General features: G+C 36.1%; 2 protein-coding genes across 2 annotated transcripts; both read right to left on the reverse strand.

Moving 5' to 3' along the window:
• Positions 1 to 45,278: 45,278 nt before the first annotated feature.
• LOC114711543 (eukaryotic translation initiation factor 2 subunit beta) lies at positions 45,279 to 50,353 on the reverse strand. The gene is made up of 10 exons (XM_028895950.1): positions 50,252 to 50,353; positions 50,119 to 50,168; positions 49,782 to 49,890; positions 49,623 to 49,678; positions 49,461 to 49,512; positions 49,268 to 49,356; positions 48,334 to 48,479; positions 47,465 to 47,607; positions 46,315 to 46,400; positions 45,279 to 45,732 (listed from the first exon to the last, which is right to left on the reverse strand). The coding sequence occupies exons 2-10, from the start codon at positions 50,161 to 50,163 to the stop codon at positions 45,655 to 45,657; spliced, it is 804 nt and encodes a 267-aa protein (XP_028751783.1). The 5' UTR covers positions 50,164 to 50,168; positions 50,252 to 50,353; the 3' UTR covers positions 45,279 to 45,654.
• A 2,901-nt stretch (positions 50,354 to 53,254) lies between these two features.
• On the reverse strand, positions 53,255 to 57,885 carry LOC114711544 (cytidine deaminase-like). The gene is made up of 2 exons (XM_028895951.1): positions 57,688 to 57,885; positions 53,255 to 53,626 (listed from the first exon to the last, which is right to left on the reverse strand). Exons 1-2 carry the CDS (start codon positions 57,883 to 57,885, stop codon positions 53,255 to 53,257), a joined length of 570 nt encoding a protein of 189 aa, XP_028751784.1.
• Positions 57,886 to 68,678: the final 10,793 nt, after the last annotated feature.

The following is a 68,678-nucleotide window of genomic DNA, read 5'->3' on the forward strand; positions in this document are numbered from 1 at the left end:
TGGTGAACAGGTCGTAGAAATTCCGCCATTTGGGCCATGAACTAAAAGAGATTCTATTTCAACTATTGCAGTTGCGTGAGGAGAATTCTCCCCTAGCCTCGGAATTCAATGTGGCCTCAATAAAAAACTTAACACTATTTTGTAGTAAGATTCATGAATAGCGAATAGATCTTAGAAATTCTGCCATTTGGCCATGGACTAAAGAGATTCTCTTTTAGCTATGTAATTACATGAGAATCAAATTCTCCCTTGGCCTCGGAATTCAGCGTGGCTCTAAAAAAACCTCACAATTCTCCATGAGGAAATAATGGTGAATGGTGAGAACCCACAAGAAAAATCCCACGAACCCACAGCCGATCTGAATATACGCACCCTGAGACGTAAACAAAGGTCTGGTGATCCACTTGAACCCTTGAACACGGGAGAACAAGGACCTGAAGTGTTGAAAGACGCCACAAGGTTGATCAAGCCTTGATAAGTCTGTTAGTTCAATGAAGAACCCTAGAGAGAACCCCTCTCAAGTCAGAAATTACAAAATGCAAGTTTTTCATTCAAATTCCAAAATCCCCTGCCAAAATGAGGGTCACAATATCTTATAGAGGATACATTCAAGATCTGACGTAAAAAGCATTAAATGTAATCTAGAAAATCAAAATATAATAAATTCATAAAGACTTGATTTAGGTAACTTGGAAATTCAAAAGTCAAATCTGCCAACTAATTATGAATTTTCGCTCAAATGCATTTAATGAAATATAATCAGCATATCAAGCCCAAAATATGATTAATTAGGCCCAAATGAGTCTTACTCATGTGTGTACTTGATCCAAGCTCCTTAAATTGAAGTCTCCAAGCCCAAGATATTTTCAGCCCAAATGACATTAGTGACGTCCTCAGCATTTTTATCCAGATTTGATACTCCAATAAATGCCATTTGCTTTGTCAAGGTGTCTTGCACTAGCCCACCAAAGCTTCCTTAATTCTTTTAGCTCTTGCTCTTGTGATTGGTCCAGTTGGGATTTGCAATGGATCATTGGAAGTTGAGGAGTTAGCTTGCTGTATCGCATCATTCCCCCTCTCTTGAAAAGGATTCGACCTCGAATCATCACCTGCATCAAAAGGAGATAAATCAGCCACATTGAAAGTAGCACTAACATTATACTCACCAGGTAAATCAATTTTGTAAGCATTGTCATTGATTCTTTCAAGCACTTGAAATGGACCATCTCCTCTTGGAGCTAATTTGGACTTTCTTTGAGCTGGAAATCTTTCTTTCCTCATATGCACCCACACCCAATCACCAGGTTCAAAGAGAACACGCCTTCTTCCTTTGTTAGCCTTGGATGCATATTGCTCATTTTTCTTTTCAATTTTGTGTTTGTTTCACTGTTTCATCTTTCTTTGTCCCATCAAGACTTGCCCTCTCATCATAGGCAATGGTATAATCCAAGGGAGTTAGTGGATTAAAACCATACACTATTTCAAAAGGAGAATAATCAGTAGATGAATGCACACTCCTATTGTAAGCAAATTCAATGAATGACAAGCAATTTTTTCCCAATTCTTCAAGTTCTTTTGAATCACAGTTCTAAGCAATTGAGTTAAAGTTCTATTAACTACCTCAGTTTGTCCATCAGTTTGTGGATGACAAGCAGTAGAAAACAATAATTCAGTACCCAGCTTACCCCACAAAACCCTCCAAAAATGACTCAAGAATTTTGTATCCCTTATCAGAAACAATACTTTTAGGAACACCATGAAGTCTTACAATTTCCTTAAAGAACAAATCAGCAATGTATGTGGCATCATCAGTTTTATGGCAAGCAATGAAATGTGCCATTTTAGAAAATCTATCAACAACCACAAATATGGAATCCATACCCTTTCTTGACCTAGGTAAACCCAAAATAAAATCCATTGATATACTACCCAAGGTTCACTAGGCACAGGTAATGGGTGTACAAACCATGTGGCAAGACTCTAGATTTAGCTTTTTACAAGTTATGCATTTAGCACAGATTCTTTCCACATCACGTTTCATTTTAGGCCAAGAAATGTTCATGCAAAACATCCAAAGTCTTTTTGAACCAAAGTGACCCATTAATCCTCCCCCATGTGCTTCTCTCACAAGTAATTCTCACAAAGAACATTGAGGCACACACAATCTGTTTTCTTTAAACAAGTACCCATCAATCCTATAAAACTTTTCAAATGCTTTCTTTTCACAAGCAAGAAACACTTCAGCAAAATCAGCATCAATGGCATACAATTCCTTGATATATTCAAAACCAAGCAACCTAGCATTTAGAGTAGTAAGAAGAGTATACCTTCTTGACAATGCATCAGCCACCACATTTTCTTTACCTTTCTTGTATCTGATGACATATGGAAATGTCTCAATAAATTCCAGCCACCTTGCATGTCTCTTGTTCAGCTTACCTTGACCCTTAATGTGCTTCAAAGATTGATGATCAGTATGATTACAAATTGTTTAGGCCAAAGGTAGTGTTGCCAATTCTCTAATGCTCTTTTAAGTGCATAGAGCTCCTTGTCATATGTTGGATACTTCAAGGCTGCTCCATTCAACTTTTCACTAAAATAAGCAATTGGCTTTCCTTCCTGCATCAAAACAGCTCCTATCCCAACTCTAGATGCATCACATTCAATCTCAAAAGTTTTGTTAAAGTCAGACAATACTAACACAGGTGCAGAACACAATTTATCCTTAAGTCAACATCTTGTTCTTTATCTCCATTTAAAACCAACAGATTTTTTAATAACTTCAGTGAGTGGTGCAGCAAGGGTGCTAAAATCTTTCACAAAGCGCCTATAAAAACTAGCCAAACCATGAAAGCTTCTCACCTCAGTTATGCTTTTAGGTGTTGGCCATTCTTTTATAGCTCTTATCTTTTCTTCATCAACTTCTATTCCTTTAGCACTCACCACAAAGCCAAGAAAAACAATTTTATCCATACAAAAATCACACTTCTTTAGATTTGCAAACAATTTTTCCTTTCTCAAAACATCAAGCACACAATGCAAATGATTCAAATGATCATCAAGATTCTTGCTGTAAATCAGAATGTCATCAAAATAAACCACAACAAATTTTCCAATGAAAGCACGCAAAACATGATTCATTAATCTCATGAAAGTGCTAGGTGCATTAGTTAACCCAAATGGCATAACTAACCATTCATACAAACCATGTTTTGTTTTGAAAGCAGTTTTCCATTCATCCCCTTCCCTCATTCTAATTTGATGGTATCCAGATTTCAAATCAATCTTAGAAAAGACAATAGAACCATGCAATTCATCAAGCATATCATCTAATCTAGGAATAGGATGGCGATACTTTACAGTGATGTTATTCACAGCTCTGCAATCAATGCACATCCTCCAAGTTCCATCTTTCTTTGGGACCAAAAGTACCGGAACAGCACAAGGACTCAAGCTTTCTCTAACATATCCCCTTGCCATGAGCTCTTCCACTTGCTTTTGAAGTTCCTTTGTCTCTTCTGGATTGCTTCTATAGGCTGGCCTATTAGGGATTGTTGCTCCTGGAATGAAATCAATTTGATGCTCAATTCCTCTAATGGGTGGTAATCCAGGTGGAATCTCTTCTGGGAACACATCGTCATATTCCTGCAATAAAGAACCAACAACACTTGGAAAGGAAGAGTTAATGCCATTAGTATTCAAAAAGGATTCCTTGTAAACAAGGAGAAGCAAATGTTGTTCAGCCAAAAAGGCACTCCTCACTTCAATTTCTTCTTCTCGTTTCTCTCTTCATCTTTTTTCTGAATTTTCTTTTTTTGAACTCTCATCTTTTCTCTCTTTTTCACTCTCATTTCTGTTTGACGTCTCTCTCATATTTTTCTTATTTTTCATATCACACTCTTTTTTATCTCTCTCTTTTTTCATCTTAAGTTGATCATCATATACTTGCTTTGGGGTCAACGGTACAAGAGTAATGGGTCTATTGTTCATTACAAAAGAATATCTATTTGTAAGCCCATCTTTCTTTACCTTTCTATCAAATTCCCAAGGTCTCCCCAAAAGTATATGTCCAGCATGCATAGGAACAACACCACATAATACTTCATCACAATACTTCCCAATTGAGAAAGAAACAAGAACTTGCTTATCAACTTTAATTTCCCCACATTCATTCAACCATTGCAGCTTGTATGGTCTAGGGTGCCTAACGGTAGGCAAATTCAATTTCTCAACCATTGTAGTGCTTGCAACATTTGTAACACTCCCACCATCAATTATCAAACTACATACCTTGTTATTAATGAGGCAGCTAGTATGGAAAATATTTTTCCTTTGTTCATTCAACTCATCTTCCTTCACTTGACAATTCAAGGCTCTTCTAACCACAAGGCATTCTCCTTCCACAGCATACTCAATCCCATCATCACTAGCATCTTCAAGTAGGGGCATGGAGTCATCACTTTCACTCTCACTTTCAGTCACAACTTCATTATTTTTAGAATCATGACTCTCTTGTTGGGGCATTGAGAAGCAATATGACCTGTACCCAGACACTTGAAACATTTTATATCCCTATTTCTAGAAGTTTGGGAATCAGATTTACCTTTGCTCTTTGATGAAGCTTCTTCTTTGCCTTTAGTGGTCTCCTTTGGATAGCTTTTTTCTCCTTTCTTCCAATTCTGTTTGAAAGAAGAACTTGATCCAGAATGAAATTTTGAAGCACCTTTACGCTTGAGTTGCTTTTCCACCTTAATAGCCATATGCACCATGTCTTCTAGCTCCACATAATGATGCAATTCCACTATGTCAGCTATATCTTTGTTCAACCCACTTAGAAATCGAGCCATTGTTGCTTCTCTATCTTCTTGCACATTAGCTCTTATCATGGCCAGTTCCATCTCCTTATTGTACTCCTCCACACTCCTAGGACCTTGTGTAAGGGTCTGCAACTTTTGATAAAGCTCTCTAAAATAATGGTTGGGAACAAATCTCTTCCTCATTAGAGCTTTCATTTCTCTCCAAGTTGTTACAGGCCTCTCTCCATTATTCCTCCATTAATACCCAATTTATCCCACCAAACAATGGCATAATCAGTGAATTCTATTGCTGCCAACTTCACCTTTTTAGCTTCAGAATAATTATGACACTCAAAAATCATTTCTATTTTCTTTTCCCACTCTATCTTGGATTGATGGTATCTTCATTTTGATGCTCCCAAGGTTCCCATCTACTCTATCTCTCTCCCTTGGGTTATTTCTCCCATGTCTTCTCCCATACCTATCCCCTCTACGCCTATTCCTTATCTGTTCAACTTCAGATTCATAATTGACTTCATCCTCACTACCACCAACTTCGTTATTTTCAGATTCAAAGTCATCCATAGAAACCTCCCTTCGCCTTCCATGCCTTCTAGGTTTAGGTTGGGCTCTTTGCAGATTTGCAATCCTTTCATCTTGTCTATCCATTCTATCCCTTATCTCTCCATAAACCACATTCATCCGTTGAAAATGTTGCTGCATTGCCCTAAGGGTGTCTTCAATATTCATTGGATTTCCACCACCACCGGATGTCCCATCTGCATTAGACATTGTGACTTCAAGGGAAATTAATTATGTTAGTGAAGTAAAGTTCCTCACAAATTTCCTCACGTGTTTCCCTCAAGAATGACACTCAACACTCGTGTTTCACTCAAACTTGGCTTTTAAATTGAGGTATGTCACTCTTGCCTTTTTCCACTCTGAAATCGCTCTTGAGGCTCTTTAAAGAACTAAGTAATTTAAACAAAGCAATCACAATATGTAGAATCAGCCAACACTTGGGAACTTTGAGAAATTAAGAGTATTGAATATGGACTTCCAAGAAAATCAGAAATTCAATTGACACAAGTATTGCAAAAGCCAAAACAGAATTTGTATATGAAGATGATTTGCTCAAAACACTTCCAGCACTATATTTTTTTCTTTTGGTTCTTTTTTTTTCTTTCTCTTGTCTTTCCCCCCTTTTTTTTTCACAGAATAATGCAAAGAGAATCACGAAAATACCATAAACAAAACAGAACAAGCAATCTGAACCCAAAAATTCCAGAAAATGCGTCTTTTTCAAATGGGTATAACTTGCCCTAGAAAAGTCAGATTTAGATGAGACGAAAACGAGAGGAAAGAAGGGATTCCGAACTATGAAAATGATCTATTAAACATTACAAAACTCAATGGGAAAGTGAATGAACAAGGATGACAATTTCGGTGATGAACAGAAACGCAGAAGATGAACAGACACAAGAAAAGGCATCAAATGAAGGACGAAAATGAAGGTAAACTAACAGAAAAATATGACCTGAGTTTAGATTCAAGGCTCTGATATCAAGATGGTGAGAACCCACAAGAAAAAATCCCACGAACCCACAGCCGATCTGAATATACGCACCCCGAGAACGTAAACAAAGGTCTGGTGATCCACTTGAACTCTTGAACACGGGAGAACAAGGACCCGAGTGTTGAAAGACGCCACAAGGTTGATCAAGCCTTGATAAGTCTGTTAGTTCAATGAAGAACTCTAGAGAGAAACCCCTCTCAAGTCAGAAATTACAAAATGCAAGTTTTTCATTCAAATTCCAAAATCCCCTGCCAAAATGAGGGTCACAATATCTTATAGAGGATACATTCAAGATCTGACCTAAAAAGCATTAAATGTAATCTAGAAAATCAAAATATAATAAATTCATAAGGACTTGATTTAGGTAACTTGGAAATTCAAAAGTCAAATCTGCCAACTAATTATGAATTTTCGCTCAAATGCATTTAATGAAATATAATCAGCATATCAAGCCCAAATATGATTAATTAGGCCCAAATGAGTCTTCTCATGTGTTGTACTTGATCCAAGCTCCTTAAATTGAAGTCTCCAAGCCCAAGATATTTTCAGCCCAAATGACATTAGTGACGTCCTCAGCATTTTTATCCAGATTTGATACTCCAATAAATACCATTTGCTTTGTCAAGGTGTCTTGCACTAGCCCACTCAAAGCTTCCTTAATTTTTTTAGCTCTTACTCTTGTGATTGGTCCAGTTGGGATTTGCAATGGATCATTGGAAGTTGAGGAGTTAGCTTGCTGTATCGCATCAGTGAATAAGTCTAAGAAATTCTGCCATTTGGGCCATCGACTGAAACAGATTCTATTTCAGCTATTGTATTTGCGTGAGAATGAAATTCTCCCCAGGCCTTGGAATTCAATGTGGCCTCACAAAAAAACTCACAATGTTGTAATACAATTCAAGAATAGCAAATAGGGTTTAAAATTCCGCCATTTGGGCCATGAACTGAAATGGATTCTATTTCAGCTATTGTAGTTGTGTGAGAATGAAATTCTCTCTTGGCCTCAAAATCAAGCGTGGCTCTACAAAAAACTCAAGATTTTGCATGAGGATTCAAGAATAATGAATAGGTCTCAGAAATTCTGCCCTTTGGACCATCGACTAAAAGACATTCTATTTCAGTTATTGTAGTTACGTGAGAATAAAATTCTCTCTTTGCCCTAGAATTCAGCGTGGCTCCATAAAAGAATTGATGATTTTGCATGAGGATTAAAGAATGGTGAATAGGCCTAAAAAATTCTGCCATTTGGGCCATAAACTGAAAGAGATTCTATTTCTGCTATTTTTGTTGCGTGAGAATGAAATTCCTCTTGGCCTCGAAATTCAGTGTGGCGCCATAAAAAAAACTCACGATTTTGCATGAGCATTCGAGAATGGAGAATAGGCATAAAAAATTTTGTCTTTTGGGCCATGAACTAAAAGAGATTCTATTTTAGCTATTGCTGTTGCGTGAGAATGAAATTCCCCGCGGCCTCAGAATGTAGTGTGGCCTCACAAAAAAAACTCACGTTTTGCAATATGATTCAAGAATGGTGATAAGATCTCAGAAATTCGGCCATTTTAGCCACGCATTGAAAGAAATTCTCCCCTGGCCTCGGAATTCTGCATGGCTCCACAAAAAAACTGACAATTTTGCATGAGGATTAAAGAACGGTGAATAGGTCTCAGAAATTCCTCCATCTGGTCCATCAAATGAAAGACATTCTATTTTTGCTATTGTTGTTGCTTGAGAATGAAATTCTCCCCTGGCCTCAAAATTCACCTTGGCTCTACAAAAAAAAACTCATGATTTTGGATGAAGCTTCAAGAATGGTGTATAGGCCTCATAAATTTTGCCAGTTGGGCCATCGACTGAAAGACATTCTATTTCAGCTATTGTAGCTGTATGAGAATGAAATTCTCCCTTGGCCTCGCAATTCAGCTTGGCTCCACAAAAAAACTCACAATTTTGCATGAGGATTCAAGAATGGTGAACAGGTCTCAGAAATTCTGTCATTTGTGCCATGAACTAAAAGAGATTCTGTTTCAGCTATTGTAGTTGCGTGAGAATGAAATTCTTTCCTGGTGTCAGAATCTCACTTGGCTCCCCAAAAAAACCCATGATTTTGCATGAGGATTCAAGAATGGTGAGCAGGTCTTAGAAATTCCGTCATTTGGGCCATGAATTGAAAGAGATTCTGTTTCAGCTATTGTAGTTGTAGGAGAATGAAATTCTCTCCTGGCCTCGAAATCCAGGTGGCTCCACAAAAAAGTAATGATTTTGTATGAGGATTCATGAATGGTGAATAGGTATAAGAAATTCTGCCATTTCAGCCATGAATTGAAATAGATTCTATTTCAGCTACTGTAGTTGCGTGAGAATGAAATTCTCCCCTGGCATCGGAATTCAGTGTGGCCTCACTAAAAAAACTCATGATTTTGCAGTGCGATTCATGAATAGTGAATAGATCTTAGAAATTCTACCATTTGGGCCATGAACTGAAAGAGATTCTCTTTCAGCTATTATAGTTACGTGAGAATGAAATTCTACCCTGGCCTTGGAATTCAGTGTGGCTCCAAAAAAAACCCACAATTTTGCATGAGGATTCATGAATGGTGAATAGGTCTCAGAAATTCTGCCATTTGGACCATCGGCTGAAAGACATTTTATTTCAGCTATTGTAGTTGCCTGAGAATGAAATTCTCCCCTGGCCTTGGAATTCAGCTTGGCTCCACAAAAAAACTCATGATTTTGGATGAGGATGTTTGACCTGGTTTATAGCCCAAACATGTGAGAGTAGTGAATATGAATAAAGATGATGGGTCAAAAGTTAGAGACCATGGCTAGAGGATGTTTTAATAGAGGTCTTTTAGCTAGAATTGAAATGAGAAGGTTACTGACAAATTAGATACCTGACCTAGATATCACATAATAGAGGCATTCAAATGATTATGCCTGCTGGGTGATGTGGTTAGTGTATAATAACTAATGCATAACCATGTGAGTGACTAGTCAAGGAATAAGAGAGGATAGAAGGAGTAAGAATCAGGCAATGTTCCTTGAGGATGGGGGAGATGAGAAAAAGGTAAGAACATTATAGATAATAGTTGTACTGGAAACCAGAATAGAGAAATCAATATGTTTCCAATGATGCCTAGATGTTCAATAGTGCTTAGGTTCGGATGAAATTCTTTGACTTTAAGGCATCTGAGGAGTATGACCGAAGCCTTCAATTTAATGAGAAGTTTGGGAATAAAATTCCTATAGATGATAGCCACTGCCTATATGATCAAATAAGTCTAATAGAAAGACTCCCTTTAATAGAGGTATGACATACAATATAGGTACCCTAATAGAGATTGAATATAAGGAAAGTCTTGGCCACAAAAGTATCTCTCTAAGATTGGGGTGGTACTCCGATTTAGATCTAGCACTCCTCTATCAAGAGCAAGCTAATCTCTGAAGGAAATACATGAAAATAGTCAAGACTGAGCTGACGGTGATATATTCTCCATTTGTAACAGTGGAAATGGTGGGTTGACAATTGTCCTAATAAGAACAATGCGCTCTCCCCATAAGGGGGAAAAAAAAAGTTGACACTGGTGTACTAAGTTGACCTTACCCCAAGGAGAACGAAACTGGTCAAGAACAATGCAATAGTAATACAAAAGTAGTACAAGGGTAAAATATCCCTTAAGTTTAACAAGGTACTAAAGGAGAATTGATAGAAGGGACTATAAAGTCTAAGAATAAGGCAGGTTGGCATTAGTACGAGGGCATGTTAAAAGCCATAGAGATGAACAAGTGGTCCAAAGAACTAAAGAGGTATATCAAGATGTGTAGTGGCATAAAGAAGCTAAAGAGTTAAGGTTTATGAGGTACCCAGTAGTGAATGATTTTGAAGTTGATATTAAGGATTGAGTAAGGCCTAAGAAAAGCAATACTGGCATTTGTGAGTAGTCTTGGGAAATGATCAGTCAAATTACCAGCTGAGTATAGGTGACTTATTCTTTAACTTAGTCCAATGGTCGAAAGGCTCCTAGAAAATTAAACATTGTTTGAATAGAATACGAAAGAATTCAAGGTCACAATGGATCCTAAAAAAGCTTATGGTAGAGCATAGTAGCTCCTAAGGTCCTAGTAGACCAAGCCTAAGGAAAAGTTCCTAAGCCATAAGGGCAGTAGCCCTTTAAGGCACGAGAATAAGATGGTTAGGGATGAGTTTAAGATATGAAAACTCCTTAGGATAGGTAGCTAGTACAGAGAGAGTATCCTTAACTTTTTTCACATATACTGTTATTGTTAATCAAACTGAGTTCAATTCTGTTCTAGTTAATGAAGGAAAATGACGAAGTAAGCATTAAAAAAACTGAGAGCTATAAGTCTTGAATGGTATGCATTTAGGAAAGCTAAATGTAAAATAAGGAAGTAAAAGAAAGGAGATAGACCCTTAGGTAAAAAGAAGAATGACAGGGTATGCTAAAAAATCCCGATAAAGATAGTGTTAGAGGAAATTAAAATGCCATGGTTTAGTAAAAGACCATAAAGATATGTATACTGTTATGGAATTATCATGAAAGAATGTGCCAATAAAATACTTAAAGGTGAGAGCCATGCTTGTATAAATGACAAAGAAGTAGGGAACAATGAGCCATGTAAGTACAGATTCAAGGATCAAAACCTGGTAGTAAGGTACAATGAAAAGTTGAAAAGGCCAAAGTTGAGTATAAGTAGGAATATCTTCCTTAGTTAACCTCTCATTGATAAACCATTATTTTGACATGATGTAACATGTGTTAAGGTGATCTTTTTAGAGTTGTAATTGAGTAATTTGGCTGTCATTTGTATCATTCAGAGTCTAATTCTTTTGAATCAGAATCATCAAACTTTAGTGAGTTTTTAGAGATTTTCCCCTATCTAAACATTGGTCTTTTATGTGTTGGTTTCATTTTAGGGGGGCAAATAAGGAATCTAGGCAATTCTGGAAGGAATTCCACATTCAAGCAGAAAATGAATTCCAAAGAAAAGGATTCCTTCACCAATGGAAAACCAATTCCATTAGCAAAGGGAAGAAATTTTTGCCGAAGCTTCAACAAAAATTTGAAACAGAGGAGGAGCAGGAGAGCGGAACGGAGTCCAGAATCTTTTCTCTCTTCAACAAGATGCAACTGCCAGAGGTCAAAAAGCTCCATATCAGCTTAGAGGGGATGAAGAACTAATTCTGATTACTATATAAGACTTATGGGAAATATCGATGAGAGGAAGCTCCAGATTTGGATTTTCTTTCTTGAACAATTTTCTGACACCCAATCTTCAATGGCACATTCATTCCATTCATCCTTGCATGTGCATATATTAAGCATGAGTAGCTAATCCTCTTTGTTCATCTAGCAATTTCTGCAGAAGTCAAAGTTCCAGAGCCCATATGGAGTGATTCTATAGAGTTGAAGATCTGTATTTTTCCTTCATTCAATTATAACAGTGTGTATGATTGACTAAATAGTTTAGATACTGGATTATAGTGTTAATTTGTTAAGAACCTCAATTCTGTTTGAGTGTCATTGTTCAGTGAATTGTTAGCATTTAACTTTAGTTGAATACGTGCATTTCCTAAATTCAAGTAGGATTAATCTGAGGAATTTTATTGCGATAGCTTAATCTTTCCAGATTGATTTGGTTAATTCTAAGGTGATTAGCAGTTGTGATTACCGAAAGGAAATTCAATTCTCCTCTCTGACATTCCTTTTGCTGATTGATTTTCCTTACCTTATCCTTTGGTTGATTGCAATAGATTAATGGAATTGTTGTTTTGATCACTGGTTGAGGAGGATTTAATAGTAGTTAATTCCTATCTGGAAAATTGATATGAGAAACTCCAATTTTTACAAGTGAGCGATGAAGACTAAGGTGGATTGCTGGGTGAACTCTTTACATTGATTGACTCCTTTTCTTTACAACTCTATCCCTAACTGAACTGTCTTGCTATTCAAATCTTCTTCTATAAGCATTTTAATTCTGAACTCTAAATTTTCATAAAGAAAACTAAATTAGTAACTTAGTGAATTAAATAGGATTTTGACAATTATTAGGTTCCTTGGGAGAAAACCTAGGTTAAACTGCCATTCTATATAATCCAATTCTAGTTTTTGAGAAGTCATTATGACTTGGTTTTCAAGTGGCGCCATTGCCGGGGAACCTTACTTGTTAATCCTAGCAATTCACTGGTGACCAAACAATCTGAACAAAATTTAAATCTCTTCCATAGAAGCAATAAAGACTAGCTTGTAAGCCTTTTGGACTTTGTAGTTAAGTTGGTGCGTATTGAGTATTTGCTTGCTACTATTGGCATTGAATCTCCATTTCTTACTTGCATAAATCTAGTTCTTCCATTGCCTGGTCAATTCATAGAGTCATTGTGATCAGTCTATTTTCAAACTTGTTACTGCTAGTACTGGCTGTTGACTTTTGCTGCATGATTCACTGGTATGGATTGATATATGATTTTGGAAGCTAAACACTACTGACAATTCCATTTAATAGGTTTCCAATATTTGGGATAATTTGCTCTTTTTAAGAGTGTATTTTGTAGTTTGGGCCAAAGAAGCTATGCAGACAGCCTTTTGGATAGAAGGCTACGGTGGAATTATTGGAGGGGCTATAGCAAGACTGTTCTTGATAATTGTTGACTGCAGCATTTTATTCAGTTTATTCATTTTATTTTCTGCGTGATATTCCTCTGTTTTTTTTCCTTTTTATTTTCTATTTGTATGCCCAAGGACAAGACCTTCTTTCCATTAGTAGGGAGATTAATAAATCTCTTAGGCAAATTAAGAAAACCAGGCAAGCAATGAGTTCTAGCAAGCAACCTGAACCAACAGAACCATTCCCTCAAGCTGAACCTTATTGTTCCTCTAATTTTGAATTTGCACTAGGAGATTTTGTTGATAATCATTTTGTAATGGATCAGAACAATAATAATGATGGTCAAATTGGAACAGGTAATATTGAAAATAGACCTCAAAATGAAAGACAAATAGAAAATATTCTTAATAATGATAATCTACAACTGAATAGAGATGAGGATAATACGTATTAGGGAAATTAATAATTCAAGTGTAAAATGTGATCCATGTGATTTTTACAATTTTGAAGCTGATTTTGAGCTTAAAGGTACTTTAATCAATACTTTACCGATTTTTGGTCTTGTAGGGAATGATCCGTATAGACATCTTCAAAACATGCATGCTGTTTGTTCATCCATGAAACCCCTGGAGCTCAATTAGAAGATGTTTTGAGGAGAGCTTTCCATTGTATATTAAAGGAGAATGCTAAAGAATGTGATATGAGAGGGATGTACGGACCGGCTAGAATCAAGTACAGGAATGGAATGAGACCCCAAGAAAACCTGCCTCTTGTAACCCCAAACACAAGGACTCAGACGGATAATCGAGGTAGGGCCCTAAGAGAACCTGTCTCTTACAACCCTAGCCATGAAGACACCACAAAGTTGATCACTCCCTTGATACTGTCGAGTATTCTCATGAGAATACGAGGATGCAAGCAAGGCTTACACGAAGAGAAATAAAATTCTCATTTCATTAATTATTCAAAATCATCTCTTCCTCTGAAAAGAGTATATACTGAATTCTTTATATGAGAGGGATGTACGGACCGGCTATATACTGAACTCTTGAAAACCCTAAAATAAAAATCCTAATTGATAACCTAAGCCCTAAAAGCCCAATATAAGTTTTTAGAGCCTAAAACACTAAGTAAATAAAATGCATCAAAAATAGATGCGAAAATACAACAAAATTAGGAAAATCAAAAGACTTTCTAGAATACTCTAACTTGCTAGTCAAGATAGAATAATCTAGATCACACACTACCTAGCAGGATCCCTTCATTAATGAGAAGGATATTATTTGACTCTCTACTCAATAATACAATACAAAATAAGTAAGTATTTGCCTTCAAGAAGCAATCAATACAGAATAGGAAACTGTAAAATAGGAAACTAATTAAAACAAATAGAATCCTGTTTAATATCATATAAGATCACTCTTGATGCTTCTTGAATCTTCTTGGACCTTCCAAATGGGTCTTCATAATTGCTATTCACGTCCATAAGCATGTATGGGCCTTTTACACACCCACTTAGGCTTGAATATGATTGAATCACGTTTTGGAACTCCTATGGTCCATAACACAATGCATTTAGGCCCGAACTTAAAAGATTATAGCTCTAATGGACTCCTCCAGGTATATATATAATTGTGTTGGGCCTTTAATTACATAGGAATTGGCTTTAAATCTCCTTTTGGGCTCTTAGAACACACTCTTGTTTTTCTTAAGGTCCAAGTGTTTACACTCTAATGACTCACATGCCATGGTGGCTTTCCATATGTCACGTCAAGCTTTGCATGTATCCATATCATCCTCCATGTAAGCATTCTGAAACTATAAATCCTTTGAGCACTTTGGAGGGCTAGTTGGGCTTCTAATTGGATGAGCATTTCTTGGGCTTCAAGACCTTCATATTGAACACTTCTTGGTATGCTATCATTCCCTCCCTCTTCGAAAAGATTCGTCCTCGAATCTTGACCTGGATCAAAAGGGAAGAAGTTAGAATTTGCATATATAATTTGAAAATAATATTTACTGAGTAGAAGAATCATGTAAGTTATGTGATGGATCCTGGCAAGATCTTGAAAAGGATCTTGAGTCCTTGAAGTCATGTGAGGATATTCTAATATTGGAAGCTGGTGAAAATTGTTTTGAGTTAGAAATCTTTTCTTTCTCACATGCACCCAAATATAAATGATCATATGTATCCCTTGTGCACCTACAAGATGATCTAAAGCAACAACAATATCCAAGTAACAAGAAAGCCTCTTAACCACAATATGCATATGATAAGAATGCCTATGAACAATAAAATTCATGTGACAATTACAATCCAATGTGTGAAGTTCATGGCATCTTAAAGACAACAAGTCATCAGGGATAACAAAATTTAGGCCATCATAATGTTTTTCAATGTTGCTTGAATGAAATGAGAATCCATTAGATGGCTCTTTAGGAATCAAATCAACTACCTGCAACACACTAGAATCACAAGGCAAAGAATGATTAAGATGGTTAGTAATCAAAGAAATATCCTTGCAATCACTCTTAACCTCTTTTTTCTCAAAATTCTTTTCATCTATCTTTTCACTCAACTCAACACTCTCTTTTTTTCTCTCATTATTTTGACAACATTGAGATACTTCACTTGTTTCTTTACTCAAGTTCTCTTCTTCTTCACAATTATCCACAACACTAGAGTCAATGTCATTTGAATTGTATGTGGAGAGGACATCTTTCTCTTGATTGTTCTTCTTTGAAGAGGAGCATTGTCTTTCTGAATATTTCTTTTTCTTGAGTTCTTGCTCACGCTTGCTAAGTAGAGAAACCAAAACTTCAATCTCCATGAAGCTGCACATTTCTGCAACATGAGCTAATCTAGGATTAAGCCCATGTATAAAACGATCCATAGTGGTTTCTAGAGTCTCCTTTATCCCAGCTCTAATCATTGCTAACTCCATCTCATTATAATAGCCCTCAATAGTCATGGAGCCTTGTTTTAACTCCTGTAATCTTCTATGTAAATCTCTTTTAGACTTGGAGTTACGATTAGACTTCAAATGGTCTACTTCAGCATTTAGCTTTTGGACTTCTTTTAGGAAGGAGGTGAGATCTTCCCTAAGCTCTTTATGACCATACATATTTGTTACCTGAAAGGTTAGAAATAAAGAGAAGAATGGACCTCACCACTCTACTCACGTGTTTCACTCAAAACAATTTATGCCACTCATATTTCTCTCAAATTTGGCTTTTAAATTGATGCAAAACACTCTTGCCTTTTACCACTCAAGCTTGCCTCCTATAATATTCTTGATTGAAACTCAACAAAATCAAGAGAAATGTTAGTTTGTGGTAATCTTCACAACCAGAATTGGTAAGAAACCATGAGAGAAAAGAAAAGGATATGGGATGAAAGTGGGGAATAAAGAAAAATGTGAGATAGAAGTATAAGATTAAAAAAAAATTATATAGATAGGGATAGGAAAGGGAAAAAAACGTATAGAAAATTGACAAGAAAATTATAGACACAAATATGGGTGTGGAAAGAAAGGAAAGTAGAAACAAAGTATTTAGGAAACGAGTACCTTGCAAGAAAAGAACTCAAATTAGGCAAGTAGTATGAAAGGAAGGAAAAGGAATAGGAAACAAAAGAAAGAAGGAAACTTGAAGAAAAAGAATAGGAAAGTAGTATGAAAATGAAAGGAATTCAAAATAGAAAACTAGGCAAAAGAAAGGGAAGTAGAAAAAGGAAAGTAGGAGTTTTACCACCCAAGCATAAAGATTCAGGAAATAAATTGTAACTTGCAATGGAAGCTCTTTCAAATTAGGAAACTTGCCTTTTATTTTGTAATCTTGAAAACCCGAAGCTCTTTCCTTTTTTTCTCTCCTAATTTTCGTATTTGTTTTTTTTTTCCCAGCAATTCTGCAGCCTTTTCTTTTTCCTGACACAACTGAACTTTTTTTTTCTTTTTTTTTTGATGATTTTTTTTTCTCCTTTTGCTCAACACAACTGGACTTTTTTTTTACACGGATTTTTTTCTTTTTATATGCTACTCAAAAGGACAAAAGCAAGTCAAATGAACATAAACAATGAGTACGAAGAAGATGAAATAGAAAAACATAAACAAAAGGGATGGAAATAAGGAAGAAATGGAGAAGACAAAAAAAGAACGGAACAAAAGGAAAACGGAAGCAATAAGGAACAAAAGAATGAAAACACAAAAGGATAAAACTTGAAATCTAGCAAACCTTAGCTCTGATACCACTTGATATGAGAGGGATGTACGGACCGGCTAGAATCAAGTACAGGAATGGAATGAGACCCCAAGAGAACCTGCCTCTTGTAACCCCAAACACAAGGACTCGGACGGATGATCGAGGTAGGACCCTAAGAGAACTTGTTTCTTACAACCCTAGCCATGAAGACACCACAAGGTTGATCACTCCCTTGATACTGTCGAGTATTCTCACGAGAATACGAGGATGCAAGCAAGGCTCACACGAAGAGAAATAAAATTCTCATTTCATTAATTATTCAAAATCATCTCTTCCTCTGAAAAGAGTATATACTGAATTTTTTATAGATTAAGACTCTTGAAAACCCTAAATGAAAATCCTAATTGATAACCTAAGCCCTAAAAGCCCAATATAAGTTTTTAGAGCCTAAAACACTAAGTAAATAAAATGCATCAAAAATAGATGCGAAAATACAACAAAATTAGGAAAATCAAAAGACTTTCTAGAATACTCTAACTTGCTAGTCAAGATAGAATAATCTAGATCACACACTACCTAGCAGGATCCCTTCATTAATGAGAAGGATATTATTTGACTCTCTACTCAATAATACAATACAAAATAAGTAAGTATTTGCCTTCAAGAAGCAATCAATACAGAATAGGAAACTGTAAAATAGGAAACTAATTAAAACAAATAGAATCCTGTTTAATATCATATAAGATCACTCTTGATGCTTCTTGAATCTTCTTGGACCTTCCAAATGGGTCTTCATAATTGCTATTCACGTCCATAAGCATGTATGGGCCTTTTACACACCCACTTAGGCTTGAATATGATTGAATCACGTTTTGGAACTCCTATGGTCCATAACACAATGCATTTAGGCCCGAATTTAAAAGATTATAGCTCTAATGGACTCCTCCAGGTATATATAATTGTGTTGGGCCTTTAATTACATAGGAATTGGCTTTAAATCTCCTTTTGGGCTCTTAGAACGTGCTCTTGTTTTTCTTAAGGTCCAAGTGTTTACACTCTAATGACTCACATGCCATGGTGGCTTTTGGGGTGGCCTTCCATATGTCACGTCAAGCTTTGTATGTATCCATGTCATCGTCCAAGCAATGATCCATATCATCCTCCATGTAAGCATTCTGAAACTATAAATCCTTTAAGCACTTTGGAGGGCTAGTTGGGCCTCTAACTGGATGAGCATTTCTTGGACTTCAAGACCTTCATATTGAACACTTCTTGGTATGCTATCAGAATGGTTACAAAGTCTACCTCAACATTTCACAATGCTTACATGGGAGCAACTTAAGAAGGCTTTCTTGGAAAAATATTTTCCAGCATCAAGAACATCTAAATTAAGGAAAGCCATTTATATGAATATTGGACTTGATTTTTAGCCGTTCTCTCTAAATGTCCAAATCATCAAATAAACAATCTAATTAGGTCTAGTATTTCTATGAGGGCTTGTTATCTCATCACAAGAACACAATAGATACTGCAGCTCATGGTTCATTATTTGACTTGAATCCTCACAATGCTTGGGACTTGTTAGAGAAAATGGCTAATAACAATTAGCAATTCAGTACAACAGACTCTCAATCTGTTAGTGAGGTTTGGAAGTCTAATCCTAGTAATTCAAATTCTCAATTTGCTGCTTTGTCAGAAAAGATGGATAAGAGGATGACTAGAATGGACTAGCTCTTGTCAAGCAAATAATACAGTGATATTAGAACTTCTCAAGCCTTGGTAGCTCCCTTGTGTGATTTTTGTAGCTCTATGATGCACTGGATCGAGTCTTGTCCTTCTCACTATGAAGAAGTGGCAGCTATGTATCAACAAAACGAAGTCAATTTTAGCAAAGAAACCCTTTTTCCAATACTTGTAATGAAGGATGGAAGGATCATCCCAATCTTAGATGGGGAGGGGGAGAGAACAACAAGAAGTTTATGCAAAATAAGTTCCAGCATAGACAACAATCTGAACAACCATTAATTCCTGATTAATCCGCACAAAAGGTCAGCAATTCAAGAAGTGATAACATGTCCTTGTTGCTTAAAAGTATGAATAGCATGAATGCCAATATAAGCGCTATGGCCTCTTAAATGGATAGGATTGATAAACATACTGCAGCGTCTAATGCAAGGATGACAGCCATGGAAAATTGACTTGAATAATTGGAAACAAAAACTACAAATCTGTCAAATTTTGTCACCTAATTATCTGACAATTTTAACAGCTACCAAGCCAAAAGTGGATACAGAAATAAATCCAAAGGCCTTGAATGCTATGAGTTTGAGGAGTAGAAGAAAGGTCTCATTCACTACCATTAATGAAGAGACTAAGTCAGATGAATCTGATACAGAATTTGTCAATGGAGCTTCTTCTAGAAATTCTGAAAGTACGAGGGAAATGAGATTACTGACAAAGGATAAGGAAGTAGAGAAAGCACCTAAGAATACTAGAAAGGAAGACTTGGAAACCAAGATTAAGGATAAGGTTCCAGACCTGAACATACCACATGCTGAAGCTCAGGAAGTTAATAAGCTAAAAAGTGGAATAAGTGCTGATGCATATAAACCTGAGAATCAGAATAACCAAGCCACTGCACAACTTGCTGAGGAGGTAAAATTTAAAGATTTACCTTTTCCTAATGCATGTTTAAAAAGTCAGAAAGTTGATAAGGAAAAAAAAATAAAGATAGTCTGGAATTTTTTAGTAAACTAGAAATAAATATTCCTCTACTGGATCTAGTGAAAAAGGTTCCTGAATATGCAAGATTTTTGAAAGATACTTGAACTCATAAAAAGAAATGTCATCCTAATGAGAGAGTGCAACTAGGACCAGCATTTTAGTTCAATTGGTTGATAAGAGCATTAGGCATCCTCATGGTATTTTGGAGGACATCTTGGTCAAGGTAAGAGATCTTGTTTTCCTGCTGATTTTTATGTTCTGAATATGTCTCATGGTTCTTTAAATGATGGAACACTAATTCTGCGAAGACCCTTTTTGTGAGCTGCCAACACAATGACATGCATGAAAGATGGCATAATAAAAATGAAATTTAGGAATCATGTTATTCAATTCAACATGTATGAGATGACAAAGCACCCTCATGAAGATTATTCCTTACTCCTCTAAACATGATTGATTTACTTTTTGAAGGTAGTTATGAGACCATTCGTTTGATTGAAATTGTCGAGGATGCAGAGTCTTTTACCTCTTTTTCCTCGCTATATTCAACTCCTTCTGTTAACTTTTCTTCACATTTATTCTTTTGAAACTGATAGCTGGCTTTCCACTTTAGGTGAATCTTTTTCTTGTTCTTCATCCTTTGATCTATGCTCAGAATTACTTTCTGCTGTTGCAAGTAATGAAGATACTACAGAAAAGTTGCTAAGACCCTCAGAAATGGATGGTTCTACTAGAATCCTAGAAAAGAAGGATGGGGTTACCTCATGGAGGTTCCATTTTCAGGCAACAGACATCGCATGTTATGAGCAAGACCAGGATAGCAGAATTGCTGGTTCTGTAACACCTTCTGGTCTAGAAGTAGAGGGATTGAATTTGCAAAATAAAAATCACTTGTAGAATGTTTCTGTTTAGAAATTTAAATTTCCCCATCTCACTCCTTATGATATTCTGTATTCTACTCCCTTCTTTAAAAATTTTACCATAGATTTTATTAATTTTACAAGGAAGGATAAAACTGAAAAATGGTTCCACGCTCAAGAGAATGTAGTGCTGAATAGAGTGAAGACAACCCAATTTGCTAATCTTTCTAGATTGGGGAGTATTATTTCAGAACCTATCCTAACTTGTGAAATTGGAATTCCTCAAGATTACTCCTTACTTAATTCTAATTTTTCTTGCAGAAGAGCAGATGTTCATGCAATTCTGTTGATGGAAGTGGGCTCTATCTGTAATATAGAACTTGAATAGCAATTTGTCAGTTGCACTGTTGGTTTAGAGCTTAAAAAACTTATTCCTTCTGTAGTCCAGCCGCCTGAATTAGAATTGAAACCATTACCACCCACCCTTAAATATGTATTTCTTGTTGAAAATGAAAAGTTACCTATCATAATATCTAATGCTTTATCTGAAACTGAGGAACTTAGGTTGTTGTCTGTTCTGAAACGTTTTAAGGGTGCTATTGGTTGGTCATTGGCCGACATTTTTGGGATAAATGCTTCTGTTTGTACCCATAGAATTCTATTGAATGATGGTGCCAAACCCATAAGAAAGCCACAATGTAGGTTGAATCATTTGATTCTTGATGTAGTGAAAAAGGAAGTAACAAAGCTCTTAAGTGCGGCAATAATATACCCAATTTCAAATAGTGAGTGGGGGAGCCCAATGCAGGTTGTTCCCAAAAAAAGTGCCATTATAATTGTAAGGAATGATAACAATGAATTGATTCCTACTAGAATTCAAAATGCTTGGAGGGTCTGTATTGATTATAGGAAACTCAATGATTCAACAAGAAAGGACAATTTTCCTACTGGAACGGTTAGCTTGTTGATCTCATTATTGTTTTCTTGATGATTTTAGTGGCTACTTTCAGGTACCCATTGCAACCCAAGACTGAGAAAAGACCACATTTACTCATCCCTTTAGGACTTTCACACACAGAAGAATGCCTTTTCGTTTATGTAATGCCCCAGGAACATTTCAAAGGTGCATACTTTCATCTTTAGTGATTTTCTTGAACATGGAATTGAGGTTTTCATGGATGATTTTACCATTTATGGAAATAATTCTGATGAGTGTTTTCTGAATTTGGAAAAAGCTTTATCTAAATGTATAGAAAAAAAACTTGGCTCTTAATTTTGAAAAGTGTCATTTTATGGTTAAACAACGCATTATGTTAGGACACTTCATCTCTGAAAAAGGCATAGAAGTAGATAGAGCTAAAATTGAAGTAATTTCCTCTTTGCCTTATTCTTCAAATGTGAAAAAGGTTAGATCATTTTTAGGCCATGCAGGATTTTATAGAAGATTTATAAGGGATTTTAGTAAAAGCTCGTCCATTATCTATGTTGTTACAAAAAGATACTATTTTCAATTTTGATGCTGATTGTAGAACATCTTTTGATGACATTAAAGCTAAATTGACATCTCCTCCTATTCTCACCTGTCCTAATTGGAACTATCCGTTCAAAATTTGTTGTGATCCTTCTAACCATGCGGTAGGTGCTGTCTTGGGACAAAAAGATGGTAGGACGTCAAAAGTAATAGCCTATGCATCTAAAACTAAACAAGGCTAAGTCAAATTATACCATAACTGGAAAAGAACTCTTCTCCATTGTCTTTGCCTTGGATAAGTTCAGACCATATCTTTTAAATTCTGCTTGCATTATTTACACTGATCATTCTGTTGTTAAATACCTATTTAGCAAGCCATAAACTAAACCATGTTTGTTAAGATGCATGCTACTAATTCAAGAGTTTGATGTGGAAATTAAAGATAAGGCTGGAGCTGAGAATGTGGTTACTAATCATTTGAGCAGATTATCTGAAAACACTAGGGGAGTGACTGAACCTGATTTGATTTGTGATGACTTTAGAGATTGTAGCATTTCTGCTATAACCATAACTAAACCTTGGTGCTGTCACTTGATTAATTACATTGCTACTGGTCTAATTGCACCTTCCTTATCTTGGTTTCGAGCTCAGAAAATCAAGAGTGAAACTAAACATTACTTATGGGATAAACCACTGTTTTGGAGACTTTGCAGCAACAAAATTCTGAAGAGGTGTATTTCAGATGAAGAAATTAAAAGCATACTCTTGGATTGCCATTCTTTGACCTGCAGAGGTCATTTTAGTGGAAAAAAGACAGTTAGGAAAATTCTAGATGCTGGATTTTATTGGCCAAGCATTTTCAAAGATACTCATGAATATTGTGATAGTTGTGATAGGTGTCAACAGTTTGGTGGGTTGAGTAAGAAACACAAAATGCCACAGCAACCCATTTTATTCTGTGAAGTTTTTGAAGTATGGGGAAAGACTTCATGGGCCCGTTTCGTCCATTTGGTGGAAATAATTATATCCTTTTGGCTATAGATTATCTTTTAAGATGGGTGGAAGCCATAGCCACAACAAAAGATGATGCAGCAACAGTATTAAAATTCCTCAAAAATAATATTTTTTCTAGACTTAGAGTGCCACGAGTTTTGGTTAGTGATAAGGGATCACATTTCTATAATAAACAGATTGATAGCCTCTTTTCAAAATATGGTGTCATCCACAAGACATCCACACCATATCATCCTCAACTAATGGCCAAGCTGAAGTGTGAAACAAGGAGATTAAAAGAATTCTAGAAAGGATTATCAAACCTTCAAGGAAGGACTAGAGTACTAGATTTGAGGATGCTCTTTGGGCTTACAGAACAACATTTAACACTCCAATAGGCATGTCCCTATACAGAATGATTTATGGAAAATCCTGCTATTTACCTGTATAGACTGAACATAAACCCTTTTGGTTAGTTGAGGCTTGTAACTTGGATTTCGAAGCTGCTGGATCAAAAAGGTTATTGCAGTTGTAGGAACTTGAAGAGATCTTACTAGAGGCCTATGAGAACTCTAGGATTTACAAAGAAAAGACTAAATAACTTTATGAGAAACACATCTTGAGAAAAAGTTTCCAAGTGGGGGACAAAGTTCTCCTGTTCAAGTAAGATTTTCTTTCAAACTTGGGAAACTGAATACTAAATGGGAAGGACCATATCTGGTTATCAAAGTCCATAGCTTTGGGATGATTGAAGTTCTGGAAGAAGATAGTGGCAGAACACTAAAGGTTAATGGTCACCTTTCAAAGAAATATGATGAGACTTTCCAACCCCCATAAATGGAGGTTATCTCTTTCTCTCTTGCGCACTTTATTTTGGCAGTTGGTATTATGATTTCTCCTTTCGTTTCTTCTTTATTGTCGAATTTAATTTTCATTCAAGTGTGGGGGGATGAGACTGACTAGTAGGACAGTTACTCTTTTAGTCATTCTTGCTGTGCCGCAAATCTTCATTCCATGGTAGTCATCTCAGTTTTCTTTTCTAAACTCTTATATCACATTGAGGGCAATGCTCCTCTTAAGTGTGGGGGGAAGTGACTTTGAATTTAAATAAGATCATTCTGAATTAATGGACTGTTATGCAATGATTGGGAATGAATTTTGCTGATTTGTGGGTCATTTGAATTTCTAATTTTTTTTTCCTGAAGGATGCATCAAATGAGTTCTATGAAAGCTTTTAGTCCAGGTTTATGTAGTTTAACCCTAGTAAATGGAGCAGGGAGAGTAATTCCATATTAATGTGTGGGTGCCTTGTTTAAGCTCTTTTCAGAACTTCTCTAGACCCTTAGTTGAGACTACAATTGTCATTAGAGTTGTGAAAATGATGAGGGCATTTTTTTGTAAACCCTTCATCCTAAATACAAACCTGACATCAATTTGTCCCTTGCGAACCCTTTGAGACCTTCACTTTTCTTTTAATTCCATCCATGATTATTGTGATACTGCATTAACCAATTGTAATGCCATGTTACATTACTGAACTTATTTGAAGTGGAAAAGCAGCTTGGAACTTGAAACAACAATTGTTAGACAAAGATAAGAGAGTTGGAAGCCTTGCTATTTAGCATCAGAAAAAAGGGACAGTACGGTTAAAAAAAGAAAAAAATAAAGAAAGAAAGAAGAGAATTCAGTAAAGACTGCATAAAAGCCAAATATACCCATGGAAAAATAAGTAATAAGCTGATGGTAAGGCTGAAAGATTTATATTAATAGAGGGTTAGAATGTATCACAACACTACTATGGCATGGTTCTGTTGAACAAGGCTCATCAAGATATTCTGTATAGAAGCATATGTAGTATCTTAGTAGTCATTGGCAATTCATTCCATTTCACTTAGCCTTTTTTCCAATATTATAACCTTGTAAAGTCCCTTTGATTCATAATTCTAGTTGCTGTCAAGTGGTGGAGATATAGGGTCTTTATAAGCCTATGGTAGGGACTTTTCTAGGTAGCCAAAGAGAGAAAGAACCCTTGAGCGAAGAGTGAAACACCATAACCATGAGGAAACCTTTCTCAAACTCCATTTCCCTTGTTTAAACTGTATTTGAATATGCACGTTTAGTTTAGGAGGTTAAAGTGTATAGGATTAAGTTAAAAACATGTCTTTGGAAGCATTAAAAATTGAAAATGGAATTTTGAACCTAAAACCCTATCCTATTCGACCAACATGGGATCATAGGGAAGGAGATGGATTTTGATGAAACTATGTTGATACATGAATTGTACATGCAAAATTGCATAGAAAAAAATACAAAGGAGTTAGTAAAACAAAAGAGAAACAGTGACCCTAGAGAGTCAAGAAAAAAGGTTAAGGAAACTAGGAAGTGTTTAACGTTGAATTATGTTGTAATATGGAATGCCTTGGTGCCTAATTAATAGGCATTGAGCAAGAGCAAGAGGAGTGTCAAGAGGAAGAGCTAAGAGGCAAGAGGACAAACTCAAAGAGAGCTAGCTAGAACTTCTAATTTTGATGTTAACTTTGTGTTCTTTGTTTGCTATTTGTCTTAATGCCATGATGTAATATAGCTTGCTATTTTGAAATGTATTGAACTCCATGCATTTTATGTCTTGGCTATGCCATTATTGAGTTAGTTATGGCGTGTTACTTTGTTCGTTTTCCATGGCATGAACATTGCAAGAAAGCATGTTGATAACTAGAAACATAGCATGACTTACTTTACATCATTGACGTTATTATTATAGTTCTATGCTACTGAGATATTCCTAAAATCTCACCCCTATTATGTCCAAATTCTTCCCACCTAGGATGAAACATCCTTCCTTTAACCCCTCAAAGTACGTGTTTGGAAGCATTACAGTTTAAGCAATTCATGAAACAAGCCCGTAGATTAAAATTTGCAATTGGTTCTCAGCTTACTATACACTGGTTAAATTCCAGATTTTTAGTCCAATTTTGAAAAATAATAACTAATTCTATAAAAATCATATTGAGGTGATCCAAAATTCTACTCAAAGTTCTTTCAATTATCTACAAGAAAAAAAATATCAAATTGGACTTATCTCAAGCCAATTTGCATAGTTTAATTCATGAAATTCACTGTTCATTTGGTAAATTCTAGAACTTCCACTTTTCTTGGCTCAACTTTGGAAATTTGTATCTCTTAGTGTACATACCCAATTGAGGTAATCTACCTATCATTTTAAAGCTTCGGATGTGTATAATATGTTTGCCAAGTTTCATGGTTTAACTCGTACATTTGATAGGTCAAATTGAAGCTGGAAACTGACTGCTCTAGGACCTATGTTTTATCAATTAGATAATTCTTGCTTTAATTGTTTTTATTACTTTGGCATGCATAACTTGGCTTTATTCTTTCCCATTTATTCTCATACATTTCCATTCATGCCATAAATGTTCTCAACTAATACATTGCATCATTGGCATTCTTATACATAATTTACATAATAGGAGAATCATACATTAACCAATAGCTTCATTTATTAACATGAATAATTTTCTACTTTCTTCTCCTTCCTTCTCATGCTCTCCTTCATGCAATCATTGTCCATACTTGACCTAAATGGTTGGTTAGGGAGGGGTGAGATTTAGGAGAATCTCAGTAGCAAACAACTTAATAAACATGCTTACATGTTTGGAAATCATCATGTATTTATCATAAAACACATAGGCTTATGGCATATTTCAAAAACATTCACAATCATAACATATGAGTTTATAAAATCATATAACATAGAAACATGTCATACATGCAAGCAAATACCAAGCACATAAGAGTAAGGTTAAGTTTGCTACCTTATGTCTTTAAACTTTCTTTTTACTTCCTCTTGCTCCCCTTTTGCTACCAACCACTAAGGTTGCTTGCTCAACCTTTGCCATTCATCTTCCTCGTATCTCATGACCCTAAATGCATCAACATATCATTTCCATTCATTCATTAGAGCCATGGTAATCAACAATATCAATACTTTGTTTTCTTTGAGCTTGATTTACAATTTTTCTAAAATTAATTCTACATGCTATTCTCACACATTTTGTATGTAGAATCCATTTCCAAGCTCAAAATAATCAAAATCAAACTCTTTCCCCATGAACTAGCCTTGACCGAATAGTATGCCTTTAAGGTCCAAAATTTTCATTTTCAATTCCAATGCTTCCAAACTTGTTTTCTCACCTTTACCTCACACAATTTTTCATTTAAACACATTGAAAGCATTAAAATCATCAAAATCACATCCTAGGCACAAGAACCAGGTTTGGCAGAATTACTACTCAAGTTGCATAATCATGAAATTCAACTAATTTCAACATAAAACCACTTGATTCTTGTTCCTCTCAAGCTTTTAAACATTATTCTAACATCAATTTCATCTTCCCCTATTCTTAAGAATTTTGTGCAGCATGTCCCCCTAGAGTTTCAAGCTTGCAAAAATCATTACAATCTACCAAGCTCAACAACAACAAGGGTAGTGAAAACTACATCAAAAACCATGAACATACCTTGTTTTAGAGCTTGATCTTGCATGGGACCACTTGGCCTTTCTTTCTCCCTCTTTTTTCTCTTTCTAGAAATCATTTTTCCAGAGCTTTGCCAAGGTTTCCTCTAGGTTGGATGAAAATAAGGGAGGGGAGGGGGTATTTATAGAAAATAAGACTGAATTTGGGCCGTTAATCTTAAAAATATGTGGCTTGATCTAGACTGTCCATTTTCTCTTTTAATCTTGTGGTGACAAGTGTCCCATGACATCATGCTTACATCATCAATCCACATGCCTTTAATCCAACCGCACATGTGTCTTGCATCTAACCGTACACGTAATACCTTCTTTTCCCATCTAACTGTACACTTGTCTCTTCCATATTCCTTCATCGTTTTGGCATTAAAATAGGGAGGAAATTAATATAAAATTTGTGCAAAATGCAATCTTTAGACATTCCTCCACCTATCTTGCCATTTTGTATCGTATAGGATACTTTTTTCGGGCCCTAACTTACCCGGGACTACTGGGACATATTTTGTGATGTAAGGTACGAATACGGATCGGCTAGAAACAAGTTAGAAAACTAGACGAACGATCGAAGGTAGGACCTTAAGAGAACCTGTCTCTTACAACCCTAACCATGGAGACACCACAAGGATGATTAGTTCTTAATATAGTCGAGTATTCCCACGAGAATACGAGGCGGCAAGCAAAGCTCACTCAAGAGAAATAAAATTCTCTAAAATTCATTCATTCAAATCTCATCCCCCAATTACAAAAAACGTAGCCTTATATAGGCAGCAAAAGAACAATCTAGAATCAAAAAAACCCTAGGTCATAAATGCCATAAATGTGCCTTAATGATGATTGACTATGTTGGTTGGCACCAATTAAGGCTAAAGGAAATAGGAAATTACCTTTTCTTGAAGAAAAAGGCTGCTACCTAAAAATAGGAAACTAACCTAAAATATTCTAATGCAATCTTTGACCAAAAGGCCTTATTTAATGCAAATAAAAATGTAAACTTAAAAAAAACGAAATTAAACCATAACTAATACATAAAGACGCCTTCTTGATGCTTCTTGAATATTCTTGGACGTCACTTATGCTCCTCCTCCAAGGCACATGCTTGTCACATGGTATTTTGAGTGAATTCTTCAATCTGGACTGCACATGGGCCTTGTACATCATCTTGTTTGGCTTCTAGCAATGTAATCACCATGTTTGGACCCTTGATGAGCTGATTGAGGGATGCTTCTTCCAAATAAATGGGCTCTAACTCTTTAAGATCTTTTATCAAACAATTCAGCACCTCTTTCATAGATTTGGTCCTTGCTCTTGTCATTGGGCCTGCAATGCCTTGTAATGGGTTTTTTTAGAATATTGGACTTCCATCTTTTAGCTTGGGCTCCACACTCCGTGTTTTGGTCTTCCTTTGATGTTTGATCATGCCATGCTCCTCTATCATTCCCTCCCTGCTCAAAAGGATTCGTCCTCGAATCTGCAGCATCAAAGAGAGATAAATCAGTCACATTAAATGTAGCACTTACATTACCGTAGGAGCTAGGCAAATCTATTTTATAAGCATTATCATTTATTCGCTCCAAGACTTGGAAAGGGCCATCTCCTCTTGGCTGCAACTTAGACTTTTGTTGTTTTGGAAACCTCTCCTTTCGCAAGTGTACCCAAACCCAGTCTCTAGGCTCAAAGACAACCTTCCTACGACCTTTGTTAGCTTGCTTTGTATATTGCTCATTATTTCTCTCGATGTTGGCCCTCACCTTAGCATGTAATTCCTACACAAACTCAGCCTTTTTCTTGCCATCAACGTTAGCTCGTTCACTAGAAGGCAAAGGCAGAATATCCAAAGGAGATAGAGGATTAAAGCCTTAAACAATCTCAAATGGAGAGAAAGAAGTGGAAGAGTGAATAGCCCTGTTATATGCAAATTCAATATGAGGCAAGCAGTTGACCCAATTCTTCAAGTTCTTTTGAATTATTGCACGTAACAAGGTAGTGAGTGTTCTATTGACTACCTCAGTTTGCCCATCCGTTTGGGGATGTGCCACAGTAGAAAACAGCAACTTAGTTCGAAGCTTACTCCACAAGGTCCTCCAAAAATGGCTAAGAAACTTTACATCCCTATCACTCACAATGGTTTTAGGCAATCCATGCAATCTAACAATTTCTTTGAAGAACAAGTCAGCAATATGCACAGCATCATTTGTTTTAGAACAAGCAATAAAATGAGCCATTTTACTAAATCTATCCACTACAACAAAGATGCTATCTTTCCCAGATTGAGACCTAGGCAAGCCCAACACAAAATCCAGAGAAATATCTATCCAAGGTTGGGACGGCACAGGTAGAGGGGAATATAAACCATGAGGTTGAACTTTAGACTTTGCATGCCTACATGTCACACATTTAGCACAAACAGACACAACATCTTTACGCATACCAGGCCAATAAAAGTGTTCATGCAAAAGAGCTAATGTTTTGTCAACACCAAAGTGACCCATCAAACCACCACCATGAGTTTCTTTTACAAGCAGCTCACGCATAGAGCAATTGGGAATACACAATTTATCTTTCTTAAAAAGAAACCCATCAGATCTATAAAAGTCATTCACCCCATGCTTTTCACAAGAAAGCTAAATTTTGGAAAAATCACAATCAGAGTCATACAACCCTTTCAATAATTCAAATCCAAGTAATCTAGCATGAAGAGAAGTGATAAGAGAATACCTCCTAGAAAGAGCATCAGCAACAACATTCTCTTTACCTTGCTTATGCTTGATCACATAAGGAAACGTCTCTATGAATTCTAACCAGCGAGCATGCCTCTTGTTAAGCTTACCTTGAGACTTTAAAAACTTCAAACTTTCATGATCAGAGTGAATAATGAACTCCTTGGGCCATAAATAATGCTGCCATGTTTCTAAAGTTCGTTTTAAAGCATAGAGTTCCTTATCATAAGTAGAGTAATTCAAAGAAGCTCCACTTAATTTCTCACTGAAGTAGGCAATAGGCCTAGACTCTTGCATTAGAACAGCACCAATACCAATCCCAGAAGCATCACATTCAACTTCAAAAACTTTATTAAAATTAGGTAAACACAAAAGTGGTGCCTTGGTTAATTTCTCTGTCAAGGTATTAAAAGCTGTTTCTTGTGTTTCACCCCATTTAAATGTCACATGCTTCTTAACAAGCTCATTTAGAGGTGCAGCAATAGTTGAAAAATCTTTGACAAACCTCCTATAGAAACTTGCTAATCCATGAAAACTCCTGACTTCATTGGCATTCTTTGGGGTTGGCCAATCTTTTATAGCTTTCACCTTTTCCTCATCCACATGGATCCCTTGAGTACCTACAACAAAACCAAGAAACACAACAGAATCCATACAAAAGGAGCATTTCTGAAAATTAGCATATAAGCTATTCTCCTTAAGAGTTCGAAACACCTCATGCAAGTGAATAACATGGTCATCTATTGTTCCACTATAGACAAGAATATCATCAAAGTAGACAACCACAAACTTCCCAATAAATGAACAAAAAACATGATTTATCAAGCTCATGAAAGTGCTAGGTGCATTAGTTAACCCAAAAGGCATAACTAACCATTCATACAATCCAAATTTAGTTTTAAATGCTGTTTTCCATTCATCTCCCTCTTTCATGCGAATTTGATGATAACCACTTCTAAGATCAATTTTAGAGAATAAAGTAGCACCATGCAACTCATCCAACATGTCATCTAATCTAGGAATGGGGTAGCGATACTTAACTGTTATTTTGTTTATGGCTCTACAATCAACGCACATTCGCCACGAACCATCTTTCTTAGGCACTAAGAGTACTGGAACAGCACATGGGCTCAAACTTTCTCTTAGGCCTTTCCTCATGAGTTCATCAACTTGGCGTTGAATCTCTTTAGTTTCTTTAGGATTGGCTCTATAAGCTGGTCTGTTAGGTATAGAAGCTCCAGGGATGAAATCAATCCTATGCTCAATTCCTCTTAAGGGAGGAATCCCATCGGGAACTTCATCAGGGAATAGGTCACCAAATTCCTGCAACAAAGCCACAACACTAGAAGGCAAAGAGGGGTTAAGTTGGTTAGTAGAAAAATAAGCATCCTTGCACACAAGCACCAAGACTCACTCGCTCAATAATGCTCTCTTAACCTCACTTTTTCCAGCAAATAGACTCTCTTTCTTTTGTTCATTTTTCTCATATTCATTCCTTTTCTTTTCTTTTTTTTGTACTCTCTCTTTTTCAGTCCACTCACTTATTTTTTTTGCATTCTTTCTCAATCCTCACTTGGTCATCATAAGCTTCTTTAGGCCTAAGAGGCTTCAATACAATGATTTTTCCATTGAAAGGTATAGAATAACAATTTTTGTAACCATCATGGTGAGCTCTACTATCAAACTGCCATGGTCTTCCAAGCAAAAGATGTCCAGCAAGCATTGGGACTACATCACATAAAACTTCAGCATGGTAGTTGCCAATAGAAAAAGAAACCAAAACTTGCTTAGTGACCTTAGCTTCAGCACTATCATTCAACCATTGCAATTTATAAGGCTTAGGATGCTTCATAGTAGGTAAATCCAGCTTTCAACAAGTAAGGTACTAGCAACATTGGTAACACTACCACTATTAATAACCATGCTACATACCTTATTCTTTATGAAGCACCTAGTGTGGAAGATGAGCTCTCGCTGCTCTTGCTCTTTATCTTCCTTTGGTTGCATGTTTAGGGCTCTTCTAACCACTAATGCTTCTCCCTTAACAGGTTCAGCTTCATCAATCTCCAATTCAAAATCAGTCACCAAAGAAGGCATGTCATCATCACTTTCATTGCTAGAATGCACACTGTCATACTCGCCATTATCTTTGAGAATCATGGCCCTCTTATTGGGACATTGGGAAGCAATAAGCCTGCCATCAATCTTGGGCTTGGATTCCTCCTTGGCTTTTGGTGTGAATTTTGCAACATCTTTAGCCTTAGAATCCTTCCACTCAGATGCTGATCTAGAGTCCCTCCAACCATGAGATGAGGATTTGGAGTGTTTTTCTTTATACCGCTTCTCAACTTTGATGGCTTTATGCACTAGCTCTTCTTTATCAACAAAAGTGTACATCTCAACTTTGTCTCTAATTTCAGGCCTTAACCCATCAATGATTCTGGTCATGCTTGCTTCTTCTCCTTCTTGTACTCCAGCTCGCATTTTAAGAAGGTCAAGTTCATGCACATATTCATCTACAGTCATAGAGCCTTGGCCAAACAGTCATAACTTTCTATTTAGCTCTCGGTAGTAGTACTAGGGACATACTTGTTGCGCATGAGTTTCTTTAGCTTTGACCATGTATGAGGTGGTCCTTTGCCCTTAAGGCGTCTTTTAAGCTGTAAATCTTCCCACCAAACAATAGCATAGTCAGAAAATTGATATGAAACAATTTTTACCTTCTTTTCTTCTGGCCAGTCATTCATTCTGAAGATTTGCTCAAACTTCATCTCCCAATCAAGGTATGTATCTGGATTTATATTACCCTTGAAGGTAGGGTACTTGATCTTTGGGTCATAGGTGTCTAAATCACGTTTTTCAGGTCTGCTCCTATTCTTTGAGGATGAAGAACCAGATCTAATCACCTCCTCGTCACCACTACTTGCTTTGGATGCTTTTAGCTCCTCTAGCTCCAACTTGAGTTTGAGAAATTCATCTCTCATGGCTCTCATAAACAGCTTAGGATCTGTGTTGAATTCTTCCATATTGGCTTCTCTGTCACTCATCTTGAAATTGAAACGTTAGTGTGATCAAAGAGAAATGAAATAGTAAGAAGGGACCTTACCACTCTACTCACATGTTTCACTCAAGAAATTGTAGTGTCACTCGTGTTTAACTCAAACCTGGCTTTTAAATTGATGTGATAACACTCGCATAACCACTCAAACTTGCCTCCTATAGTATTCTTGATTGAAACTCAACAAAATCAAGAGACAATGTTAGTAAATGGTAATCTCCACAACCAGAATTGCAAGAACTAGAAAATATAAGAGATAAGAAAGGAATATGTGATAAAAGAAGAAGGATAGGTACCCAAAAAAAAATGAAAAGGAAGGAAAAGAGGAGAAAAAAAACGTAAAAGGAAATAAAGAAAGGAGAATATGGAAAGCTATGAATTAGAAAGGAAAGGAAAAAAGGGAAGAAAATATTTAGGAAAGGTGCTACTTTGAAAATAATTTAGGAAATTGGGCACCTTGCAAGAAAAGCAAATCCAGTTAGGAAGGTGAGATATGGAAGGAAGGAAGCAAATAGGAAACTTGAAGGAAAAGGAAAGAAACTCAAATTAAGCAATACGAAAAAAAAGGAAAGGAAAACAAAAAAAAGGAAACAAGAAGAAATTAGGAAACATGCAAAGAGAGGAAATAAGAACTCTTACCACCCAAATTTAACGATTTAGGAAACTAGTTGTGACTTGTAATGGAAGCTCTTCTCAATTTTAGGAAACTCATCTTTAACATTGCAACTCTCAAATCTGCAGCTTCTCCTTTTTTTTTGAATTTTCGGATTTTTTTTTCTTTTTTTTTTGGCACTCCTTTTTTTCACAACACAACACTTTTTTTTTGGTGCACGAATTTTTTTCTCTCTGTTTTTTTTGCTGCTCAAAGGAACACAGAAAGTCACAAAAAAAGAAAAACACAAATAGGAGGTGGAAAGGCGAAGAAACAAATTGATGGAAGCAAGGGGCGAAGAACGAATGATAGAATTAAGAAGATGAAACAAGAAAACAGAAATAATAGATAAAAGGATAGAACTTGAATTCTAGTAAACCTTAGCTTGATACCAAATGATGTAAGGTACGAATATGGATCGGCTAGAAATAAGTTAGGAAACTAGAGGAACGATTGAAGGTAGGACCTTAAGAGAACCTGTCTCTTACAACCCTAGCCATGGAGACACCACAAGGATGATCAGTTCTTATATAGTCGAGTATTCCCACGAGAATACGAGACGGCAAGCAAAGCTCACTCAAGAGAAATAAAATTCTCTAAAATTCATTCATTCAAATCTCATCCCCCAATTACAAAAAACGTAGCCTTATATAGGCAGCAAAAGAACAATCTAGAATCAAAAAAACCCTAGGTCATAAATGCCATAAATGTGCCTTAATGATGATTGCCTATGTTGGTTGGCACCAATTAAGGCTAAAGGAAATAGGAAATTACCTGATAGCATACGAGGAGGCGTTGAATATGAAGGTCATGAAGCCCAAATAACACTCCCTCAGTTAGAAACCCAGCAAAGGATTTATAGCTCTAGAATGCTTACATGGAGGAGGACATGGATCATTCCTTGGATGATGACACGGATACATACGGAGCTTAACGTGACATATGGAAGGCCACCCCGAAAACCACCATGGCATATAAGTCATTGGAGTATGAACACTTGGATCTTGAGAAAGATAAGAGCAGGTTTTAAGAGCCCAAAAGGAGCATTTAAAGCCAGTTTTCATGTTGTTGAAGGCCCAACACAATTATATATGCATGGAGGAGTCCATTGGAGCTATAATCTTTTAAATTGGAGCCCAAATGCATTATGCTATGGACCATGGGAATTCCAGAACGTGATTCAACCACATTCAAGCCCAAATAGATGTCTACAAGGCCCATTTATGGTTTTGGACGTGAATAGCAATGAAGGTCCGTTTGGAAGGTCCAAGAAGATTCAAGAAGCATCAAGAGTGATATTATTGACATTAATTAGGATTCTGTTTGTTTTAATTAGTTTCCTATTTTACAGTTTCCTATTTTCAAATAGCAGATTTATTCTTGAAGTTTAAGTTATTTCCTTTTATTTCTATATAAGAAATGATGCCTCCCATAGTCAAATAATCATTAATGAGACATCATCCCTAGCATTTATGTCTTAAAATGCTGATTCTAGAGTGTTCTATGGTTGCCTATATACAGGCTACGTTTTTGTACTTAAAATTAAGATTTGAATGAATGAATTTTAGAGAATTTTATTTCTCTTGAGTGAGCTTTGCTTGCCGCCTCGTATTTTCGTGGGAATACTCGACTGTATCAAGGACTGATCATCCTTGTGGTGTCTCCATGGCTAGGGTTGTAAGAGATAGGTTCTCTTAAGGTCCTACCTTCGATCGTTCATCTAGTTTCCTAACTTGTTTCTAGCCGATCCGTATCCGTACCTTATATCATTACCTTTTCTTGAAGAAAAAGGCTGCTACCTAAAAATAGGAAACGAACCTAAAATATTCTTATGCAATCTTTGACCAAAAGGCCTTATTTAATGCAAATAAAAATGGAAACTTAAAAAAACAAAATTAAACCATAACTAATACATAAAGACGCCTTCTTGATGCTTCTTGAATATTCTTGGACGTCACTTATGCTCCTCCTCCAAGGCACATGCTTGTCACATGATATTTTGAGTGAATTCTTCAATCTGGACTACACATGGGCCTTGTACATCATCTTGTTTGGCTTCTAGCAATGTAATCACCATGTTTGGACCCTTGATGGGCTGATTGAGGGACGCTTCTTCCAAATAAATGGGCTCTAACTCTTTAAGATCTTTTATCAAACAATTCAGCGCCTCTTTCATAGATTTGGTCCTTGCTCTCGTCATTGGGCCTGCAATGCCTTGTAATGGGTCTTTTAGAATATTGGACTTTCATCTTTTAGCTTGGGCTCCACACTCCGTGTTTTGGTCTTCCTTTGATGTTTGATCATGCCATGCTCCTCTATCACTCTGGTACTATTTTCTCATATCAAATAAATCCACATGGCATTATATAACATGCCCAAAGAGAGAGTGATGCTCTTCCCTTGTTCTTTCATTAAAATAATTAATAATATTTATTTTGGAGTGATCTTGACCGAATTCTTTCTATCAGTCCACAACTCTGAGAATCTATCTTCAGGTATCAATACTATTCATTCAACACGGGGAATTCCTCTAATTTTTCTTAAGTCAAAAGTCAATCTTTAGACATTTGACTTTAACTTTCTCCGGATAGTATGTAAACAGGCTTTAAATTCTATTAAGGCCAACCTCTTCGCTTTTTGGGGACAGAATTATTTTTAAAACCTGTGATAATTCCTCAAGTATTTTCACTCATTTTCTTCCAATTATCTGAGGCCTCCCCATACTATAAATAATTCATTTTCAATAATATTCAAAATCAGTCAAAACCCTAGGAATTCCACAAATTCCTTCCCAGGGGCATTTTCATCATTTTTAGCCTCATACAGGCCTTTGAACCTTATTTTCATTTTTCTGAAGTGTTTAGGCCTTAACCTACCATTTCCCATTTTTCTGGGATTTTTGGGCATAATTTCCATTTTTGCCCTTACCAGCCCAAAACTTTACAAAATTACGATTTTACCCCTGGGTTGGCTTAACCTCAACATTCACCTCATTGAGGCCTCCAACACAATCTTTGGCCTACATTTATCTCTATTTCTCATTCCTAAGCCCTGACACTTATTCCGAGTCTCTAACTTCCTCTTTTCTTAATCCCAAAAAACTTTCCTTTTTTGATATAGTCCCTGGGAATCCTACTATCCTTTCAGGGAATCTCTGGGACCTCTGCCAAAAAAAGTCTGGTAGCCTGCTTATTTCAGACTAATTCTGGTACTTCTAGGTCCAAAATTTGGGATATGACATAGGAGTTGGAAGTACAAGAGGAAAAGGAAAGGAGGTAGCCGTGGATTAAAGAAGCATGTATTATGTCATATCTTTATATGACTTTGAACCTTTCAAGCAAGTTTTATGCAATTATGTGAAGAATGTGAATGTATGACATAATGACCCTATTTTGTGGTAAATTATTGCTAGAATATGTTAAGATGATGTTGTATGAAAATTAGCAGAATAAGTCGACATGACGTGTACTTCCAAGTAATGACTCACAAAGAGGATAAAAAGGACCAATTAAGGGCCAAACTTGGCAATCATGTGAAGTTTAGCAAATGGCAGAGTTTGGTTACAAAATTTGGTAGAGTGATAAATATCATTTTAAGCTTTAAAATGAATGGTAGAAAGTTAAAATCAGAGTTTTGTGTAGAAAATTATACCTTTCCAAAATTAGGCATAAATTCGGGAAAATTGGAAAATTAACCAAATGGAAAGTGCACATTTGCATGAAAACTGGGAACGTATGAGACGGAATCATAACCTAGAAGTATTTTTCTCTTAAAGACCTCTTTGAAAGCCTCAAATAGAACTTAGAATCACTTCATTTTGATTTTTTTTAGATTTAGTTATAATTTTTTCAAAGTTTGCCAAAACTTTGAAGGTTGCTAAGAATAGTAACCCGAGGACAATTTTTTTTGAAAGCTAAATTTTCAAGCCTTATAGCCAACATATATGGTTCCAAATGCTTCCATTTGATGCACTATTTGGTGTGAGGTTAAGGTGTTATAGAACACATCACATGCCACATATCACATATGTGTAAAATTATAATATTTTATTATCTAATTTCATGTTTCCAAACTCAACCCTTAACAAAATGTATCATTTCATTCATGTCCCCTCAACAAATTTGCCTTAAAATAGGAAGAAAAATAGGGAGAAATTCGTGCATAACCATATCCTTGGCTAGTCGTCTGTCTGTTTTATGATTTTACGTCTTATAGGATACTTTTTCAGATCCTGACTTACCCGGTGACACTCAGACATGTCCTGACACCCTTTTTTTCATCACAAATAACCTCACATGGCATTATATAACATGCCTATAAAGGGAGTGATACTCTTCCCTTTGTTCTTTCATTAAAATATTTAATAATATTTATTTTGGAGTAAACTTGACTGAATTCTTTTTATCAATGTATAACTCTGAGAATCTTTCTCTGAGTACCAATACTACCTTTTTATCATGAGGAATTTCTCTAATTTTTCTCAAGTCAAAAGTCAACTCGTAAACAGTTTATTTTAACTTTTCCTGGATAGTGTATAAATAGGCTTTAATTCTGTTAAAGCCAACCTCTTTGTTTTCTAGGGACGAAATCATTTTTAAAACTGTGATAATTTCTCAAGTATTATTCCCTTTTTTTTTCCAATTATCTAAGGCCTTTTCATATTTTAAATAATTCAATTTCAGCTATTATTGATAATTAACCAAAACCCTGAGAATTTTATCAATTTGCTCCAAGGGTATTTATGTTATTTTTAACCCTATATGGGCCTCAAAACCTCATTTTTATTTTTTTGAAATTTTTTTGAAATATTCGAGCCCACTTTCAACATTGCTCAATTTTCAGCATGAAACTTTTTAAATTTACATTTAGGTCCTTGCTTGGGTTTAGCCTCAGGAATCCTTCTATTGGAGTTTCCAGCACAATTTCTGGCCCTTAATCACCTCAACTCCTTATACTGGACCTCCTGAGATTTAACATAAGTCTCTATCTTTATCTTTTCTCAATCTCATAAAACTTTTTCTTTGTGATTTAGTCCCTAAAAATCCATCTGTACCCCTAGGGAACCTTTGGGACTCTTTCTAAAAGGGATCTAGTAGCCTTCATATCTCAGGCTATTTCTGGTACTTTTAGGCCCAAAATCCAAGATGTTATAGTAGGCACTCGTAAAGCCCAATAACGATTGGCACTCTTTTTTAAAGCCCTATAACGGCAAGCACTCTTAAAGCCTAGTAACGACTGATACTCCTTTTTAAAGCCTTATAACAACAGGCACTCTCAAAGCCAAGTAACAATTGGCACTCTTTTTTAAAGCCTTGTAACGGTAGGCATACTCAAAGCCTAGTAATGGCTGGCACCCTCTTTTTAAAACCCTGTAACAGCAGGCACTCTCAAAGCCTAGTAATGACTGGCACTGCCTTTTGAAGACCTGTAATGACAGGTATTCTCAAAGCCCAATAATAGCTGGCACTCCTTTTTAAAACCCTATCACGGCAAGCACTTTGAAGCCCAGTTAATGGCTGGCACCCTCAAAGTCTAGTAATGGCTGGCACTCCTTTTTAAAGCCCTGTAGGGTCTAGAATAGTATTTGAGGCCTTAGATGTGTTGTCAGGAGGGAAATAATTTAATATAAAATTTTCTGTTTTTTCAGGCATTTTTTGCTGCATTGAGTAAAGGTAGCAAAAATTAATTATTTAAAATATCTAAAGGCCTCAATAATTCTAAAAAAATAGGACAAACTTATCTAGAAGATTATTATAATTTAAAAAATTGTTTCCAACCTCAAGAGGTAAAGAGGTTAGCTTTAATAATATTTAAAGCTTAAGTTTTTTGGTAGAACACTAATTCTAGAAGAATTAGAATTTAAAGAGATATAGGGTGAAATAAATTCTAAAAAAAATTATAGAACTTCCTTGCATTAAAAGGAGATTACTTGCATACTGAGATGAATTTTTGAAGGCACTAGACTAGACAGGACATAGGAAAAATTCATCTGACCAAGCATCGGTACTCAGGGGAATTGGATTTATCCCCAATTTTTTTTGGCCATTTTCACACCATTAGGCCCTTGAATTATGGAAGAGAATTAAAGAGAAATAAAAAAAATATTACTTTTAGAAGGTGATTAAGGAAGTTAATCAAGGGGATTATGGAGGTTAGGCTAATTAATCTTAGATGACGTAGTATCATGACATCACCCTCTTGCATAGCAAGATCACAAGTCTTCTAGCCTAAGATTTGTCCATGTGCCACAAGAGAAAAATGGAGGGTTGAGATTTAGCTACACACCCCTTGTAATTTCATGAAACTCCAAGGGTTAAGAGTTAAATGGAATACTATAAATACCCCCTCCATCCCTTCACATTTCAGCCAAGAGAGGTTCTTAGAGAGAGAATGTTTTGCACCTAAATTACAAGAGAGAGACAGAAATTCTAGTGAGAGAAAGCTCAAACAAGACCAAGCTACCGCCAAGTTAAGCTTCTATTCCCTTTGTGAATTATTTGGCTTTGATTAGGACTTGTAAATTGAAACTATTTAGGATTTTTTTGAGATGGTTTTTAAGAAGGTTTGGTGGCTTTTCCTTAAGGGGAAAATGCTGCCAAAATTTTGAGGGGAAAAAAAAGGGAAAGGATAGTAGTTAGGAAATTGGAACAATGTGTAAGCAATAGAAAGGAGTTGAAATTGATGATTATGATTGATTTTTGAAAGAAAATCCAACCTCCTAACCCCATATATTTCTTTCAACCAAAGTGAAAAATATGGGTTAGCGTTTGAATCAAATTGATTTGATGCTTCCATTGTGTTTAAATGATGAAATGGAAGCATTACATTTGAAAATAGAATTTTAGAACTTCTAACCCTATGTTTTGGCCAACTATGGTTTTTCAGGGAGGGATTAGATTTTGATAAATCTAAGTTGAAATATGAAATACACATGAAAAATTACGTAGGAAAAGATGAAGGGATTAAAAATCAAAGCTAGAAACAATAACCCAAAAATCAAAAGAAAAAAGGTTAAGGGTTATGTTGATAGTTTAAATTGGATAAGTTAGTAACGGGTGATGCCCTATTGTTTTACTAATAGGCTTTACATCAAGAAGGAGGAGGATTGTCAGGGAGGGAACTTAAAGGCAAAAGGCCAAATTCATCAAGAGGTAGCAACCATTTACAATTTCAATGTTGACTTGCATTGTATATTGGCTACGTGTATGCTATGTTTTGCTATGCCATGATGTGGTTGAGATAGTTATGTGATGATATTTTTAGCTCCATGCATAAAATGCCTTGGTTATGTGCAATGTTGAGCTTGATGATTGAGAAAGCATATTGTTACCTTTTCATGGCATGTGCATTTAGAAGAAGCATGAAATAACTAGTGGCATGTAGCATGTTATACCTTGCTTGTCAACATTTTAATTGTGATGCTTTGCTGGACTATTGCTTCAAAGGAAAAAGGAAAGGAGGTGGCTATAACTTGAAGGAATGTTATGTCTTGTGACATTGTACGGCTTTGAACTTTTCCTTTGGAACATGCAAAGTTTTGCAATTTGACTTTTATGGGGCTTGTGATATTTTGATGTATATGTATGTTAAGACATGCCATAATGCGTATTTGCATGAGTAAATGGTTAGTATGAGGAATTATGGTCTTAACATGCAAAATTAAAGTAGTTAGGGGATAGAAATAACCTTAAAATGGCCAAATTTGGACTACACAAAAATCTAGCTAAATGGTTGAGTTATCCACAAGATTTGGCATGTAATTAGAGGTCATTCTTAGCTTTAAAATGAGTGGTATTTTGTCTAATTTGCATATCTACACAGGAAGTTACGCCTATTCAAAATTAGGCAAAAATATTGAAAAATTGGAAAATATCCAAATAAAAAATAACGATTTGGATTAAAACTGGACTTGAATCTTAAGAGCAATCATCTAGTGACTATTTTTGCTCAAATTAGAATCTAAAGAGTTTCAAATAGAACTTGAAACAACCTTGTTTTTATTTGTTTAGAATTAGATATGATTTTTCAAAGTTTAACCTACTTTAGTGTTCCAAGTGAATAGTAACCCAAAAAGAGGAAATTTGCAAGTTGAATTTTATCAATCTAAGGACTAGATAATTGGTTTCAACGTTTTTATTTGATGTATAAAAAGGTTTAAAAGGAAGGGTGATAGGGATTCTCCTGAATCTCACTCTCCATTAACCAACCTTAATAGGTAAAGAGGTTGGAAGCGAGGAAAAGAGAAAAGGAATTGAGAAAATATATTATATCGGGTTATGTAATTTGTATGCTAATGTATGATAAAAATGTACCACTAATTTTATGTGATAATAAATGATGATGATGGCATGTAAGACTGAATATGATGATGTATGGAAATGGTTAGTATATTAATGAAAGGGTAATATGCATGAAAGGAATTAATTATGAATTATTAATGCAAATAAAAAGGGGATAAGTTATCCCTAAATAAGTCACAATTGTTTTGACAGCTACCTTGTCCCTATTCATAAAAAAACATTTGCAATATATCTTAAATTTTCTTAGCTAGTTTTCTATTTTGTCCCTATCAATTACTTATTTCAATACTTAATATATTTCTTATTTTATTTTTCCAAAACATCATTCATTCATCTCTCACTATTGCACTTTATTTCTCTTCTCTAATTCTCTTTATTTTAATAATTTTTTGTTATCTCTCTTATACTCTGCCCCCTAATAAATAAGGGTATTTTTGAGGAAAAAAACTTACAATTTTAACTAAACTTTTTGATTCACGTGATTTTGTCTTGTATTTCTTGTAAAAAGGGACGGATGAAGTATCATATCAATTTCTGCTCCCTAACTATCCTCGACAAATAGGTGCATATGTTAAAAAAAAATATTTAATGCTCATTGAAACTATATATCAGCATCTTATAAATAAGACCAAAAATTTAATAGGCTAATACAATCTTTGGCCCTTCAATTTTGTATGAATTTTGGTTTTAGTCTCTTGAGTTTCAAATTAAGGATTTATTAGCCCCTTAAAGGTTAAAACAAATGGGACCTGGTCGAGATGGTAGTATTATTTCTTATAAAAAGAGACCAAGGAAGTATAATCACTTGAATTTTATTACAAATTTAGTGCTTTTGATTGTTTTTATTGATACACGTGAATTAGTTATTGGGTTTTTTTATAAGAACTACCAGCACAAGTATTCATAATTTTATGAAATACCATCATGGAATTAATACTCGAACCGGATCAGCTGGTTTAACTCAAAAATTGGCGAACTAGCTAGTTAACTGGTCTAGGTGAGCATAGAAACTGAGGTTGAATTGACTCAGTGTGACTCAGATTAACCCAGGAAACTCAATCAATTTTGGTGAGGTTGACCCAGTTGCCTTTTTTAAAAAAAATATATTTTTTGATAAAAAAAATTTCTTTTATCAAAGCTATTGCTAATTATTACTTAGTGATTGAATATTTTGTTACCATATATCTATTTTGATATTTTGCTAGGATGAATATTCAGTGATTTTGGTAGTTAGTATGATATTACGATTTCAATTTGGCAAAAGAATTGTAAGGAATATTGAAAAGAAATTGTAAGTATATGATTACTTTATTAGTGACTCAAGATACTAAATTGATATTTAGTTCTAAGATGAAATGATGAAAATTTAAATTATTTCTTAAATTTTTTAACTTCTCATCGGTTTGACTCTCGGGTTGACTTCGGTCTAACCCACTAAGCCTTTACTCACTACCTTTCAACTGAACTTACCTTCATTGATGAGAAATGTGTATCCATGGATAATACATTCCACTGATAAGATATCCGCTGTTAGAAGAAATAAAAATAAAAAGTTGCGACTTATATGCTATAATTTGTGCACGTGCTGAACTAGTACTCTCTTCGTTATTATTTCATGTCTTTTTTAAGTTCAAATTATTATTCATTAAGATTTTTTTTATTATGCCATCATTCACTCCAATAACTTCAATTTATAAAACACATCAATTAGGGGTAAGTTTGGCAATATAGCCAATATCTCAATCTATTCATTACATTTTTTAACCCATATGCATAAGCCTTAAAATACCTATATTTTACAGCAAAGAGAGCATTGTTTATTTCAATATAGTAGGAATAATTAAATGATATCATAAAACAATTTTCTATTGTTTATTAACCAGATTTGCGTTTGTGTTTAAATAGCTAAATAGTGATAATGTTAATGTTGATTAGCTCATAGAGAAGATATGTTTGAATGTTAGATTGTGCAGGTTTTAATACAAGCTACCCAAAGCCCAACAGTGCTAGTAGCTTGTATTGGACATGGCTTTGCCTCTCATCTCAACTATCGCCTTAATTATTGCCACCTTTACTTGTTAATGCTTCTCACACTTTGTTCACATCTCTATATATTTGTATGTGTGTGTGTGTGTATATATATTATATACATATATGAATCATTATATCGCACTCAACATAGAGAGGATGAGTGCTAAAATGCACCAAAAGTAAGCCACGACAATAGTCTTAGTTCAACATGTATTCATAATTAATAAGCACTTTTTTGCCCCATATGGATACGAACGCCAACTCCTTCCCCCTTTCAGTTTCATTTTACTTCCTTCATGTAAAATATTATGTATATTTCATACGATGCCATGACAGCAAACTTTAGTTTATGAAGAAAACGGTGCAGTTATTAGAAAAAATTATCTATAGGTTCTGGTCACCAAAATTATAGATAAATTCTCTAAATTTCATTTAATACGAACAAGTATCCAGCTATTTAAGAGTGATTAAGAAAAAGTGAAATTAAGTTGCTACAGTGGGACTACCTAGAGTTTTCCCAAAACATATTTTATTCTAATAAATTTAAATAGAAAAATTTTGATGTCACAAATTGAACTTCTATGCAAGCCATATTACGTACTTATTTAGCATCACTTTTATAAACACTTATAAACAAGTTTCACATAAATTAAAACAAAACTCTTATCACAGAGTTACCCTCATGTACCGTGCCGTTTACAAACAACTCCAAACTGACCCCACATCATTTTCAAATTACACTTGATCATGTATTCTTTTCACAGGTATTTCTCATTCGTCTCTAAATTATGGCCTTCATTATCACTATCTTCAATCATCACCTTCATGGTGGGTTACATTCTCCAGGCAAAATTGTTAAAATCTAAACAAAAAGAATTAAAAAAATACGAATTAGATTGAGATGCTCATTGAAAAAAGGGGCAGTTACTCTTAAGGAAACAGTGCAGAAAGATACGGCTCCTACACATCAACCAAAGAGGGGGGAAAAAACAAGATTCGGTTACTACATTAAAATACTCAAAACTCAGAAAAGAGATACAGAGGTAACTAAGTTTTCAACTGAAGATCATTTCTTCAACCCGCTTGGCAAACACATGACTGAATCATGCCCCTGCGGTCCTACGACCAACACGAGCAACAAAACCAGCCTTAATTGGAGCAACTGACCTCCCTGATCCACACTGCAGTAAATCAACAGTTATTAGATTTGATATTACATATCCACGCAAAACAGTCACCCCATAACATCACGCGTAATCAAAGAAATTAGTTAAAAGATAATCAACGCAGATGATATTTAGATGATGGAAAAAACCAAAACCTTTCATGGACATTACCAACAGAAACTGCAAGTGACTAAAGAGCCTCCTAGTAGCATAATTCTCTCACAATTTTAGCAAGCTACTCAGTCCATGTTTGGGGTGGCATTGGTTTCTAATCTTATGGCAACAAGCCTTACCAGGTGGGTCAGCTACATAGATCACTACACCAATATGCTTTATCAACAACCCACTCTTTATATATATACTGTTTATTGAAAGGTTCCATTTGATAACTAGAATCCCAAAACCATGTTTAGGAGGAAGCCACTCTCCAATAGCTTCTTCCAAAAGCATGCTTTGAGATCCCAAAATGGGGTTTGGGCAAACACAATGCCACCTCAAACATGCCCTTTGTAACTAAAGCATAACAGCATCACGAGGTATTGTAAAATAACAAGTGCAGAGGAGGAAAGGCCAAGTGCAAGCTTCTAAGATATTTACCTTCTCACATCGGAGAAAGAATAGACGGTTCTCCTTTGAAAGTATTGTGTCTGGGCTCTTGCATCCAAGGCAAATGACATATTCATCTGACAAAAAGGAATAACAATCAGATTTAATCTCAAAATCGATCAGAGATACACATCAACACAATAAACAAGACACAGAACAGATAGGAACAAGGAAGCGCCTCATCAATCTATACCATAAAGAAGACCATAAAACAGGGTTGCAAGCACAAACTCCAGATTTATTTCAACTTCGTATTTTTATAAAATTGCAACTAACAACAACAACACACACATGCACACATCTTTAACCCATAAGAGAATTCCAAGCTCATTTCAGCAACATTCTAACAATAGTATAAGGCTACTGATACGAATCCTGGTCAGCATAGTCCACCTAACCAAACGTTCAGGACAAACCAAGGGCGAAAGAAGAAAGCTGCTGATTTTGATTCTGATTAGTTGTGATTAACTGTTTTACCATTATTAATTTCTGGACTGTTTTCATTTTGGATTGCTTTTGGATTTGGAGTCAGTTGAGAAATAAGTGGACTTTAGGGTGTTAGAGATCCCTAAATCCATTAGCATCTATTTTTCTGTCATTTCCAATATATTAGGAATATTTGGTTATTTTTCATATTTATCTCATTGTACCTCTGCTTATAAATATGTTGGCAGTCCTATAAGCTAGCATATCAGAAAAATAAAAGGAAGAATTATAATGAGGTCCCAAGGAAGGAAAATAATTACAAAACAAGTCCCAGAAGTTATTTCCTACTCTAGAACTTGTCCTTACAGAATTTGGAGATTATTAGGACTTTTTAGTGATTATTTTTCTTTCTTGAGACCTCATTGTAATTCTTCCAAAATAAAATATCTACTCAGTAATTTGAAGATTCTCCGCCTAGCTACTCAGTTTTAGGCGAGATCCTTGCTTATAAGTAATCCTTACTGGATTTTATCCCTGGCTATTAGTTAGTTGAGAGTGAGATTCTTACCTCAGCCCTCTACCAGATTATCTTTCAGTTTTCATTTTCATCCTTTTATCCTTCCAGTAATTCGGGTTCTACCAGTTAGAGAAATGCATTTTAAACTATTATATACAACAGATTATTAAATATTAAACATTAAAAATATACACATACTGATATATCGCCGCAAAATTCCTTCAAAGTTCTTTGGCGCAAATCTTCCCTTCACAACCAATCTCTGCTGTCCGTCTAGTGAACCACTTGTACCCAGTTCAGCAAGTAAAAATGCCATGACATGGTCAGGCTGTCGATGCATCCTAACAACCCCCAAAAAAAAAGGTGAAATGGAAAAATCAGTTTTCATAGCAATGGAGAAAGATATATGAAGAGCATTGCACATATACCTAACGGGCAGAGAAGTTCAGCTAGAATAAAAAGCAAACAAAAGATTATTATTATAAACTCAAAAGAACCAACAGTATTTCATTCATCGCTGGATTCAATCACGTGACTTGATGGGAGACACTATTGGTCTCACCATCAAGCCAAAATTTCAGACGGCAACAGTATTTCATTCAAGCTTCCAGTGAAGATAGAGATGAAAGATGAACGGGTTGGAAGTATGAAAAACTTCTTCAAATTCCATTTTTCAAACATTCACAAGTCATCTCTAACACTTTCATTAAAGGGCCCGCAAATATAAAGGCTGATATCACAAATTCCATGCATTAGTCTAAGAAACCACATGCATGCCACACATGTGCATGCACATATAAATGAAAACCACAAGACACATCCCTCAAACCAATCATTACACAAGAAATTCTTAAATTAAAAAAAAAAAAAAAAAAAAACTCAAGAAAACAAGGTAAATGAACAAGGAAAGAAAGATGATATAATACATCAACTTATCAAATGATCTTGAAAAATAAAAGGAAAAACTGAAAAATGTAATCAATTCTATTCAAGACGCTCATCTCATGTCAAAAGGTCTGTGATTATATCATATATTGCAGAGAATGACAGATAAAAGATCAACATACGTTTTGCATAAATCCATAAAATTCACAAAAACAGTTTTCTTTGTGCCCTCACGAAGAACTTGAGGAGGCCTCATGACTGTTCTCCGACGATCCCCAGCCAGCTCTGGATTATTCTCACGTAAAATGTTAAATACCCTTCCAAGAAGCTGCAGAGAAAAAAATCACAAAACAGAAATCAAACTCCAAGTCTGTTATTATAATATGATGACAGGTCAGCAACTCACATCAGCGACAACTGAACTAAGCTTCCTCAAACAACTGATATGGAACACTAAAATAGTAAAGAAAAATAAAACACTTGCTCTGCCTCTGTTACAAATGAATCATATAGGCTAAATCAACATTTTCATGTTATGATTAAATTGGTCTCAAATAAAACCCTTCTGATAAATTCAACTTCGCAAAACTTACAAGCCAACATATACTAACTGCGGAGAAGTTATGAAATGGAGAGAAATCAAAGATAAAGTAGTTAAGAACAGATCCAGTCCAAGCATAACAGATGGTATTTCCATATCAATTTTTATGTTCTAATTTGTATTCCATTTTGTCTGCCAAATAAGCAAAGGATAACACAAAAAGTAAGACAAAACTTGCTCCAACAACGATAAAACGCTCTTGAATTCCAAAGTTCACCAATGCAGAAGCACCCACAAAGCACAAGGCCTCAGATGTATTGTTAGTGCGCTTCCACTTGAAGGATTATCACGAGTCATGATAAAAAATAAATAAATAAACAAAGAAATAAAGAAAATATAAGTCCATTCAAAGTCCCTAAAAAGCAATACCAACTCATGAAAGCATAATAGTATAAAAGCTGAGAATGTTAAATTTTTTTTATGAGATGAAGCTGCTAAGTGATTACAAAATATTTATCCATGACAGAGACAAGGAGAGGGTTACAATTGCAGATGGCATGTAAAATAAAATATACCTCCTCATATTGATAATCACGGTCACTACCTTCCCAGGGATAACGAGGCGCCAGGGCATCACCTTCTCCTTCATCCACTCCAGCACGATCTAAGCCAAGAAAATTTATTAGAAGCTCATCACTCAAGCTTCATTCGACATCACTAGCATAACACACGTACAAATGCACATCAATGAATAAGGATACTGCTTACCATCCAAATCTTCAGCTGCATCTCCCTCATCAGTAAAGTTACTGGTTTCAACCTGCAGTCATAAAACAAGGCAATATACTCCTCCCATATAATTAAATGTTCCAATGGCTTCTGCAGAGATTGCGGACAAAAAACATTCAATACAAATACTGAATCGCTTACTGGCTTCTTCTTCTTCTTTTTTAAACCAGAAAATGTCGTCTCCACCCCCTCCGAAACTGCCAAAAATGAGAATGAACCATGCGCATGCACAATTACAGATGTCTCAAACGATAGCATCAGCAACAATAATAAACATATCTTTTGGTTTAAATTAGATACCAGACAAGTTTTCAGTCTTCTCAGCCAAGCTGTCCACTGAATCATCAGCAGGATCTATGATTGTAATTTTCTTTTTCTTCTTCTTCTTAGTAGGATCAAATGGGGCAATCTGTGATTCAAGAATTAAAGAATCAGAGGGGGGTGCTTTTTGAACGAAATGAAAAACCAATTAATTGCGGTAGCAGATGAATAGGGTTGACAGGGGATTATGAACATGAGAAATAGCAAATTATAGACCATAACAAAAAAATCCCTGTATACCTACTCAAGGGAAATGAACAAAGCAGAACAACGTCGTAAAACGTAAATAATTAATGACGGAAAGAAGAATACTTACTTCGGGAACCTCCTCCTTCAAGTCTTTCTGTTTTTCATCTGCCATGGTTGCTGCAAGAAAAGTACAACTCAGTGAATTGGGAAGAGATAAAAACGAGAAACATAGAAAGAAAGCCGTGGCATGAAAGACGTGCCGAAAATCGAAACAAAAGAAACTCAATCGATCAAACGCAGAAAGAAACCTCAGAAGGTTCGCTGCCTGAAACTGAAAGAAATAGTGCAGGGGCACTGGAGCAGGGGAATTTGTTCGATTCGACCACGATTGGGGCCGGTCGATGTTGCTTTCTACCCACGCGTTGGGCTTCATGGGCCTCAAGAACTTATTTCCTTTGTAACCAATTTGGCCCGTTTAGGTCTATCTGTGCTTTCCGGCGGAGATGCCCGGGAATTGAGATGGTTGTCCAAACCGGCAAAGGTTCAACCAAAAATAAAAACTTGAAAGCGTGGTTTAGGGAGTTCAAATTTTGGGATGACATTTTGGGAGAAATACATACAAGACCGGGCATTGTATTAAAACCCCACCAGACCGGGCTTAATTTCTATAAAATCAATATGGACTGTTGTGAAATTAATTTGTTTGTAGAAAGACCAAATTTTCATCATGTAAGGAGGAAAAAAAAATTCCCTCCATTGCAGCCATCGCATTGTATTAAAACCCCACTAGACCAGGCAGGTTAGGTCGAAACTTGTGTGACTCGACCATGTGGTCGGTCTGGTCAAGCCTCTAACTTCGAAAGTTTGTGACCCACCCTACCCTTAGACAACTCGGGATTAACTCATGTAACCCTCTAGGTTAGGTGGGTTACCAGTTTACCTCCTTGCTGGAAAAAATTGTCAGTCACCATGGCTGATGCTTGAAGTCAAATACTTTCCTAGTGACATGCATAGCAAAGAAGAGTTGTCCAGATAATAGAAGATGGGAAGGGTGACCATGTTTATGTTAGCCTACCCTTGACGGTTCTACCAACAACTGCCACAAGATCTTTAGAGAGGGTGAGACATTGGTATCTTTGGTGTCATCCTCTTAGAAGACGCAATCGACATTATTATGGCTGTGGATGAGCTAGTACTTAACACGATGGCAGTCGGAGTAGAGGTTGGAAAGCAAAATAGCAATGCCCACACAAACTATAGAGAGCAAAATGGTCACTATTGAAAATCTAGATCTGAACACATGCATTGCTACTCATGAAGTAGGAAGAAATGGAAGCTATCAACGAGTCTAATCATCTAATCACTTATATATGTTGAAGTGGGGAAAAGAGAAGCATTCTCACGTTGGAGAGAGATGAAAAAGGAAGAGGGTGGGAACGGAAAAAGTAAAAAATAGAAAGAAAGAATTTAGTGAGTGATGTGAGGCAAGAGAATAAAGAAGAAAAAAGGAAAAAAAAGAAAGAATAAAGAATAAAAGAGAGAAAACATTTCACATGGTATTTAAATAAAAAAGATTAAATATTATTTTTTTATTATTAAAATATAAATATTTTATGCATTTAATTAAATCAAATTATTTTAATTATTACCAATTTGACTCCTAGTTGACCACTGGTCTAACCCAATGCCTCAACCGGATCATTGACCAGTTTAGTTTTCCATAACTTGGGCCATCAAAGCTCGATGCTAGTGCAATTCTTTCCCCATTTGCATGAGGGAATTAAGCCATTCTGAGAGACTATTTTGATATTCTCATATTTCAAATGGCCTTATATGTCTATCTTAAAATTTGACTTTTCAACTTTACATCAATTACATACGAAACATCTGTCATTTAACCTCATTTAGTATGCATTCAGAAGTACTATGGTTCAAGCAAATCACGAATTAAGCCAATGAATTGAAAACTCGTTTTTATTCTCGAGTTACTATTCATTTGGTAAATTTCAAATTTTTGGTCTAACTTTGAAAATTTAAAATTAATTAAAAAAAATCATATTGAAGTGATTCAAGTCTCCAATTTAAAGCTCTTTTGATCCTCTATAGAGAAAAAAAATACTCATTGGTTCATCTACTTACTCATTTAATACAAAAAAAAATACATGAAGGCACATACCCTAATTTTGGAAAATCATATTTTTCAGTGCACATACCCATTTGAAGTGATCTATATTAAGGGGGTGTTTGGATGAAGCCAAACCATGGTTTGGAGAATAGCTTCTGGAGAGATAGATTCTGAGAAAAATAGATTTGAAAAAATAGATTTTCTGAAAAAATAATTCTGATAAAGTGAGAGTGTTTGAATAATTATTGTCAGAAGTATTTTTTTATATGTAGAAATTACTAAAAAGGACATAAGTTTAAATGATAATTACATATAAGATATATTTCATAATATATGTTTACTTGAAGTAATAAATTTGTTAATAATATATATTTTGGCAAGATAATAAATGAGACATAATAATATAAATAATAAATAATTAATGTGTATATATATTTACAAAATAATTAAATATGTTTTTTGGAAAATGATTTATTTTTCCAATAAAAAAATATTATTATTTCTTAAAGATTTGAAACATGAAATCCCATAATTTTTTGGCTTTTAACTTTGTACAAAGTTTTAATTTGGTTCTTCAACTTTAAAAAACATATATTTGATATTTTAACTCTAAAATTATTAGACTTTAATGATGATTTTTTGTAACAATTATGGATATTTTGAAAACTAAGTTTAATGTATTAGCATTTGAGAATATTTTATCAATATTTAAGATCTTAATATCATCATGTTTTCAAAAAAAAAAGGACTAAATGATTGAAAGTATACTTTTTAAAGTTAAAGGACCAAATTGAAACCTTGTACAAAGTTAAAAGACTAAATGTGTATTTTATCCTCTTATTATTTACCATTTTTGGCCAACTTTTTATTTTTATTCATTTCGTGTGCAAGTAAAATTAAATTTTTAGGTATAATATTGGATTTGTATTATAAACATAATAACTACTGAAATAGTGCAATGATTTTATTTTATTTTATTCCTTTAAATTAAGGGTGGATAAATAGTACAATAAAATCAGCTTGGGGTGTTGCTGCAAAGCACCGTCTTGAATTGGCACTTGGGCGCGATGGACTGAACCAACAGCCTCCCCGTTCCCTCCTGCTTCACTGCCGCTTCCTCCTTCTCCACCAACACTGCCTACATCGGCCTCATGCTCGGGTTAAAAGCTGTCGATTCCATGTATGACCATTTGTATATCTTGCCGCTGCCGTCCATCAGAGCCACCGTCGAGAGACACTCACAGTACGGTGCGTGAGACTTGTTTGTAGCTTCTAAAGCCACTATCTTCAGTTCCTCATTCACTGTGTACCCATTCGCAAAGTCATGGCTTTCCTCTGAGATGGAGAGCCCATTGTGGTGCGGTTCTAAAAGCAGAGGAGCGTCCTCGGGGATAAGGTTGTGGGGTCCAAATCTGTGGGAGAGAAATTTCCAGTGAAGGGACGACGGCGAAGGAGTGAGGTAGAAGAGTGTTCTTGTTTTTACAAAGGAGTGAGACAGATTTCGAGTGTTCTTGTTTTTCACCGCCAACAACCAGAAAAATACATCTCAAAAGCGAAGCAGTGTAGCTTATCCGAAAACCATGGTTTGGCTGGCCAAAACAAAGGTTTTGGCTGAAACCATGGTTTTCAGAAATTTCCAAGGTGTTTGGCAATTACTAAACCCTAACCTTGGTTTGGGGCCCAGAAGCATTTCTGGAGCAATTGCCAAACACCCCTAAATCTCAAGATGTGTATTAGTTAATCATAAAATTTCTCAGATAGAATCATTCTCTTGCTTCACTTTTACTCTGTCTCAATTTTGTTACTTTATGCCTGAAAGTTTATCTCCTCACTTCAAATTAGCATGCTATAAACAATTATTATCTTGCATGCAACTATTCCAACTTTCCATCATTCATTCTCATACATTATCATACTCAATTTTACATGCCACCATCATCATTCATTATTAAATAACATTAATAGGGATGTCCTTAAATATATCATACCCATTCATTAAATATATCATACTCATTCATTAATAGGGATGTCCTTAAATATACTCCTCCGGTCCTTAATATAGGACCCAATTATTGAGTTGGTTTTGGTCCTAAATATAAGACCCAATTATCATATTTATCAATTTTCTCTAAATTACTCTTATAGATATTCCCTCAACCACAATCAAGTAGAAGAGGGAGAGGGGGTATAAGAAAGATGATTATGGTGTTTTAGGAAAAATGTGTCACTTTTCTTATAATTAACTAACTTACCTAACTTTCTTAATCTAATCAAATTAGTTAAATAGGTCTTATATTAAGGACCGGAGGAGTATCATCATTGATTATTTTACATGCCACCATCATCATTCATCATACTCAACTTCTCTTCTTGCTTTTGATCCTCATCTTGCATTCCTCTTCCATGAGCATGATATCTATTATGGTTAGTTAAGGAGGGTGAGATTCCGTAAAATCTCAATAGCAAAGAATTACTACCCAAGCATACATGGCATAGCTTGACATTCATAACATGCTTGCAAACTTAATATTTTTATAACATAATGACATATTTGGAAACTACCATGCATTAATCATAAATCACATAGGCCTATAACATGCTTCAAGTATTATCACTATTCGCCAAATAGCTTAACCGCAAGTGGACAGGTCGCAACTAATATAAAAAGTATCGTTCCCTCAGAGATTAAGGCCAGATGAGTTAAAAATCATAATTGCGTTCTTGATTAGCTTAAGTGAAACGAAAGCTGTAAAAGAATTTGTGAAATGAGATTAAGAAAACAATTATTTAAATCAACATGAAATCAACTTGGACTTTGAGACAAATAAGGTTCTAGGATTATTTTTCACTAAAATACTTCATAAAACTTGATTAATCACTTCTCAAGCAGTAGTTAACAATAAGTTCAGTTAGGCAAGGTTTGCAAAATTGATTAAGCTTTCTCAAGTCAAAACCAAATTTTTGCAATCTCAATAAAACATAGCAATCTCTTGCATTTGTTTGAAAATGTTGCACGTTGAAAACCAAAACCCTTTTTTAGGCTATGCCAGGTTAATAGATATATCTCTATTATATCAACAAACCTTCTATTCAATAAGATAAATTTCTGAATTAGCACATTTTTACCAAAGTTCACAGATTAATTTAACTTTCTTAAGCTTCAACCAATCAACTAATCAAGCCAAATGATGGCCAGTCATAAGGAAGCATTAAGCTCGAGGTAAAAACAACAAAACTTTATCATTAACACTATAGAGAGAGTTAAAACAAGTTTTAATCCATACAATAAATCGAAATAACCTTAAAATGACTATTCTAGCTACAAATGTTTAGCAAAGAGCCACAACTGTTAGAATAATTCCGAGCCATTACAGAGACAAGGAGAGGAGAAGAAGAAACCCAAGAAAAATTGAGGAAGAAGCTTTCAATCTCTTGTAACTTCGATGTCTAATGATCCCAAGCTCCAAAACCTCCAAACCCTAGCAAAGCAAGCCTCCCAAAATAAGCCCCAAAGTCAAAGTGTGTCAAAAAACCACAAGTCTCCTATATAAAAACCCTAACTATTAAGTTACAACATAAAATGCACAGTAACGAGGGGTCAGACGCTGCGGTTGGTAATCTGCCAGGGTGGATTTCACAGGATGGGCTTCTTGAAAGGGTTGGGCACTGCGGCGGAGATGATCAGGCACAACGGCGCCATACACAGAATGACAGCTCCTTAGGACAGATAGAGGCACCGCAGTGGATATTGTTAGATGCCACAGCAGATTACACCAAATGTCTTTTATTTCTTTTTTGTCAGAACTGCCGTGGCATTTTTCTTCATACGCCGCAGCGGTTGGTCTTTTTTTCAACTTCTCTGCTTCTAGTCTTTATTTCTTGCTCACTTCGGGCCTTTTCCTACACAATTAACTTCCAAAACGCATAAAAGAGTGCTAAAACAAGTTGAATTTCGAGAGGTATCACACCCCCAAATTTAAACTTTTGCCCGTCGTCGAGTAAACCAGAAACTGGGTAACAAATTGCACATCAAAAGATTGCAGGAATGGCTATATCCTCATTAAATGCTGAAAGAAATATACAAGATAGGGAATTATTGAATCACCCAAAGAAGCAAGTTCCATGAGCTTAAAATAAATTTTCAATGATTTTGGAGTGCGAGTGTGTGTATAGGGTCAAAGAACATCTCTCATGACAATGTCCTAGCAGAGTATGAAACTTTAGCCAATAAACTAACCTTCAACTGCATACCTTCATAAGCCTAACTCCTTCTCCCTCTGCGCCTATAACTCACCTCACATAAATTTGAAATCAAAGGGACTTTTTGGCTTATAATGTGGCCAAGAGGTCATAGTTTAGGAAAGAAAGAAAGAATAGGGTATACAAATACTTTGAGATAAATAGTTGACTGTAATCAGAACTCATTCCAACCACCTCTATTCCCCCAAACTTGTACCAGAATTAATTCTCTTCTCACCAAGCTTTCATGGAATTGAACTAAATATTTATATACCATTCTCTTTTTCTATATTTTTTTAGGCTCAAAATATGGGTTCAAAGGAGAAGATCATTTAGGTCAGCTTGAAAGGCTCAAACGCATTTAAAAATTGCCCTAATCATTTTTCAAATTCATATAGAATAAACCATAAACTTTGAGAAATTAGAAGACGATTCTAAAATTATTTAATTGAAACAAAATTATAAAGGCTAAATTATCCACTCAACCTCAACATAATCATTTGAAATGTTTTGACCCCCTTTTGTGCATTAGTTTCCCTAAAATTGAAGAAACACAGGTTCTAACCTCTCAATTCAAGCATCAAAGAGCAAATCACAACTTCTTATCAAGCATAGTAATTAAGCAATTGCTCAATCATTGGACCATTCATACATTTTCAACTAACAACTTGTCACTTCAGTTCATCATTCAAAAAACCAAATGAGCAAAAATTTGAGATCACGAAATTTCCACTATTTCAACTATTTTCCTTTTTCCTCAAAATATTTACCCAACAAAATAACCTTTTCAAAACTTTCAAAACTTTTCAAAATTAACCGTGTTATCCATATTAGACCTGTTGTCCACATAAAAAAAATCCTATTATCCACAAAAATCAACCCCTACCCCCAAACTCAAAACTGACAGTGCCCTCATTGTCAACAAGGGTTAAGTGAAGGTCAAGGCATGTAATGAGGACCCAAAAACAATAAATCTGTTGCATGAAAAGTCAAAATTGGGCCTTCTTCCTATACAAATATAGCAGTATATGCAACTATCAATAGTATCACTATCAAATAACCTCAATGAAATCAGCAATTACTACTATTATCCATAGAGTCTATCAGCAATTAACTCAGTTATAAGCAACAAACACATATAAAGTTCAGCAATCATAATCAATCCAATAGGCCATCAGTAGTCTTTTCAGATATAGCGAAGCAAATAACAAAACACTAAACAAATAAAGTCATGAGAAACTCAAAAAGCACAAACGAAAGCAAAAATAAAACAAGCAACAACATCAGCAGCAAATGGCCCTAGCTAGTCATCCTTCTCCTCAGTCTACTGACCCCCCTAATCCTCATCACCCTCTCTACAAACGGATCGACAACCATATCATCTCCCTCACTAAAGCCAGTACAAGATGCTCCAGCTTCATCTTTCTCTCCAAGCGACCCTTCCTTATATTCAACTTTAATGCTCGTATCTCCAACATCCGACACATCAATGTCCAATTCCCGTCTAATTTGGACTAACAACTCCTCCATGCGCCTCTATCTACGCCTCTGCTGCTGTTCTCCTTCAGGAACAAAATTAGAGTAGTTGAATTTGGGGGTTGGCTTGAACTTTCAATATTTCTCTTTCCATTCTGCCCCTGCTTTAGTTAACAGGTCCAAGATCAAGTAAGGCATGATGAGATCAGTGTTGTGGGCTTTGCTAGCATCCCATATGGCATCAAAGATCAACTGCTCTATATTTATCGTCGCTTTGATCATGAGCAGATACATCAAAAGGGCCAGATTTCGTGGGGCTTCACTCACATGGCTGGTTGGCATAATGTTTCTAGTGACAATATGCAGCCAAACTCTGGCCTCAAGGGTCATGTCTTTTTGCAAAATATAAGCTTGACCGCTCAAGTCTCATCCACTTATCCTCTTCTAAGCCAATAAGTGTTGAGGAGATTTTATTGAGAGGAATTTTTTTTTTTGGTTGCTCAGATACCATTGATATTGGCATTTTTCAACTGTGGGAGTTGGTAGTAATCTCTTATCCGCTCTGGGGTAATGAGGACACGTTGGAACTGGATAAACATTTTGTTACTCAAATTTGTAGCTACCTTAGCATAAAATTTCCTAACCAGCTTCTCATTCCCCTCGGTTTGGGTCCAATCAGATCCAAGAGCTTTGCCTTCCTCGCTCTTTTATAAAATCCAAACTTGTTCGTGCATGGAAATTCCTTTTCTTGATGTAACCCTCTCCTTTCAATCAGCTCCTTGATAGGGGGATCAGGGGTGGTAGCACAAGCTTTTTTCTTAGGGGCCATTCGGTTGTTTCCCTACACAAAATGAACAAAGCACACCACACACAAACTAAGCAACTAGCACACCACAAACACAAAACAATGAAGAAAGAAAAACAGAGCTATCCTAAAAAGGCTCTCCCCCAAACTTAGATCAGGGATTCAGATCAAAAATCAAAGTTAAGTAAACCTCAAGCAATCCCAAGAGCACACTCTCACCCTTACTTAAGTCCTTCCTAACCTCAATTCACGAGGACCTTCAATGCAAAAAGAAGTGCATAAAGATTTTACCAAATGGTTTCAAAGATACGCATCCTCAGTAAATGTCTATTCAAATTGATTTCACAAAATGGTGTCCAAGGACTCATAACAAGAAACAGGAATTTGTCATATCAAGCAATCCATTTCTCAAGAAGAACATCAATGCAAGTTGAGTCACATGGATTTTCTATCACAAATGAATGTTGCTTTCTCTGTAAAAAAGAATCAAAGAAATGCCATAGAAATATCCTTTTGAAAACCTTTTCAACATTGGCCCTAATTCTAATCACAGTGAACCTCAGAGAATCAAACTCCCCCTATTCACAGTTCAAGCATCACTCCCAACCACAATGCAAACCCTTCTACCATTACCCTTCCTAACTCTCAAAGGAAATAAACTCAACAAACTAAATGAAGGAAGGAAAGAATGTTACCGCTGACAGAGCAGAAGAATCAGCACAAAGGGATGAAGGAGAAACAGTGGATGAACACGCAGTAAAGGAGAAAATAGATGGATGACTGTGACTTCTTAAGAGAAATGGAGAGCGAATTAATGGCCAAAGTGGGAAGGAGAGGTCGACGAGAGTGGCAAAAAAAGAGAGTGACGAAGGAGGGAGGGAGAGGTGTACCAAAAGGGATGAACTGTGGACCTAAAGGGAAATGAGGACGAAAGGAAGGAAAGAAATTTTAAAATTGGGTGAGAGAGTAAAAAGGCAAAAGGGTTAGGGCTATATAATTAAGACAACGAATAAGACCCTAAAAATCATCTAGATACATAGGGGCAGAGTGGGCAATATGAAAAATAAAGGAGGGTAACCTGGGCAAATCAAAAACTGAAAACTGTAGCGGATGCAACGACACCGCGGCACATGAAGACTCATGCTGTAGCACCTTAAGCAGAATTGGAGCTCTGGCTAAAGGATAGGCATCGTGGCTCCTACTCACACACGTCGCGGTGCCTCAAGCAAAATTGGAACTTCTGGGTGAGAGAAGGGCACCGCAGTGTATAAACACACCCACCGCGGCGGTTGTTACAAAAACGCAACTCAGGAATAAAGACGTGGACACCATAGTGGATAGTACAAAGAGCCGCGGTGACTATTACAAAAACAAGTGCAACTGAGGAAAGAGAGGCCACTACAGCGTATATATGAAAATGCCATGATGCCTATTATAGGACAAGAATAAACTAAACAACCACCAAACATTAATTGGACCCACAACTCCCAAACAAGCAAAACACAAGAAAACAAAAGCACGAACATAAGAAGCAACAAAACACAAACAAACACTCAAAAACAACACCCACAACAAGCTAAAGTTAACATAAGTTCCAAAATAATCGAAGTAACCAATTAAAGCCACAATATCAATGAATTCTAGGTCAAAGGCACTCGATATTCCAGATGTAACAACAAGGTCAAGGGGTAATGCTTGAGATTAGGGTTAGGTACACTTCCCTGGTTGTGCTAGTTGGAATTCAGTCACTCCTTCTTGCAAGGATCTAAAGTTTGAGGAATAAACCTTTAGGCCTACAAAAACAAAGATTAGACATAAAACTACTAAAATAAAATCAAAAAGCAATAAACAACACAAAAAGAAAGTTCAGAGCTTCGGTTGCCTCCCAAGTAGCGCTTGGTTTATAGTCTTCAGCTTGACTCTTCAGCTACTTCATGATGACTCAGTGAAGTAGTCAAGTAGATTATGGAACCTTGATGATCGACCTTTCCACCCTAATAATGCTTCAATCAATGGTCGTTTGCATGAAACCTCTCACCCTTGTCATTTTCTAGCTCCACCACACCATGGTTTGCAACTTGTACCATAGTGAATTGTCCTGATCAATGTGATTTGAGTTTGCCCAGAAATAGTCTCAATTTTAAGTTGTGAAGTAGCACTTTTTGCCCAGCTTCAAAGACCTTAGGTAGAATTTTCTAATCATGATACTTCCTGGTCTTCTCCTTATAGAGCCTTGCACTTTCATAGGCATTAAGGTGAAATTCCTCCAGTTCATTCAGTTGAATGAGCCTTTTTGTACTAGCATCTTGAAAGTCAAAATTGAGCTTTTTTATGGCCTATTAAGCTTCATGTTCCAATTCCACAAGCAAATAGCATACTTTTCCGAACACCAACCGATATGGAGACATCCCAATCTGGGTTTTATACATTGTCCTGTAGGCCCAAAGAGCATCATCCAGTTTTAATGACCAATCTTTTCTTGTTGCACCAACTACCTTCTTGAGAATGCTTTTAATCTCTCGATTGGATATTTCAGCTTGGCCATTAGACTGAGGGTGATATGCCAAAGTTACCCTATGCTTCACACCATATCTCTTTGTTAGAGCTTGAAATTGATGATCGCAAAAATGAAAGCCACCGTCACTAATGATAGCCCGGGGTGTTCCAAATCTAGTAAAGATGTTCTTCTTTAAAAATTTGATCACAGTCTTAGCATCACTAGATACACATACCATAGCTTCAACCCATTTCGAGACATAGTCCATAGCGACCAAAATATACTCATGAAATCAATCCCCCATACATCAAAGAGTTCAACTTCCACAATGTTATTCAGAGGCATTTCATTCCCTCTTAATATGTTTCCAACTCGTTGACACTGATTGTATCAGATCACAAAGGTGTATGCATCTTTGAACAATGAAGGCCAATGGAAACCGCTTTGAAGGATTTTGGCAGCAATTTTCTCTCCTCCAAAGTGCCCTCCATAGGTAGAAGAATGATAACACTCTAGAATGTCTTGTTGCTTAACTTTCGAAATACATCTTCTCATTATCTGATCGGCACATCTTTTGAACAAATAAGGTTCCTCCCAGAAGTACATCTTTGCATCATGAAGGAATTTCCTCTTTTGGTGGAAGTTAAGGTCTAGTGGCAGAGTTCCACAAACTAGATAATTAACCAGATCTGAATACCATGGAGTAGTCGAGTCATCCACAAAGAACAAGTATTCATCGGGGAAAGCCACATTAAATCTCCTAGCAATGATCCTGTTAAGCTTCAGTACTCCATCGAGACAGATAATTCACCACTTGGTTTTTAGTTCCCTTCTTATCAACAATTTCCAAGTCGAATTCTCGAAGTAAGAGGACCCAGCGAATCAAGTGTGCTTTGAAATCTTTCTTTGTAAATAGATACTTTAGTGTAGAATGGACCGTGTAAACAGTCACTTTAGTGCCTATAATATAAGAATGAAATTTCTAACAAGCAAAAACCACTGCCAGTAGTTCTTTTTTGGTAGTGGTGTAGTTAAGTTGGGTATCATCCAGGGTCTTACTTGCGTAGTAAATGGGATGGAAGATTTTTTCTGCTTTTTGTCGTAGCACTGCTCCAACGAAGAAATCACTAGCATCGGCCATAATGATGAAGGGTATCTCCCAATTAGGTACCATTAGAATTGGTACTGATGTTAGTCTCTTCTTTAACTCTTCAAAAGAATTCATACAAGTTTCATCGAATTTGAACTCTATCTTTCTCTAGAAGATTGCACAAAGGCTTAGTGATTTTAGAGAAATCTTTAATAAAGCGTCGGTAGAATCTCGCATGACCCAAGAAACTTCTAATACCCTTTACACTTGTTGGTGGAGGCAATTGCTCAATAACAGACACCTTTGCCTCGTCAACTTTCAGGCCTTTTTGGATAACCGATGACTAAAGACAATGCCCTTTTGCACCATGAAGTGACATTTCTCCCAATTCAGAACCAAGTTGGTTTCTTCACACCTTTGCAAAACAACCGCCAAATTATCTAAGCAGTATTCAAAAGAATCTCCAAAAACAGAGAAGTCATCCATGAATACTTCAATTGTCTTCTTAATCATGTTAGTAAAGATGGCCATCATGCACCTTTGGAATGTTACTAGAGCATTGCAAAGGCCAAACGGCATCCTTTTGAAAGCAAACGTGCCATATGGGCAAGTAAATGTTATTTTCTCTTAATCATCAAGGGTTATTGTAATTTGGTTGTATCCAAAGTATCCATCCAAGAAACAGAAGAATTCTTACCTAGCGAGTTTATCCAGCATCTGGTCAAGAACTGGCAGTAGGAAATGGTCCTTTCTGGTTGCAGCGTTTAACTTTTGATAGTCTATGCAAATTCTTCACCAAGTCATAGTACGAGTGACCAGGTCATTTCGGGTGTTAGCCACTCCAGTTATACCACCCTTTTTAAGGACGTATTGAACTAGGCTCACCCATGAGCTATCAGAAATAGGGTATACTATGCTAGCAGAAAGCCATTTAAGGATCTCTTTCTTGACCACCTCTTTCATAATTGGGTTCAATCTTCTTTGATGCTCAATAGACGGCTTGTGATCATCTTCTAATAAAATCTTGTGCATGTACGAAGAAGGACTGATCCCTTTGATGTCAGTTATAGACCACCTAATAGCTTTCTTATGGTTCCTCAAAACCCTTAACAATTTCTCTTCTTGCAACGTGGACAACTGAGAAGAGACAATTACAGGTAATGTAGTAGAACTACCCAAGTAGACATACTTGAGATGAGGAGGTAAAGTCTTCAACTCCAACACTAGAGGTTCATCCACAGAAGGCTTTATTGGAGAGCTTAAAGCACTAGTCACATCAAGTGGCTCAAAAGTCTTGGCTCTTCGATAAGAAATGCTTCAATACTCATCATTTTTGCATATTCTTCAACCTTGCCGTCAATACTACTCGTTTCTCTAACCAACAATGCTTCCAAGGGATCTTTTGTCAGAGAGTTAATCAATTCCTCTTGTACTACAGATTCAATCACATCAACATAATTACATTGAAGAGAATTGTTTGGAAATTTTAAGGCCTTATTCATGTTGAAAATACCTTCTCATCATTTACTCGCATAGTATTTCACCCTTTTCCACATCAATAAGAGTTCTTGCAGTAGCTAATAATGGCCTTCCTAAGATGATGAGAATGTTCCAATCTACCTTACAGTCCAGCACAATAAAGTTAGCTGGAAATATCAATTTGTCTATGATATAAGGAACGGATACGGATCGGCTAGAAACAAGTTAGGAAACTAGACGAACGATCGAAGGTAGGACCTTAAGAGAACCTGTCTCTTACAACCCTAGTCATGGAGACACCACAAGGATGATCAGTCCTTGATACAGTTGAGTATTCCCACGAGAATACGAGGCGGCAAGCAAAGCTCACTCAAGAGAAATAAAATTCTCTAAAATTCATTCATTCAAATCTGATCCCCGATCACAAAAAACGTAGCCTTACATAGGCAGCAAAAGAACAATCTAGAATAAAAAAACCCTAGGTCATAAATGCCATAAATGTGCCTTAGTGATGATTGACTATCTTGGTTGGCACCAATTAAGGCTAAAGGAAATAGGAAATTACCTTTTCTTGAAGAAAAAGGCTGCTATCTAAAAATAGGAAACTAACCTAAAATATTCTTATGCAATCTTTGACCAAAAGGCCTTATTTAATGCAAATAAAAAATGGAAACTTAAAAAAACGAAATTAAACCATAACTAATACATAAAGACGCCTTCTTGATGCTTCTTGAATATTCTCGGACGTCACTTATGCTCCTCCTCCAAGGCACATGCTTGTCACATGGTATTTTGAGTGAATTCTTCAATCTGGACTGTCATGGGCCTTGTACATCATCTTATTTGGCTTCTAGTCTGGACTACACATGGGCCTTGTACATCATCTTGTTTGGCTTCTAGCAATGTAATCACCATGTTTGGACCCTTGATGGGCTGATTGCGGGATGCTTCTTCCAAATAAATGGGCTCTAACTCTTTAAGATCTTTTATCAGACAATTCAGCGCCTCTTTCATAGATTTGGTCCTTGCTCTTGTCATTGGGCCTGCAATGCCTTGTAATGGGTCTTTTAGAATATTGGACTTCCATCTTTTAGCTTGGGCTCCACGCTCCGTGTTTTGGTCTTCCTTTGATGCTTGATCATGCCATGCTCCTCTATCATTCCCTCCCTGCTCAAAAGGATTCGTCCTCGAATCTGCAGCATCAAAGAGAGATAAATCAGTCACATTAAATGTAGCACTTACATTACCGTAGGAGCTAGGAAAATCTATTTTATAAGCATTATCATTGATTCGCTCCAAGATTTGGAAAGGGCCATCCTCTTGGCTGCAACTTAGACTTTTGTTGTTCTGGAAACCTCTCCTTTCACAAGTGTACCCAAACCCAGTCTTCAGGCTCAAAGACAACCTTCCTACGACCTTTGTTAGCTTGCTCTGTATATTGCTCATTCTTTCGCTCGATGTTGGCCCTCAACTTAGCATGTAATTCCTATACAAACTTAGCCTTTTTCTTGCCATCAAGGTTAGCTCGTTCACTAGAAGGCAAAGGCAGAATATCCAAAGGAGATAGAGGATTAAAGCCATAAACAATCTCAAATGGAGAGAAAGAAGTGGAAGAGTGAATAGCCCTGTTATATGCAAATTCAATATGAGGCAAGCAGTTGACCCAATTCTTCAAGTTCTTTTGAATTATTGCACGTAACAAGGTAGTGAGTGTTCTATTGACGACCTCAGTTTGCCCATCCGTTTGGGGATGTGCCACAGTAGAAAACAGCAACTTAGTTCCAAGCTTACTCCATAAGGTCCTCCAAAAATGGCTAAGAAACTTTACATCCCTATCACTCACAATGGTTTTAGGCAATCCATGCAATCTAACAATTTCTTTGAAGAACAAGTCAGCAATATGCACAGCATCATTTGTTTTAGAACAAGCAATAAAATGAGCCATTTTACTAAATCTATCCACTACAACAAAGATGCTATCTTTCCCAGATTGAGACCTAGGCAAGCCCAACACAAAATCCAGAGAAATATCTACCCAAGGTTGGGAAGGCATAGGTAGAGGGGAATATAAACCATGAGGTTGAACCTTAGACTTTGCATGCCTACATGTCACACATTTAGCACAAACAGACACAACATCTTTGCGCATACTAGGCCAATAAAAGTGTTCATGCAAAAGAGCTAATGTTTTGTCAACACCAAAGTGACCCATCAAACCACTACCATGAGTTTCTTTTACAAGCAGCTCACGTATAGAGCAATTGGAAATGCACAATTTATCTTTCTTAAAAAGAAACCCATCAGATCTATAAAAGTCATTCACCCCATGCTTTTCACAAGAAAGCCAAATTTTGGAAAAAATCACAATCAGAGTCATACAACCCTTTCAATAATTCAAATCCAAGTAATCTAGCATAAAGAGAAGTGATAAGAGAATACCTCCTAGAAAGAGCATCAGCAACAACATTCTCTTTACCTTGCTTATGCTTGATCACATAAGGAAACGTCTCTATGAATTCCAACCAGCGAGCATGCCTCTTGTTAAGCTTACCTTGAGACTTTAGAAACTTCAAACTTTCATGATCAGAGTGAATAATGAACTCTTTGGACCAAAGATAATGCTGCCATGTTTCCAAAGTTCTTTTCAAAGCATAGAGCTCTTTATCATAAGTAGAGTAATTCAATGAAGCTCCACTTAATTTCTCACTAAAGTAAGCTATAGGCCTAGACTCTTGCATCAAAACAGCACCAATACCAATTCCAGAAGCATCACATTCCACTTCAAAATTTTTATTAAAATCAGGCAAACACAATAGTGGTGCATTAGTTAATTTCTCCTTGAGGGTGTTAAAAGCCTTTTCTTGTGATTCACCCCATTTAAAAACAACATGCTTCTTAACAAGTTCATTTAAAGGTGCAGCAATAGATGAAAAATCCTTAACAAATCTCCTATAGAAACTTGCTAATACATGGAAACTCCTTACTTCATTAGCATTTGTTGGGGTTGGCCAATCCCTGATAGCTTTCACCTTCTCTTCATCCACATGAATCCCTTGAGCACCTACAACAAAACCAAGACACACAACAGAATCCATGCAAAAAGAACATTTTTGAAAATTAGCATACAAGCTATTTTCTCTAAGAGTTTTAAACACCTCACACAAGTGCATAACATGGTCATCTAAAGTTTTGCTGTAAACAAGAATATCATCAAAGTAGACAACACCAGATTTTCCAATAAATGAACGAAAAACATGATTCATTAAGCTCATGAATGTACTAGGTGCATTGGTCAACCCAAAGGGCATAACCAACCATTCATACAATCTAAATTTAGTTTTAAAAGCTGTTTTCCATTCATCTCCCTCTTTCATGCGAATTTGATGATAACCACTCCTTAGGTCAATTTTAGAAAATAATGCGGCACCATGTAACTCATCTAACATGTCATCTAATCTAGGAATAGGATAACGATACTTAACTGTTATTTTGTTGATGGCTCTACAATCAACGCACATTCGCCACGAACCATCTTTCTTGGGCACTAGAAGTACTGGAACAGCACATGGGCTCAAACTTTCCCTTACAAAGCCTTTCCTCAGGAGTTCATCAACTTGGCGTTGAATCTCTTTAGTTTCTACGGGATTGGCTCTATAAGCTGGTCTATTAGGTATAGAAGCTCCAGGGATGAAATCAATCCTATGCTCAATTCCTCTCAAGGGAGGAAGCCCATTGGGAACTTCATCAGGGAATAGGTCACCAAATTCCTGCAACAAAGCCGCAACACTAGAAGGCAAAGAGGGGTTAAGTTGGTTAGTAGAAAAATAAGCATCCTTGCACCCAAGCACCAAGACTCGCTCACTCAATAATGCTCTCTTAACCCCGCTTTTTCCAACAAATAGACTCTCTTTCTTTTGTTCATTTTTCTCATATTCATTCCTTTTCTTTTCTTTTTTCTGTACTCTCTCTTTTTCACTCCATTCACTTATTTTTTTGCATTCTTTCTCAATCCTCACTTGGTCATCATAAGCTTCTTTAGGCCTAAGAGGCTTCAATACAATGATTTTCCCATTGAAAGGTACAGAATAACAATTTTTGTAACTATCATGGTGAGCTCTACTATCAAACTGCCATGGTCTTCCAAGCAAAAGATGTCCAACAAGCATTGGGACTACATCACATAAAACTTCAGCATGGTAGTTGCCAACAGAAAAAGAAACCAAAACTTGCTTAGTGACCTTAGCTTCAGCACTATCATTCAACCATTGCAATTTATAAGGCTTAGGATGCTTCATAGTAGGTGAATCCAACTTTTCAACAGTAAGGTACTAGCAACATTAGTAACACTACCACTATCAATAACATGCTACATACCTTATTCTTTATGAAGCACCTAGTGTGGAAGATAAGCTCTCGCTGCTCTTGCTCTTTATCTTCCTTTGGTTTCATGTTTAGGGCTCTTCTAGCCACTAATGCTTCTCCCTTAACAGGTTCAGCTTCATCAATCTCCAATTCAGAATTAGTCACCAAAGAAGGCATGTCATCATCGCTAGAATGCACACTGTCATACTCGCCATTATCTTTGAGAATCATGGCCCTCTTATTGGGACATTGGGAAGCAATATGCCCTTTTCCATGACATCTAAAATATTGAAGAGAAGAGGTTCTATCAGTAGAAGAAGTTTTAGAGTCAAGTTTCTTACCGCCATCAATCTTGGGCTTGGATTCCTCCTTGGCTTTTGGTGTGTGAATTTTGCAACATCTTTAGCCTTAGAATCCTTCCACTTGGATGCTGATCTAGAGTCCCTCCAACCATGAGATGAGGATTTGGAGTGTTTTTCTTTATACCGCTTCTCAACTTTGATGGCTTTATGCACTAGCTCTTCTTTATCAAAAAAAGTGTACATCTCAACTTTGTCTCTAATTCAGGCCTTAACCCATCAATGATTCTGGTCATGCTTGCTCTTCTCCTTCTT

This window comes from Neltuma alba, unplaced genomic scaffold (assembly GCF_004799145.2).
Source record: "Neltuma alba isolate B1F8T4 unplaced genomic scaffold, ASM479914v2 tig00011295_pilon, whole genome shotgun sequence".
Classification (NCBI taxonomy): Eukaryota; Viridiplantae; Streptophyta; class Magnoliopsida; order Fabales; family Fabaceae; genus Neltuma; species Neltuma alba.

Coding starts and splice junctions, on each gene's coding strand:
- LOC114711544 (XM_028895951.1), bottom strand. CDS start 57,885: ATGGAGGAGTTGTTAGTCCAAATTAGACGGGAATTGGACATTGATGTG. Junction 53,627..57,687: donor GGGTGATGAGGATTAGGGGG/GTCAGTAGACTG, acceptor GTGAAAAACAAG/AACACTCGAAATCTGTCTCA.
- LOC114711543 (XM_028895950.1), bottom strand. CDS start 50,163: ATGGCAGATGAAAAACAGAAAGACTTGAAGGAGGAGGTTCCCGAA. Junction 49,679..49,781: donor GAAGACTGAAAACTTGTCTG/GTATCTAATTTA, acceptor CATTTTTGGCAG/TTTCGGAGGGGGTGGAGACG. Junction 49,357..49,460: donor TGCAGCTGAAGATTTGGATG/GTAAGCAGTATC, acceptor TTCTTGGCTTAG/ATCGTGCTGGAGTGGATGAA.